Source organism: Oncorhynchus mykiss, chromosome 30 (assembly GCF_057628025.1).
Source record: "Oncorhynchus mykiss isolate SJ-2025 chromosome 30, ASM5762802v1, whole genome shotgun sequence".
In the NCBI taxonomy this organism is placed as follows: Eukaryota; Metazoa; Chordata; class Actinopteri; order Salmoniformes; family Salmonidae; genus Oncorhynchus; species Oncorhynchus mykiss.
In genome coordinates this window covers 24,100,437-24,172,525 of record NC_143051.1, presented here as the reverse complement: position 1 = coordinate 24,172,525, position 72,089 = coordinate 24,100,437, and the positions used below count along the sequence as shown (strand labels likewise).

Below are 72,089 nucleotides of genomic sequence, written 5' to 3'. Positions count from 1 at the left end.
CAGCAAAGCAAGGTGGTGGCAGCATCATGCTGTAGGGATGTTTTTCAGCGGCAGGGACTGGGAGACTAGTCAGGATGGAGGAAAAGATTAACGGAGCAAAGTACAGAGAGATCCTTGATGAAAACCTGCTCCAGCGAGCCCAGGATGTCAGACGAGGGCAAAGGTTCACCTTTCAACTGGACAACCCTAAGCACACAGCCAAAACAACTCAGGAGTGGCTTTGGGACAAGTCTCTCAATGTCCTTGAGTGGCCCAGCCAGAGCCCGGACTTGAACCCGATCAAACATCTTTGGAGAGACCTGAAATTAGCTCTGTAGCGACACTCCCTATCCAACCTGACAGAGCTTGAGAGGTTCTGCAGAGAAGAATGGGAGACACTCCCCAAATACAGGTGTGCCAAGCTTGTGGCGTCATACCCAAGAAGACTCAAGGCTGTATCGCTGCCAAAGGTGCTTCAACAAAGTACTGAGTAAAGGGTCTGAATACTTAAGTAAACGGGTTATTTCCTTTTTTATTTGTATACATTTGCATACATTTTATAAAATCTGTTTTTGCTTTGTCAACATGGGGTATTGTGTGTAGATTGATTAGGGGAAAAAAACTTTTTAATCAATTTTAGAATAAGGCTGTAATATAGCAAAATGTGGAAAAAGTCAAGGGGTTTGAATACTTTCCGAATGCACTGTACAGCCTAATAATTAACTTAACCAAACTAGGCCTATCTGAAATGATCAGATAGCTAACTGTATTTTATATGGATTATATAAAAGTAGGCTACTGTGTTTATGCCAGGCAAAACAGGAGAAAATCACATTTGAATACACACCTTGCTATCCAGTGAGCACCAGGCTTGTAGCACTACAACTCATACAGAGACCAGACCAGACTGAGCCAGTTAAAACAGATCGTGAGCCAGCTAAAACACTGCCTGATTGTGATGTGTTTTCATTTCCTCCTGGTGTCTGATGGGAGGGAGCTGGCAATGATTCCTTATCTGTCTCTGCATATTAGTTAGCATCAGCCATGCCAACAGTGCTGGTTGGACCTAGACTTAATAATTCTCCTAGGGACAAGACTGATCTTAAGTTCATAAAGTCAGAGCCATTGAAAGTGATCTTCAGGGGCATCAATTTATGGTAATTCAAGGTATTGTCTTCGGGGACAAGCTCTCTGTCTGAAACGAAACATCAAGGGATGGTTTCCCAGACTCAGATTAAACCTCCCACTGAAATAAAAAGTATATGGAAAATCTTAATTGAAAGTGCTTTTTGGTCCAGGAATAAGCTTAATCTGTGTCCAGGAAACTGGCCCCAAATACGTTTCAACCTTATGTTATTAGTTGCTAATTCCTCATATTAATTTCCACCCTCAGTGTTTGGCATTTTGCTTATCACTACTGTATAATAAATGAATGATGGCATGTAAATACTCTCATTTTCAAAAAACATTTGTTCCATCATCTTTGAAATGCAAGAGAAAGGTCATAAAAATCACATAGGAGTTTAGGCACAATTTCGATTTTGACCAACAGATGGCAGCAGTGTGTGTGCAACGTTTCCGACTGATCCAGTGAAGCGTTACATTATGCACAACATTTTGAATCATGTCTGCCCAAATGTGCCGAACTGGACAATTGATACATTTTCAAGTACATAACTATAGAGAACATACAAAGCATACAGAACCAGCAGGGGTTCAAACTGTAGAACCCAGCTCCTACATTTGAATATAAAAATAGATGAATCAAACAAAACTATGCTACATTTTTATCTCTGAGACCCTCAGGATGACAAATCAGAGCAAGATTACTGAATGTAAGTACATTATTTACCTTCAGAGGTGAATGTATCAAACCGTGATAAAAGTATTTTGTGGTTGTGCCCTCTCCTCAAACAATAGCATGGTCTTTTTTTTACTGAAATAGCTACTGTAAATTGGACAGTGCAGTTAGATTAACACGAATGTAAGCTTTCTGCAGATATAAAAAAATGTCTATGTCCTGGTTGGATGTTACTTACAACGTCATTCCAGTCACATTAGCGCACGTTAGCAACAACCGTGCCAGTATCGGTACACCGATCCAGTAGAGGATAACAGTGAAGACATCAAAACTATGAAATAACACATATGAAATCATGTAGTAACCAAAAAAGTGTTAAACAAATAAAAACACATTTTATATTTGTGATTCTTCAAAGTAGCCACCCTTTGTCTTTGACAGCTTTGCACACTCTTGGCATTCTCTCAATAAGCTTCACCTGGAATGCTTTTCCAACAGTCTTGAAGGACTTCCCGCATATACTGAGCACTTGTTGGCTGCTTTTTGTTCATTCTGCGGTCCAACTCATCCCAAACCATCTCAATTGGGTTGAGGTCGGGTGATTGTGGAGGCCAGGTCATGCGATGCAGCACTCCATCACTATTCTTCTTGGTCAAATAGCCCTGACACAGCCTGGAGGTGTGTTGAGTCATTGTCCTGTTGAAAAACAAATGATAGTCCCACTAAGCGTAAACCAGATGGGATGGCGTATTGCTGCAGAATGCTGTGGTAGCCATACTGGTTAAGTGTGCCTTGGATTCTAAGTAAAATCACTGACAGTGTTACCAGCAAAGCACCCCTACGCCATCACATCTCCTCCTCCATGCTTCACAGTGGGAACTACACATGCGGAGATCATCCGTTCACCTACTCTGCATCTCACAAAAACACAGCAGTTGGAATCAAAAATCACAAATTTGGACTCCTCAAACCAAGGACAGATTTCCACCAGTCTAATGTCCATTGTTCATGTTTCTTGTCCTAAGCAAGTCTCTTCTTCTTATTGGTGTCCTTTAGTAGTGGTTTCTTTGCAGCAATTTGACCATGAAGGCCTGATTTACGCAGTCTCCTCTGAACAGTTAACATTGAGACGTGTCTGAACTTTGTGAAGCATTTATTTGGGCTGCAATTTCGGAGACTGGTAACTTATCCTCTGCAGCAGAGGTAACTCTAGGTCTTCCATTCCTGTGGCGGTCCTCATGAGAGCCAGTTTCATCATTGCACTTGATGGTTTTTGTGACTGCACTTGAAGAAACTTTCAAAGTTCTTGACATTTTCCATATCGACTGACCTTCATGTCCTGAAGTAATGATGGACTGTCATTTCACTTTGCTTGTTTGAGCTGTTCTTGACATAATACGGACTTGGTATTTTACCAAATAGGGCTATCTTCTGTATACCATCCCTACCTTGTCACAACACAAAGGATTGGCTCAAACGCATTAAGATGGAAAGAAATTCCACAAATTAACAAGGTACACCTGTTAAATAAAATGCATTCCAGGTGACTAATCTCATGAAGCTGGTTAAGAGAATTCCAAGAGTGTGCAAAGTTGCCATTAAGGCCTAGTGTGGCTACTTTGAAGAATCTCAAATATAAATATAAAACACTTTTTGATGACTACATGATTCCATATGTGTTATTTCATAGTTTTGATGTCTTCACTATTATTCTACAATGTAGAAAATAGTAAAAAGAATGAAAAATCCTTGAGTGAGTAGGTGTCCAAACCTTTGACTGGTAATGTATATACTGTACAGTACTTTTTTTGGACGCATTTCAGTTAATAGGTGTGCCTTTTAAAAGTGAATTTGTGGAATTTCTTTCCTTCTTAGCCTTCTTAATGCATTTGAGCCAATCAGTTATGTTGTGACAAGGTAGAGGTATAGTTTTGATGAATTCGCTATTATTCTACAATGTAGAAAATAGTAAAAATAAAGAAAAACCCTTGAATGAGTAGGTGAGTCCAAACTTCCGACTGATATTGTATATATGCATGCCATTTTAAGTATGTGTATGTGATCCCGCCAGGAATTGAACCCCCAACCTTGACAAGGCTAGTGCCAACTGAGCCACACACAAGACCACTCACAGTCTTTCGTAACGAGACATTGTAATTCCTTAGGCAATAATATCTCAACAATACAGATTTAGATATGTCAAACGATACCCCTCTACGGTTAAATTGGTCCCCTTTGACACTCTACTTCACCCTTTGAGCAGTGTTCAGTTTCATTGAGACAAAATGAACACTCACTGCAGAGCCTAATTGGGACTGGGTCTGCAACCCAAATGGAATGCTATTCACTACATAGTGCACTACTTATGACCAGGGCCCATTAGGGTGCCATTTGGGGTGCATACTAGGACTGCCGGTAGAGGAAGTCCTTATCTAATCCAAAACCACTTGTTATGGTGGCGGTGTACCTCTCATGCCAGAGGTACTGGAGAAGGTTAAGTGGTTGATTGGCTCATACAAAAACCATCACTGTGGCTTTCATCAGAATTATGGTCATATCAAATAAAACATTCACAACCCAGCCACTGAACAAAGCTTTTCACACTGTCTGAGTGGATTTGTTGCAGGTTTATTGTCTTAGACAAGACCATCAACAAACCATTACACTTCTCCACCTGTTTTACATAGCATACAACTATTTCTGCATGCCTTTACTGTATATGTATGATGATATCAAATGAGGATCTCCTGTCAATCTGTCTTCCTATGATGATATCCTTTGACACAAGGCATTAGCTCATCCACGGTCTAAATTGCGTATTTACAAAGCCTTGCAAAAGTATTCACCCCCTTGGCGTTTTTCCTATTTTGTTGCATTATAACCTGTCACGCCCTGACCTTAGAGAGCCGTTTTATTTCTCTATTTGGTTCGGTCAGGGTGTGATGTGGGGAGGGCATTACATGTTTTGTGTTTCTATGTTTTGGCCGGGTATGGTTCTCAATCAGGGGCAGCTGTCTATCGTTGTCTCTGATTGGGAATCATACTTAGGCAGCCTGTTTTGCCACCTTAGGTTGTGGAATGTTGTTTTTTGTTAGCTCTGTAAAGCCTACAGAACGTGACGTTCGTTATTCTTTTGTTGTTTTGTTTAGTGGTCTGAGAAAATAAAGAATCACGAACACATACCACGCTGCACCTTGGTCTACTTCATACGATGAGCGTTACACAATCTGTAATTTAAATGGATTTTTATTTGGATTTAAAAATAGTCCAAATTGGTGAAGTGAAATTAAAACAATTACTTGTTTCAAAAAATTCAAAAAAATAAAAAACGGAAAAGGGGTGCGTGCATATGTGTTCACCCCCTTTACTATGAACCAATTACCTTCACATGATCTGTCACATGATCTCAGTATATATACACCTGTTCTGAAAGGCCCCACAGTCTGCAACACCACTAAGCAAGGTGCACCACCAAGCAAGTGGCACTATGAAGACCAAGGAGCTCTCCAAAACAAGTCAGGGACAAAGTTGTGGAGAAGTACAGATCAGGGTTGGGTTCTAAAAAAATATCAGAAACTTTGAACATCCCACGGAGCACAATTAAATCCATTCTTAAAAAATGGAAAGAATATGGAACCACAACAAACCTGCCAAGAGAGGGCCGCCCACCAAAAGTCACGAACCAGGCAGGGGGGGGCATTAATCAGAGAGACAGAAATAATCTGTCTGTAAACAATTGTTGGAAAAATGTCATGCACAAAGTAGATGTCCAAACCGACTTGCCAAAACTATAGTTTGTTAACAAGAAATTTGTGGAGTGGTTGAAAAACGAGTTTTAATGACTCCAACCAAAGTGTATGTAAACTTCCGACTTCAACTGTATGTGCAGATGAGGATGTGCAGGTAGAAATACTGTTGTGCAAAAGAGCAGAAAAACTAAAATATGAGGTAGATAGTTGGTTGGATGGGCTATTTACAGAGGGGCTGTGCTGACGCTTAAAGTTAGTGAGGGAGATATAAGTCTCTGACTTCAGTGATTTATGCAATTCGTTCCAGTCATTGGCAGCAGAGAACTGGAAGGAAAGGCGGACGGGTGTGGGCAGCGATCGGTTGAAGAGCATGCATAGGGGTTGCAAATAATAGGTAATAGGTAGTAATAGGTAATAATAGGGGTTGCAACAATGGCGGTGGATAATTTTAGGAAGAGAGGGTCCAGATTGTCTGGCCCAGCTGATTTGTAGGGATCCAGATTTTTCAGCTCTTTCAGAACATCAGCTGTCTGGATTTGGATGAAGGAGAAGAGGGGGGGGGGGGGGGGGGTTGGGCCAGTTGCTGCGGGGGTGAAGAGCTGTTGGCCGGGGTTGGGGTAGCCAGGTGGAAAGCATGGCCAACCGTAGAGAAATGCTTATTGAAATTCTCAATTATCGTGGATTTAGCTGGGAGCTGGGAGGAGGTACTCTTATTCTCCATGGACTTTACAGTGTCCCAAAACTTTTTGGAATTAGTGCTGCAGGAGGCAAATTTCTATTTGAAAAAGCTAGCCTTTGCTTTCCTAACTGACTGTGTGTATTGGTTCCTGACTTCCCTGAAAAGTTGCATATCGCGGGGACTATTTGAAGCTAGTGCAATACGCCACAGGGTGTTTTTGTGCTGGTCACGGGCAGTCAAGGTCAGTCAACAATGAAGAATTTCAAAAACTCAGCAAAAAAGAAACGGCCCTTTTTCAGGACCATGTCTTCAAATATAATTTGTAAAAATCCAAATAACTTCACAGATCTTCATTGTAAAGGGTTTAAACACTGTTTCTCATGCTTGTTTAATGAACCATAAACAATTAATGAACATGCACCTGTGGAACGGTCGTTAAGACACTAACAGCTTACAGACGGTAGGCAATTAAGGTCACAGTTATACGGGACAGGTACAGGATGGCAACAACTGCCCGAATTACACCAGGAACGCACAATCCCTCCATCAGTGCTCAGACTGTCCACAATAGGCTGAGAGAGGCTGGAATGAGGGCTTGTAGGCCTGTTGTAAGGCAGATCCTCACCAGACATCACCGGCAACAACGTCGCCTATGGGCACAAACCCACCGTCGCTGGAACAGACAGCACTGGCATGATGAGGAGATGCACTACAGTACTTAATGCAGCTGGTGGCCACACCAGATACTGAGTGTTACTTTTGATTTTGACCACCCCTTTGTTCAGGGACACATTATTCCATTTCTGTTAGTCACTTTATGTGTAAGTTGTTGAATCTTGTTATGTTCATACAAATATTTACACATGTTAAGTTTGCTGAAAATTAACACAGCTGACAGTGAGAGGACGTTTTTATTTTTTTACTGAGTTTGTATGTATGGCGTAAGTCCAGCATGTTAAAATAACACCCCTAACACCATCACCTAAGATGGAGGTCCCATCTATAAAGGGTATGCGGAGGGTTTATAAATGGTTAACAAATAATAAAAGCAATTCATATATCATACATTTTATTTAAGAAATTAACAACATCATGTATCTTGCTAAAGAGTGAGTGATAAACGTCTGCTGTCCATGTGAAAATGTCACACATTAAATTACTCAGACTGCTAATATGGAAAAAAAAACATGCTCATAAATGATCAACTCTGAATTGATTACACCTTTGACAGCAAAACCAGTAACACATTGCTGAGGCTATAAAACAGGCAGTAGGCCTAATTATGGAACTTTCTGTGTCATCCTCTGTGATGCCAGTGACCTGGCCCAGTGATTATCCAAGGCCAAAGGTCGCAATGAACGCACAAATGTATTCAATGAATAACCCCCCCCCCCCCCAAACACTGGAATAATCCACTCAGTGACAACACAGGTTATGTTACCTGGCTATTTGCAATTTCTCTCTCTCTATTTTACTAATGTAACCATGTAAGGTGTATTAGGTATTAGGTATGAACCAACACAGCCATTAATCTGATGATAACACATGAAGTGTGAGTGTAAATACAACCGTAGGGGAAGTTGGTGGGTGGAATTATGAGGAGAAAGCAACAGACTATTAATTGGCGTGAATAAGCCCTTCAAATAAAGCCACAGTGTAATATGTCCACAGGGCCACTCCATGTGTGTGTCTGTGTGTGTGTGTGTGTGTGTGTGTGTGTGTGTGTGTGTGTGTGTGTGTGTGTGTGTGCGTGTGCGTGTGCGTGTGTGTGTGTGTGTGTGTAGTCAGAACGTCTCTCCTCCACCTTATCGGAGTTAAGCAGCCAGGGCTGTGTGACTAAGCCAGCCTAGCAGAGACGTCACATGAACCTGCATGCATTTGAAGATGTGTGTAGTGCAGGTGATTACAAACTGGCTGTGGGTAGCCCTATCAAACTAGCTAGAACCAGGTATTATTGTGCCTAGTTAGGTTCTGAAACCTGGGTTATTTACACTAAGCCTCATTCACATTGCAAATGTAGCCTCTTAACAATGATTTTCCTGGGATGGTCAGACAGACCTACCCAATCCTAGATTGTACAGTATGTGAGGGAGTTTTATATTAATCAGGAATCAAACATATAGCTGGGAGTTCCTGGGATTCTCTATAACTTTAATCAAACCAAGTCAGATCCCTGAAACTAAAAATGCATAACACGATCCAGTTCCAGGGTCTGACACCCCTATCCACAGAAAAAAACATTATAGGAGAAATTATATGTTGAAAATCAGCTATTAAAGTTATAGTCATGTATGCGTAGAAACATATTCCCTCTCCACAGGACTGGTTATACACAATAGTATATGCTTCTTTGTCCACCGCTACAGAAATACCTCAAAGGTTCAAGCTCCTTTTTCTGTTTAAATACCAGACTGCTTTTGAAGAATTTCTGTCTGGATACTCTGAAATTCATATTGGAATTATTGTCAAGTCCTCAGCTCTCCACAAATGTTGCAAATTGCATAAATCTCTTGCACGCTACTTGTGAGATGAAGTCATTGCCTGTTTTTCAGGGAGTACAACTTTCATCAACTGTATGTTAGTGTATCGCAGCTGACCTGGAAGAAGCATGGCACGCCTGTGGAGGGATGCTGTTTTTAGTCTTCACTCACACCATGTTCCTTCCTTCTGTCCCTCCCACCATCTCGCCTGGTTTCTTTCACCCTCTCATGTTCATCTTCACAACCTCTCCTCAAGGCTCTGGAGGAAATCAAAGGTGTGAAACCTCATTGCAATAATCAGCTCGATTTAGCGTGACGGAGATGGCACTCTCATGGTGGTGCTGTGCCATAGGAGAAGGCAAACACGAGAAGGAGCAAGACCATTCATAGCCAGATGATGGTCCTTGCTGTATGTTGGGATACTGAGAACTATAACATAACATATTTATGTTGAAATACGATGTGTATGGAGTTCCTCAAGGCTCTGTTTAAGGACCATTGTTCTGATGATATATGGTGCTACCTCTTTCTCACTGACTTCTTGGAACTTGTATCCTTTGGGAAACTCCTCAGCTAAACCTTTACGGGGTAATTAGACTTGATCTACTGACTTGAGGTTTCTACTGCTAATGGATGCCTCAAACCATCATCTTTGAAGTTAATTTTGTTTCACATTTTCAAGCCAAACACCATTCCACCAAACATCATTACTTCCCTGTGAAGAAATGTATACAAGATAGTGCTATTTTAAAGCGTGAAACAGGTGGCGTCAAAGACAGTGGAAGCCTCAATCTCAGTCTTTCTTTCCCTGAATAACATTAACAAGGTTCAACTTCTTACAATGTTATAATCATGTGGAAAATGTCAATTCTACTCCTATTCGAAAGAAACACATAAGAAGTATTTTTCTCTATGTCCCTTTACTGGCTCTGACAGTGTTTCTGACAGCTGAATGTTGTCCTCCTCAACATGTGGACAAGACTCAGATATTTGTATTTTCTTTCTAGTTTTTGTGGTCTCGTTTCAGTGTGTTGATCATCAGTTTCTCGACAGACTTTAGGGTCTCTTCTCTTCCAGAGAGGATGGAATATGTAAATGCAGCCAGCTAGCTCGTGCCACTGTCTGCCTGTTTGCTTTTATGTGGGATTTGTGCAGCTTGTTAGCGGAGTACAGCTTACACATCACAACTCACCCAGCAGAAGGCTTTGGCAGCCAGTTGGCAAAGAGGTCTCTTTGACAATACAAGGCTTTTTGCTTAGGAACTGGATTTTCATTCTGCTTATTTTCCCCAAACTGGGTTTATTGAGCTGAGTTATATATTTTTTTTGCTGTCTCTTGTTTGGAAGGGAGTCCACGGTTAATTATTTCTCAATGACAAGTAGATATCAGCCTCATTAGGAGGGTAAATGTAAAACATTTGAGAATTTCTCAGGTACAACACTACACCAGGATGACAAGGGAGCAGATCATAAGGGTACAACAATGTTAGATGTGAAGGCGTTAATTCAATTAAATTAGCTGTGTACCACCATATGGGCACACTTTGTATGTGTGACACTGCCGATAGTGATATTAACATATTGCCTATTGACATGTTGCCAATTGAATTTCTCTGTGTTTTCTCATCCTTTGATGTATCTAATCACGTGATTTACATACGTTTTTGAAGGATGTATGTCACAGTATATAATAAGGGTTATAAAAACCTCACGTTCAGTTTGTGAGTAATAGGGTTAGGGTTAGGGTTCATTACCATACTCACATGATTTCCTCTCATAGGGCCAAACAAGGCATGTGTTGCCTTTTAACAGGATCATGGTAAACTGTGTTTATCCCGGTTTCAGCATGGCGCTTATGCCCTCATGCTATCCTACCATGTAGGATAGAGGCCAGGGCAGGGAACAAAGGCTGCATGATAGTCAGGACTCCAGAGAGAAAGAGAGACACTAAACCAATGTCATGGTTTGCACATACAAGGGATAAAGACAAACTTAAGTAAATAAGACTTACTCTTTGTGGAGAGATGGCAAAATGTTTCTGTATATATGTTAAGTTGTCTTAAACATGTGTAGCTATTGGTGCCAGTGAATCACAACTAATCTGGTGTTGGAAGTGAGGATGGCCACAGCAACAGCGCATCTGAAAAAATAGGCACTCATTCACTTGGATGGTCTATACAGGGTTCCCAAACTTTTTTGGCCCGTGACCCTTTTTGACATCAGCATTTTTTAGCAACCCCACCATGTAAAACAAAAAGGTGATGCAATCATTTTTTCTTTTTTATTGCGGGCTATGACAGTCTGTTACAAATCATTATGACAGTACTTTTGACAGTGTTTCAATCTGAAGGAAGCATGGTTTGAAGTGACTGAAATGCAGCAGAAAGGTACTGGGAAGTTCAGAAGATCATCAGGCAATAATGTTGTATGTTCTTCTGTGTAGAAAAGAACCTCATCATTGGTTGTCTTTCCCCCCAGTCTGCTTTCATGTCTGGTCTTGTCCACTTTGTTCTGATGAGGCTTGTGGGCATTGTAAAGGGAAACATTGTAAAGGGAAACATTGTAAAGGGAAACATTGTAAAGGGAAACATTGTAAAGGGAAACATTGTAAAGGGAAACATTGTAAAGGGAAACATTGTAAAGGGAAACAGAAGACACATACGTGTTCCTGAGAGTCTTATCTTTTATTTGGTTTCTCTCTCAACCCCATATTCAAGTCACCTAGTTTGGAAAATGCTGGCCAATAACTTTAACTTCCCAGGATCTATGCCTACCGATGGCCTTACAGGCACTCTCTCCCTACCCGCTGCACACCCCCCCCCCCCCCCCTGTATTCCAAAGCGTCTAAAAAGGGTATTTAATTCAGATGAATGGTTATATGCAATTATTCTTTAAAGAAACCCTGAATATGCTAATGGTTTTAACAGGACCCCCCTGAGTCTTTAATCATACTGAAGAATGTGGAACACCCCCGGACATTTAGGATCCATATCTTTCCATGTGAACACTGCCCGGGACTCGTAACTCCCAGAGTTAAGTTAGTCCATGGAAAGTATTGGAGTACAGAGTCAGACATATCTCAGCTTACTGTAGGTAACATGTAAGTACAATGGTTAAATGGCACTATTAAGACATACAATAGTCTAATGAGACCATGTTGACAGGAGAACAGTGTTGTTGCTGTAATTGTATGTTATTTGAAGTCCATGGAAGATAACTGCATATTACTGTTGTCATTGAATTCTCCTGAGTCCTTGTCTCATCGTACTGCTCACGTGTGCCAGCCTACTATCGCCTGGAAGACGGCACATAAAAGAAGCCTCAGCCTCGAGGGGATCAAGCGGGAGAAACGTCTTAACAGTGTATGAAACACAAAAACTCCCACCGATGAAAATCAAGAATGACAACAGGACTGTTTTATGTCCAACTCATGGAAACTTCAAAGCCAGCGAGGCTGCTGGAACCAGGTACACAGAAGCTGCTGCAGTGGCAGAGACAAATGTATTCACATATAGACAAAGAGGTGTCGCATGTGATGGGAACAAAACAGAGTGCCTAATACACCTGCAGGCCCCAAAACAATGCTTGTTCTCTATCGAGTAAGCCTCTCGTTTTAAAAAACTTGATGATTTTCTCATGCAGCTTTCAAGTTGACACTTTTGAGAGGTCCAGGAGGATATTTCTTTGTTATTATGAAGGACCCCACGAAGACAGACACACAGACATACACACGGACACACACGTGTTGGAATTAACGGTGTACTGTAGGCCCATCACTCCCAGTGGCCAGCCCTCAGGCTGCAGCTTATTCAAATGAAGCCTCTCAGAAGGCATAGTGGGGTTTGAGTCCCATACAGCCCTTTCTGCTGGCATCATAAGCAGGGTCGTGGCGTGGAGGAGAAGGCGTCATGGTCTGTCTGTAGTGTTTCCGTACATTGAAAACCAATGGTGTAAAGTACTTAAGTAAAAAATACTTTAAAGTACTACTTAAGTCGTTTTTTGGGGGGTCTGTACTTTACTATTTACTATTTATATTTTTGACAGCTTTTACTACACTACATTCCTAAAGAAAATGATGTACTTTTTACTCCATATATAATCCCCGATGCCTGAAAGGACTCGTTACACTCTGAATGCTTAGCAGGACAGAAATGGTCCAATTCTGAGATTTGGAATGTGCCCCTGGCTATCAGTAAATAAATAAAAAAAACATGAACATTTGTGCCATCTAGTTTTCTTAACATATGGAATTTGAAATTATTTATATTTTCACTTTTACTTTTGATACTTAGTACATTTTTGGATTTGGATTTACTTTTGATACTTAAGTATACTTAAAACCAAATACTTGTAGACTTTTACTCAAGTAGGATTTTACTGGGTGACCTTCACTTTTACTTGAGTCATTTTTTATTTAGATATTTTTACTTTTACTCAAGTATGATGATTGGGTACTTTTTATACCACTGATTAAAACACCCTGTAGGATGGGTAGGGGTTGGACACACACACACACACACACACACACACACACACACACACACACACACACACACACACATATCATAGCTACATTTCCCCCCATTTTTCTCTTTCCTTTCTCTTGAGCTGTGAGCTTTCTTTCTTTAGCCTCTCTAATGAGCTATGGCTGAAGATGACAAGCAGTGTCTCTAATGGCTTGTATTATAACACACATACGCACGTACACACTTGCACACACACCACATGTTCATGCATGCATTACCCTCATATACACGCCCACACTAACGCTCACCCAATAAATCCATTCTAAGAAGTGGATGCATGTTTCATGATCTGATTTTACATTTTAAATTACACTAAAAAGATCACTACACTGGCAACAGTGACATTGGTTTGTGACAAAGGTGGGTATAGAATAATTATAGACGAACACAGTTTTACACGGGCAAGGACACACATGACATGAAGAACATGCATGTTCTGAACATCATTATTTCACTGACTACAAACATTCTGTACTTCATTGTCTTAAATCTCATGGGAATGTAGCCTACATCTAGAACTTGCAATAGACTTGAAACTAAATAAATGATACCTATATATCTGAGCCTATTTTGGGATAATCTATGAAAAATGTATATACCATTTACTATAATTGTCTCTTATCATTGTAGCAGGAAAAGGTCCCCCTGTGCCAAGGCACGCTACTTCACAGCATGGCTTCTTCCCAAGCACTCCAGGATCCATGTGAAATAATGAATGAATGAGCAATCGCCTCTCAGTTCTCTTTCTTTGAATGAGGGAATATAAAGTTTACGGTAATTATATCCATATAAAACATACCACACACACACACACACACACACACACACACACACACACACACACACACAGAGTGTGGATATTGACTGAGCTCTGCTATGAGATGCTGTGGAGGGTTTCAGAAGAGTCTGAGTCATTACAGTCATTACTTCACTTAGATCGACTGTGAATGAATGGCAATACTCCTTATGACTCAGACATAAACCGTCCTCTACAGGAGAGCCCATTCTCAGGGCCTAGACTTGATTGTACAGCCAATCCCGCAGCTGTTCACTCCTATGAGAAGAAATACTGAACTGCATAGCCATATAGTTGCATTTGATATCACCAACACTGACATCTTGTGGACATTTTGTGCTATAACTAATATTGTCTAATTGAGTGCTTTATTAATTTAGAATATTGAATATGTAAATGAGTGGGTGTGTCTCAGAAGGCAAATTATAGTGTGTGATAAAGCAAAATACAAATACACTGTAACTACCCCAATATACTTGTCATGTGTAACCTTTAACCAATCACTCCTCAATTACATCATCGGGCAGCCTTGTAATTTGTCAATTTTCTCACAGTAATATATTCAGACTTCTCTATAACTGGTTAGAGTATTTGATCATTAGAAGGGCTGAATCCATGCCACAGTAATAACACACACACACAGGTGGCACAAAGTCAGTCATTCAGCTGATGATCTCTCGCATATCAGATATGTAAAGCGACATTCTCATTCCTCTAGTGCCACATCCTATTTCATCTCAACACAGAGGTTGTCATGTGGTTAGTTGGTTGATTCAGGCTTTCAAGGCTGTTTGGGGCTCAATGTTACATTCCAATTTTCCTCTTCTGTGTTGGTGATGATTTTAAAAGGCCTGAGGTACTGTGGCTACATCCCAACGCTGCCACCAATTTTTTAATAATATTTTATTTCACCTTTATTTAACCAGGTAAGCTAGTTGAGAACAAGTTCTCATTTACAACTGCGACTTGGCCAAGATGAAGCAAAGCAGTTCGACACATACAACAACACAGAGTTACACATGGAGTAAAACAAACATACAGTCAATAATACAGTTGATTTTATTTTATTTTAATGTAGCTAATGTGTTGGACTTAGAAGGCGCAATAAAGATGCTTGATCCAGTGACACTATGGTGATAGGGAAGGAATGCTATCTCCTGTGCCGTAGATGTCAAGACCTCTTGGACGAAGATCCTGTTGAGTATATTGTGAAGTTCTTTAAATAAAGATGGCCTGTTTGCCTGTTGATTATGGTCTATCTTTCATACAATAACCACTAGGTGGCACCATAGGTCATATTATCAATCCATGAATGAATCATTCCATCATACATATCATGGTATAGGGTTTCATAAACCAACCATGGCATACGGGCAGAAATGATTTATAACCTAATTTACTATAGGCCTACGGCAATATACATACCTTACAGCTGATGTGAGTCCGTTATAATGCTGTTAGTAAATCAGGGGTTTAAGAAAAGAGTGATGATCTGGGACCTCTGCTCAGTAATCTTTCTGGTGTGGTCCTAAAATCTCGCGATACATTCCTCTCATTTCGCTCCATTGTTCTTCACCAAGGGTACCATACCATTTCTAATCCCCTCCCATAGAGATAGTTAGACGATGCAACATTGTATCTGTCCTATTATGGCGTCTATGCAGCATGGGCTGCTCCATTGAAGTAGTCAATTTCCTTTTTCTACTACATCTACGAGTTGGTAAACAAACTGAAAGGGTGAATACTGGCACCTGGAGTGTGTTGTTTGAATAGGTATAAAGCTAAGGTTACTGCCACCTGCAGTTATGTAATGTTTGCTCAGAAGTATAGTTCATTGGCTGATCCCGCCTGGTGACCTGGATGGAATTATGTGAACCTTCCTTAACCCATAGGATGTCCCAGACAGTGGTGTAGTAGAGGGTGTACGCAGGTATACACCATATACCCACTTATTTTACAGTGAGCATTGCACATAGTCACTTGTTAATCCCCACGTTGTATATCAAAGTAGTGTAGTGGCGGTATACACTGTATCAATTAATAAGGCTGATGGAACAGATGAAAATGTTTAGCTTAAAATGTTGATAAATTATTAGGCTATTTCTTCAATATTTTAGGCGCAGCAATGTGCACACGGCGGTAGGCCTACGTGCTAATGTTCCAAAATGCAATTTGCGGAAAACACCTTTCTAAAAAGTGCACTGCACATGCAAGCGGTTTCATGAACAGAAATGGAAATATCCATAAGAAATGTAGAGACCTAAAGATGCAACAACTGTCATGGATTGCTAGTATGGCTGCTAGACAATAAAACAAAGTTGAAAGAAAACCAATAGAACAGGAGGACGCATATGAGGAAGTCTTTATAAAATAATTGCCTCCACGTTTCTATGGTGGGATTTTATTTATATGCTTCATAGTACAGATACAGGATCTTAATTTGAGCCATTTCATTCCGCAGGAAAATATCCTGCAGCAACAGGAAATGTGAATTATTATGGGGATTATAATTGAAGACATTTTTTTGTAGGGGTTGATACATTTTTCATTTGGGCAAAATAAGTCTGACATTTAAAGTGTGAATTGCAAACTTTAGAAGCCTTTTGAAACCTTGAATACACTACAAGTTTGCATTTTCTGCTGTACAGGAACATTATCAGCAACAAAAGAGTGATACAATTAAGATCCTACATCTATAGGAAGTAAATAAATTAAGGAACAAGAAAAACATATCAAAGGTAATGATAGGCCTAACCATCTTCTTGTAGATGGAAAGGCTTTCCCAAACACTGTCTCAATTAAATGTTACAAAGTAGCTTATGCCTAAATGGCAGAATGACATCAAGATTATTTGCATCAATGCAGTGGCCATTTCTTTCGCAAACTCCATCTCGTGCTACAGAAACACTGGTAACCAAACAACAGTGCCTGTGCACATGAATTAAAGGGATCTACACTTAAAAAATGTTTTTTTTTTTGTAGATTATTCCCAGACCTCAAAAGTTGGCTCCTGGTGTGGTTTAAGCATTTTTATGGTCTTAGAACATCTAATTGATTTATCTACACAGTGCAGTGTCCCAAATCACTGCCCTGGGGCATTGGAATGTATTTTTTTAGACCAGAGAAAAGAGTGCCTCCTACTGGCCCTCCAACACCACTTCCAGCAGCATCTGGTCTCCCATCCAGGACCAACCTTGCTTACCTTAAAAGGCAAGCCAGCAGTGGGATGCAGAGTGGTAAGCAAAGATTGTGGATAAATGAAGATGTCCAACTCAGGCCATTTACCATTGAAAAAATGGTTACAGTTCTTGTCTGCTTAAGGAGTGGCTCTCCTATAGGCACAAATGCATTAGCAACTGGGTCTGGTCTGCTTCGTTCATTAACTGTATATGAACCAGGAAAAAGCAGCGAGTGAGATGTCTCGCTTCCTTTTCCACCTCTGGTGAAAGTCCTCAATGGTGCTACCCAGGCTTTTAGGTAGTGTAGCTGGGATATGTGTACTATCCTATCAAAGCTTTTGTATCCCCACCCTATACAATGTTCTTGCTGTAAAATGTTTGGATGGGAGAAGTCGAGATGTGGGACGTGTGAGATAGATCACTATGAAGGAGATGTTGAGTGTTTAGTAGAAGAGAATGGCCAAGGAGCAAAGCCTTGTAACTGGGGTGGAGCACCTGAAGCGAAATCCTTGGAATGCCCGATTTGGGTGAAAGAGACTGAGGTTGTTAAAATCAGGGAAGTTGAGAGAGTCTCCTATGTGAAAGTTGTCAAAAGGGCAGAAAGATCAAATATCACTGAAGGAGTTTGTTTAGGTGCCCATAAAAGCAACCTTTTTGTATTCATCCTGTAGCGTATTCGCTCACTCCCCCTCAAAGATTTTAAAAGCATTGGATTGGTGTGAGAAATATGGTATCTACTCATGGTGAGAGACTTGGAATTTAGCCTCAGATGAACCGGGTAGGTAGGCCTACACCGCAGGCTGAGTATCACCAGCAGTACCCAGACATTTTTAATGTGAAGAAAGTGGACAGTTCTGTCATTTTTACCAATGGTGGTAAATAGCACTGCCTGTGTGGAATTGATGTTTCTTTTGTGCATTTTTTTCCCCCAGTCCAGTTGGCGGCGACAGTACTCCTTTTGTATGTAGTTCGCTATAAGACCTCACCGAAGAAGAATAAGGCTTTTTTTTTTTGTTGTTGTTGCGGTACTAGTTCTCTATCTATCTCTATGTCTCCTTCACGTCAAGCAGACAGTGGACATTTTTGGTCTTACGTGAATTAAGTTGCGTACGACTTTTACAGTTCTGTGGTCTCAGGTGAATTCGTGGAAGGGAATGCCGAGCGGTGAAAGGTCCGTTAGTGAAGCGCCTGGGAACGGCAACATTATGGGTAAGTTAATTCATACTGGAACTCTTGCTATCGTTTGTGTCCTCCGGGTAGTCAGCTAACGTTAGCTACTAAAAAACTTGCCAGAATTAGTTAGGTAAGTTAACGTGCTTAACTAGAAAAACAACGATAGCTCGAAAATGACTGAGTACTCTGTGGCATTAACTGTATTTGTTCGACTGTGAAGTGTGTTTGGTCCCTGACACAGAGTCGGCTAGTACTAGCAAACGATAACTAACTTAGCTAACGATACAGTAGGTAGATACCTAACTAGCATTTTGAGATACAACCAGTGAAGTTGTTAAGTTGATATTCTTCACACAGCATATACTTTGGCCAGTAGTCAATTTATCTGGTTCAACCAGAGAAGTTGACTACTAACGTTACTGGCCAAATGATATGCTGTGTGAAGAATGTCAACTGATCAACTTCAGATGCCAGTTGTGGTGCTTGTGAGAAGTTGGCAACCCCAACAAAGGCTCATCATAACTAACGTTACGTTTCTAGCTAGCTACATTAACTTACCTACAGTAGCTAACAAAACTAACGTTGCATAGCTAAGTTGGCTTACTAGTACAGATAGAACGAGGTTAGTTATAAACACGTTTGCCACGAACTAGCTAGTTAGTGGGTTGTGATGCCTGGATAGTTGACGTCGCAGTTTGCTTGCTAGCTGTGAATGGCTGCTATTCTGAAAAGCCGACGTAGCTAATGTTAGCTTGGTTTTAGATGTAAAATGTCAGTGTTGGTCAAACAATCAATAGTTAATTCAAATAAGTTTAATCAATGCTAAAGTCAGTGTGGGGGAAACCTGCAGCAAAGTTATGAATCTACTAACTTCCTCAAACATCTAGTTGGATACCTACATCATTTGAGTGTATCAAAATGTCAAATAAAAACGTTCTATTGAGCATCAACAAAATGTTTTACTCGGAGTGGGGTAGGATGACTGCAGTATCTACTTTTTTAGAAAACCTAGTCCTTTACTTGAGACTGGATTCATACTGTGCTACTGTACTCACATGGTGGATGCTCTGACTGAGTGACTGTGCCTCTGTTATTCCTCCATGTGACCTGTAGCATCTGTCATGGAATGGCTTGCTGTGAGTGTAGAGGCAGTCATAGATCTTCACCCTAGCCATTCAAATGTTTTCTCCAGTCGCTATGGAATGCATGCAATGTTATTACTTTAGCTTGAGTAAATAAATGCAGTTTCCCGCCATATCTCTGTTGGTATTGAACAATTGCCATCTCTCCATTATTGTGGCTAAGGTAGCCTAGTGGTTAGAGCATTGGGCCAGTAACCGAAAGGTTGCTGGATTGAATCCCGATCTGACAAGGTACAAATCTTTCGTTCCGCCCCTGAGCAAGGCAGTTAACCCACTGTTCCCCAGGCGCCGAAGACGTAGATGTCGATTAAGGCAGCCCCCTGCACCTCTCTGATTCAGAGAGGTTGGGTTAAATGTGGAAGACGCATTTCAGTTGAAGGCATTCAGTTGTACAACTAAGTATCCCCCTTTCCCTAATAAGTGTTGTGTCAGTCAGGGCTAGGGGTGTCGGTGACACCTGTGTTTTGCTATTCATAGGATAAATGCCATCGGGCTTGTCCTTTTCTGAAAAATCCTCAGGCTCTTCTAAACGAGGAGTATGGAAAATAGATTTTTGTCATGTTAATTGTTGGAAACTGAGCATTTCTGGGTTGAATGCCAATTGAATGCGTGACAGTTTCCTATGCACTACAGGCCAAGCCTTCCTCAGTGTGATGACCTATTGTCCCCAGTGACACAACAGAAGGAGTCCAGTCCAGTCACAGACATCAGTTTGTTTAGGTTCCCATAAAAGCTACATTTTTGTATTCTTCTTCTATCATATTCTTTCAGTCCCCCTCAAATATTGTAAAAGCATTGTTTTGGTGTGAGATATGGTATCCACTCATGGGGCGAGAATTGAAATTTAGTCTCAGATGAACCAGGTAGGTTGTAGGGCTGGGAATTGCGAGGGACCTCAAATATTGTCATAATACTTAGGTGCCGATACTGTATGTAGTACAATCCTTACCATTCTATATTGCAATTTGATGTTCCAAACATATTGCTCCCCGTATGTCTGCTGAAGAGGGACAAAAGAGAGCATTGAGAAAACGAGTTTTGATCAGTCATAGAAATGAAAATACTGAAAACAAACTGGATCTCCCTATTTAAAAAGAAGATTGAGAACAAGCTAGGAAGGAAAAATACTGTAGTTTTGGTGCAGTTACAGACAACTAGCACGCAAATAATATTGTCAACAATACGATATATCGTCAAAGATAATATCCTGATATGTAACTGTATAGATTCCTCCCCCATCACTCTACTAGTGAAGGCTGAATGGATCAACCGTCCATGTAGACCACTCAGGACTGTCTTACTCCTACAGACTTAACATTATTCCTAAGTTACAGTATAGAAATAAAATGGACTGTGATGAAGACACTCTATAGCATGCAAGACAGACTCTGATGGAGAGAAAGGAAAAACTGTACACACAAACACACACACACCGGTAAGTCCAGTGTCTGGGACGATGCAGAAAGGTCATGGGAGGGGTCAGACTTTCTGAAGCAGCACAGAACAACATTCTCTGTGTATCCTCTAGTATTTGCAAGCCAATATCAGTTTACTGTGCTAGGCTAACCTGCTAGGCCTTGCTTTAGGGTTAGCTTAACACACCTCTTTCTAACCTTGGGCTCTCTGAGGCAGACTGGCCTTAATCCTACCACATCTCTTCTGGCAGTTTACCCACCACCAGCAAAGAAGAATAACAAATCTACTCTGCTTGAAGGGACCATGTAGCAATGTGAGTGGGAACATACTGTATCAGGCTATCAGTGCATTGAAAAGCATGGGGAAGAGTGGTGGAGGGGGAGGCCTAAAGGAGAAGGCAGTGCTGCTTTCCTGGAGGTATGTAGTGGCTTTTGTTAAAGCAATTGTTATGAAAGGTTGAGGTGAACAGCCAAGACACAGATGTCCACCACACCACATGTCCCTCTCAGTGATCCTGGCCTAGGTGGAAGCTCTCTCTCCAAACTTGACAGTGGTATTGGAAATGTATCATGGGTGTTGCCTTGAAGAAGACCAGACTTCCTTTAGTATATGTCAACAAGCCTCTTATGCCTGCTATATGAGTCAGGAAGCTGCGGTAGATGTAGCCTATATTTGACTCCTTTTTTTCATAAGATGAGGCTAACTTTTATGACCCTCCCCTTGGACTCACGGAAAAGTATGGACGGCTCATTGTTATTGGCTCTGACTTGCACATCAAACATTTCTCTTCTCAGTGCAAGCTAGCAAAGAGATCAACATTATGATGATGATGCTGCTGTCTCGGCTATGTGCTGAAGTGGTTGCCATTTGTCTGATCAGCGACAGGCACCACTGACAGTTGTACTGTATACGTGACAGACGCTTCTGCTCCAGAGCAGACAGACAGACAACAGGAGGAAGTGGCTTGGGCGGTGAGGCATGCTACAGTAGGCTACATCTGTCAACTTATAACCCTCAAAGACGATGAGCTTGAGTGAAGGCTAGGTGGGGCAGATCCTCACTTATGGAAGTGAGTCGTTTAATAGCCAATGATCTGAAAAACTGTAGAGGAATGAACAGCCTCCTGCTCTGAGCTGTGCTTTTACTGGCAAAAACAGCTCCTCTGCATAATAATCTCAATATTTTTGGCCCAACTGTCTGGGTCTGGGAAAACCTGAGTGAATGCTCAAATTCTTGCCACCCTGATGTTGATGGCTTTACACTACAATGTTTGAGAGACAAAACATGTAGGAAATTGCTTTTTGTTAGTGTGAGGACTGAAACATGGAGCCTAGCTACTGACTCGGGATGATTTGCTATTTGTCAATCTCTCCAACACTGGAAGCCATGTGAAGAGGCCTGTGGGCTGTCAGGCAATGGGATTTCACAGCTGTGGGCTGGTAGCCAATTGGATCTCATTTCACATTAGCCGGTGAAATGACTGAAGGATGCGTCATCACCTCAACTCTGGGATTAACCAATGACAGCTCCCATAAACAGACCTAAAATACTGTAGGAAGTTTGAGTTGTAACTCCAACAAAACTGACCGTCTGAAGTGAGCTGTAGGAGTGCAGGATTAGGCTATTTGAATGCTAGGTAGGTTGACCGTGTTTTCCTCTCTCTGATGTGCTGAATAACAAGCATCATTGTCTGTCTTATTGCTTTAGCCTGAACTTGTCTGTGTCATTACAGTTGGCAAATATGTTATTTTTCTTCTCTTAACTGAGACATTTTTTAAGCTTCTGAGCCCACACTCCTCTTCAGTAATGGCTGCTATCGTATTTAGGTAAAGACCCGTTACCGAGGGTCTTTCATGTCACTTTACTGGCAGCCAGGGAGCTGTAAAATAATCTGAGGCTAAAATCCTGTTTCGTCATGAATTGTGATCCATCTCCGTGTTTTACTCTCTCTCAAATTCAAGCTGCTTTATTGGCATGAAAAACATTGTCAATATTGCCAAAGCAACAATGTATACAATATACATTGTAATAAAATGATAAACAATAACAAATAATATGAAATGGTAGTTGATAATAATACAATTAAATACAATAATAACAATAAAATGGTAACAGTCAATAGTAGAATGTAATGTAATAAATATACAAATCTAAATATGGAAAATAAAACTATAACTAACTTCTAACGATCATCTTCACCATTACATCAGTACTACAACTACTATCATCATTTCGCTCTCGCTCTCTCTCGCTCTTTTATATATATATATATATATATATATATATATATATATATATATATATATATACACACACACACTGCTCAAAAAAATAAAGGGAACACTTAAACAACACAATGTAACTCCAAGTCAATCACACTTCTGTGAAATCAAACTGTCCACTTAGGAAGCAACACTGATTGACAATAAATTTCACATGCTATTGTGCAAATGGAATAGACAACAGGTGGAAATTATAGGCAATTAGCAAGACACCCCCAATAAAGGAGTGGTTCTGCAGGTGGTGACCACAGGCCACTTCCCAGTTCCTATGCTTCCTGGCTGATGTTTTGGTCACTTTTGAATGCTGGCGGTGCTTTCACTCTAGTGGTAGCATGAGACGGAGTCTACAACCCACACAAGTGGCTCAGGTAGTTCAGCTCATCCAGGATGGCACATCAATGCGAGCTGTGGCAAGTAGGTTTGCTGTGTCTGTCAGCGTAGTGTCCAGAGCATGGAGTCGCTACCAGGAGACAGGCCAGTACATCAGGAGACGTGGAGGAGGGCAACAACCCAGCAGCAGGACCGCTACCTCCGCCTTTGTGCAAGGAGGAGCAGGAGGAGCACTGCCAGAGCCCTACAAAATGACCTCCCGCAGGCCACAAATGTGCATGTGTCTGCTCAAACGGTCAGAAACAGACTCCATGAGGGTGGTATGAGGGCCCGACGTCCACAGGTGGGGGTTGTGCTTACAGCCCAACACCGTGCAGGACGTTTGGCATTTGCCAGAGAACACCAAGATTGGCAAATTCGCCACTGGCGCCCTGTGCTCTTCACTGAGCACATGTGACAGACGTGACAGTCTGGAGACGCCGTGGAGAACGTTCTGCTGCCTGCAACATCCTCCAGCATGACCGGTTTGGCGGAGTGTCAGTCATGGTGTGGGGTGGCATTTCTTTGGGGGGCCGCACAGCCCTCCATGTGCTCGCCAGAGGTAGCCTGTCTGTCATTAGGTACCGAGATGAGATCCTCAGACCCCTTGTGAGACCATATGCTGGTGCGGTTGGCCCTGGGTTCCTCCTAATGCAAGACAATGCTAGATCTCATGTGGCTGGAGTGTGTCAGCTAGTCAGAGTTGCAAAGAAAAAGCCATATTTCAGACTGGCCAATAAAAATAAAATATATTTAAGATGGGCAAAAGAAGAGACACTGGAGAGAAGAACTCTTGCCTAGAAAGCCAGCATCCCGGAGTCGCCTCTTCACCTTTGACGTTGAGACTCTGTACGCCTATGTAAATACGGCATAAAACATCTGCCGTTTCCAGCTACAATAGTAATTTACAACATTAACAATGTCTACACTCTATTTCTGATCAATTTGATGTGATTTTAATGGACAAAAATGTGCTTTTCTTTCAAAGACAAGGACATTTTCTAAGTGACCCCAAACTTATGAACGGTACTGTGTATGTGTGTCTGTCTGTCTGAGATGTTTATGCGTGGGTTTGACTACAAATAACCCAGCCCAATAAAACATTGGTAACATCTCTTCAAATAGAATGAAGAAACTGAGTGGGAAAAGAATGGTTATACTCCTAGTTATTTGATAGAAATTACATTTTTGGTGAAAGAGATGCAGGAACTAGCATTAACCAAGCAAACCAAAATGATGTGTACCACCACCACACATCTGCTGTTCTGATTGAGTGCTATAGGCAAAATATAGAAGCAAGACCTATCAGGTGTGATTGACACCTGAGAGTGCGTCAGGGCTTTTATCCGCAGGCATGAATGTGTTATTCTGACACAAGATGGATGATGGACTCATTTGTCTTAACTGATATACTGTATTTCACTTTTAATTTTTTTTTTTATGGTGTGGTGCTCCACCTGTCTACCGTGGTCTGTGAATCATTCTGCATCTCCTCTCATCCACCACCACCTCACTGTCAACCATCTTGACCTGCACACTCTCCAAACCAGCTGTAAGTATTATTGTGACTGAGTACCTAACGATTACCACTGTACATTTAGGCTATAATATTTACTTATTTGACAATGTTAAGAGACACAACATGAACAAAAGTATATGTGGACACCTGCTTGTCAAACATCTCTTTCCAAAATGATGGGCATTAATATGGAGTTGGTCCCCCTTTGCTGCTATAACAGCCTTCACCCTTCTGGGAAGGCTTTCCACCAGATGTTGGAAGATTGCTGCGGGGACTTGCTTCCATTCAGCCACAAGCACATTAGTGAGGTCAGGGCTCTGTGCAGGCCAGTCAAGTTCTTCCACACCGATCTCGACAAACCGTTTCTGTATCGACCTCGCTTTGTGCACGAGGGGCATTGTCATACTGAAACAGGAAAGGGCCTTCCCCAGACTGTTGCCACAAAGTTGGAAGCACAGAATCTAGATTGTCATTGTATGCTGCAGCATAAAGATTTTCACTCACTCGCTCTGGAAAAGAACGTCTGCAAAATAACTTAAATGTAAAAATGTCCGCCCGAACCATGAAAAACAGTCCCAGACCATTATTCCTCCTCCACCAAACTTTACAGTTGGCACTATGTATTGGGGTAGGTGGTGTTCTCCTGGCATCCGCCAAACCCAGATTAGTCTGTCGGACTGCCAGATGGTGACGCGTGATTCATCATTCCAGAGAATGTGTTTCCACTGCTCCAGTCTAATGGCGGCGAGCTTTACACCATTCCAGCTGACTCTTGGCTTTGTGAATGGTTATCTTAGGCTTGTGTACGGTTGCTCGGCCATGAAAACACATTTTATGAAGCTCCCGACAGCACAAGAACGGTTTGATGTTGCTTCCAGAGGCAGTTTGGAACTCTGTAGAGGACAGATGATTTTTACGCACTACTCCCGTCAGCACTCGGCGTTCCCGTTCTGTGAGCTTGTGTGGGCTACCACTTCGAGGCTGAGTCGTTGTTGCTTCTAGACGTTTCCATTTCACAATAACAGCACTTATAGTTGACCATGGCAGCCCTAGCAGGGTAGAAATTTGACACTGCCTTTTGGAAATGCGTCATCCTATGACGGTGCCATGTTGAAAGTCTCTGAGCTCTTCAGTAAGGCCATTCTACTGTCAATGTTTGTCTATGGAGATTGCATGGCTGTGTTCTTGATTTTATACACCTGTCAGCAATGGGTGTGGCTGAATTAACCAAAACCACTAATTTGAAGGTGTCCACATACTTTTGTCTATGTATAGTTTAAGAATGTTAGATTGGGCATAAACATTTAATTATCTGATGAATGATTGAATTCTATTCAACAAATTGTCCATGTTGCTGTTTCGAGAACCTGTCAAGTCATCAGTTTTTATAGGCAGGTGATATCCCAGCTACTGAAGCAATAAGTCAACAGTGTTGGTAACCAGACTTTTGTTTAGCCTTGTTACCTGCCTGGACAGTTGGGGAAAAGCATTAACTGATGTTTTGGTCTACAGCAACAGAAGCTTCTGGAAGGTTATGTGGGCTTTGCCAATCTCCCAAACCAAGTGTACAGAAAGTCTGTCAAGAGAGGCTTCGAGTTCACTCTCATGGTTGTGGGTGAGTAGAGATCTTTGCATCCTATTTTACGTCTCCCGCTCTTTTCCAAGTAAGACTCCAAAAGAACAGAAAAAAGAACCCGGTATTCATCTGGGAAAACAGATGGAGATTTTACTGCTGTGTAAAAAGCTGTTTGCATATTATTGTATGGATCAGTGAAGTATGCATGAAAATGACTGTTAGAGGCTCCGTCTGTGTCCCAAATGGCACCGTAATCCCTATGTAGTGCACTACTTTTGACCAGGGTCCATAGAGCGCTGATCAAAAGTAGGTTAGTATGGGGAATAGGGTGCCGTCTCTGTTCGAAAGATGCGGACACATCTGTGTAAGAAATGTATGTGGATATGTAATATAGCCTACACATGGCCATAGACGTTCATGTCTATGTTCAATTTTACAGTCAGGAATCTTGTCATGCCGTAGTGCTGGCAGCTGGCTGTTAAAATGCATTAGCGATGCTTTCTGTTGCGTTGGGATAATTTGTCTTGCATGTAAAGCGGGACTTGAAGAAACCATATTTAAAACAAATGTGCTTGAGCAGTGGAGGGTAGGCAGGGTTTATTTCACCCATACTGTGGAATGTGTTTGTACATTTGTGTCGGTGTGTGGTGTTTGAGGTGTGTGTATAATGTGCCTTTTGGATTGTGGGTGGAAGGTTTCCTGTAATTCCATTCATGCAGCCAGAGTTGGAGCCTGAACATCTGAAGAGAGCGAGGGATAGAGGGAAAGAGACACAGGGTGTAGGCACCGTTACATCCCTGCCATTCTCCACTCCGTCCTCTCTGTTCCATAAGTCCTGCCTAGAGGTACAGTGCCTTCAGAAAGTATTCACAACACTTGACTTTTTCCACATTTTGTTGCTACAGCCTGAATTTTAAATGGATTAAATTGAGATTGTGTGTCAATTATGCTTTTAGTAATGTTTACAAATGTAATGAAAAATGCTGAAATGTCTTGTCAAAACGTATTCAACCCTGTTGTTATAGCAAAAAGTTGCTGCACAAGTCACATAAGTTGCATGTACAATTGAAGTTGGAAGTTTACATACATCTTAGCCAAATACATTTAAACTCAGTTTTTCACAATTCCTGACATTTAGTCCTTAGACATTTAGTAAGAATTCCCTGTCTTAGGTCAGTTAGGCTCACCACTCTATTTTAAGAATGTGAAATGTCAGAATAATAGTGGAGAGTGATTTATTTCACATTCCCAGTAGGTCAGAAGTTTACATACACTCAATTAGTATTTGGTAGCATTGCCTTTAAATAGTTTAACTTGGGTCAAATGTTTCAGGGAGCCTTTCACAAGCTTCCCACAATAAGTTGGATGAATTTTGTCCCATTCCTCCTGACAGAGCTGGTGTAACTGAGTCAGGTTTGTAGGCCTCCTTTCTCGCACATGCTTTTTCAGCTCTGCCCACAAATTTTGTATAGGATTGAGGTCAGTGCTTTGTGATGGCCACTCCAATACCTTGACTTTGTTGTTCTTAAGCCATTCTGCCACAACTTTGGAAGTATGCTTGGGGTCATTGTCCATTTGGAAGACCCATTTGCGACCAAGCTTTAACTGATGTCTTGATGTTGCTTCAATATATCCATATAATTTCCCTCCCTCATGATGCCATCTATTTTGTGAAGTGCACCAGCCCCTCCTGCAGCAAAGCACCCCCACAACATGATGCTGCCACCCCCGTGCTTCACGGTTTTGGAGCAGTTTTGGAGCAGTAGCTTCTTCCTTGCTGAGAGGCCTTTCAGGTTATGTTGATATAGGACTCGGTTTTTCTGTGGATATAGATACTTTTGTACCTGTTTCTTCCAGCATCTTGTGGAGGTCTACAATTTTTCTGAGATATTTGCTAAATTCTTTTGATTTTCCCATGATGTCAAGTGAAGAGGCACTGAGTTTGAAGGTAGGCCTTGAATTAAATCCACAGATACACCTCCTATTGACTCAGGCTAATTTACATAATTTATCTGAAACTTCTAGAGCCATGACATCATTTTCTGGAATTATCCAAGCTGTTTAAAAGGCACAGTCAATTTAGCTTATGTAAACTTCTGACCCACTGTAATTGTGATACAGTGAATTATATTAATTATGTTAACAATTGTTGGGAAAATTACTTGTCATGCACAAAGTAGATGTCCTAACCGACTTGCCAAAACTATAGTTTGTTAACAAGAAATTTGTGGAGTGGTTGAAAAAAGTTTTATTGACTCCAACCTAAGTGTATGTAAACTTCCGACTTCAACTGTATGAATGACTACCTCATCTCTGTATCCCACATATTCAATTGTCTGTAAGGTCTCTCAGTAGAGCAGTGAATTTCAAACACATTTTACCACAAAGACCAGGGAGGTTTTTCAATGCCTCACAAAGAATGGCACCTATTTGGAAGAGGGGGAAAAAGAAAGAAAAAAGACACTGAATATCCCTTTGAGCATGGTGCAGTTATTAATTACACTTGGATGGTGTATCAATACACCCAGTGGTGACTTTAAAACAGAGTTGCTGTGATGGGATAAAACTGATTTATGAATCAAAAACATTGTAGTTACTCCACAATACTAACCTCCTAATTGACAGTCCAAAAAAGGATGCCTGTTTGCAATAAGGCACTGAAGTAAAACTGCAAAACATTTGGAAAAGAGAACTAAATGACAGAGTGAATAGAAGGATGCCTTATGAACCTTATGTCCTGAATAGAAAGCTTTATGCTTAGGGCAAACACTACACATCACTGAGTAACACTTCATATTTTCAAGCATGGTGGTGGCTGCATCATGTTATGGGTGTGTTGGTCATCGGCAAGGACTTTTTTTTTTTAAGGATAAAAAGAAACAGAATAGAGGTAAACACAGGCAAAATCTGAGGAAAACCTGGTTTTCTGCTTTCCAACAGACACTGGGAGACAAATTCACCTTTCAGCTGGACAATAACCTAAAACACAAGGGCAAATATACACTGGAGTTGCTTACCAAGACGACATTGAATGTTGTACAGTTTTGACTGAAATCGCCTTGACAATCAATGGCTTGACTTGAAAATGGCTGTCTTTAGCAATGATCAACAATCAACTTGACAGAACTTGAAAATGGAATAATGTGCAAATATTTTACAATCCAGGTGTGTAAAGCTCTTAGACTTACCCTGTAAGACTCACAGCTGTAATTGTTGCCAAAGGTGATTCTAACATTTATTCACTGAGGGGTGTGAATAAGATTTCTGTATTTCATTTTCAATAAATTTGCACACATTTCTAAAAACATGTTTTCATGTTGTCATTATGGGGTTTTGTGTGTAGGTGGGTAGAACAAAAGAAAAGCAATGTCATCCATTTTGAATTTGGGCTGTAACACCACAAAATGTGGAATAAGTCAAGGGGTATGAATACTTTCTGAAGGCACTGTACCAAACTTGGTTGTACAGGAAATGGCTGTGAACACCCTAGTGAGGTCATTTTCTGTCCCCTGGCCTTGTGGTTGGCTGCGGGCTGTTGAGTCAACTCATGCCCACCTGCCCCGGGGCCAGGAGAGTGGGAGCAAGATAAATAATGAGGGAGGAGGAGAAAAGGGGGAATGCCTGCCTGTTATTCCAGACTCACTGCTGTCAGTCTGAGTAGAGTTGAGAAGCATTCAAGTGGTCTCTCCCTGGAATTTCCCCTCTGCTGCGCTCGCAGGAAAAAGACAGTTATAGGTTCAATTTTGTCTTGAGCATGTAATTACAATGGCAGGGTAATTGAAGCTGAGCTCATGTCATGCTGTAGGAGATGCATTGTCTGATAGTAGTGCATGTTGTTTACTCTGCTGCTTCGCTCTGTGTGTTTTCTTAATTACCAGAGAACTCATGTAATGTCCCTGGTTGCAATGTGAAGTGTGCCAAAGTATTTTAAAGGTGCCCGTATACTAGGTTTAACGTCTCGCATACTTCTTTAACTTCTTGGTGACTGGGGGGCAGTATTGAGTAGCTTGGATGAATAAGGTGCCCAGAGTCAACGGCCTGCTACTCAGCCATAAAAGCTAGAATATGTATATAATTAGTATATTTGGATAGAAAACACTCTGAATTTTCTAAAACTGTTTAAATGATGTCATGAGTATAACAGAACTCCTATGGCAGGTGAAAACCTTAGAAAAATCCAACCAGGAAGTGGGAAATCTGAGGTTTGTAGTTTTTCAACTCATTGCCATTCCGACATAGTGTCTGTGGGGTCATTTTGCACTTCCTAAGGCTTCCACTAGATGTCAACAGTCTTTAGAACCTTGTTTGATGCTTCTACTGTGAAGGGGGCCCGAATGAGAGGGGATTGAGCCAGGTGTCTGGCAGATTGCCACAAGCTCGTGACGCGCGGTCATGTGAAAGTTAGCTTGCGTTCCATTGCTTTTCTACAGACAAAGGAATTCTCCGGTTGGAACATTATTGAATATTTATGATAAAAACATCCTAAAGATTGATTCTATACTTCGTTTGACATGTTTCTACGACCTGTAATATAACTTTTTGGACTTTTCGTCTGACCTTTCGGCTGGACTTGAACGTGCATTTGGATTTCTTTACCAAACGCCCTAACAAAAGGAGGTATTTGGACATAAATTATGAACTTTATCGAACAAATCAAACATTTATTGTGGAACTGGGATTCCTGGGAGTGCATTCTGATGAAGATCATCAAAGGTAAGGTAATATTTATAATGCTATTTCTGACTAATGTTGACTCCACAACATGGCGGATATCTCTTTGGCGGTTTTGGTCTCTGAGTGCCGTACTCAGATTATTGCATGGTATGCTTTTTCCGTAAAGTTTTTTTGAAATCTGACACAGCGGTTGCATTAAGGAGAAGTTCCATGTATAATAGTTTTATCTTTTATCAATGTAAATTGATGTGGCTCTCTGCAAAATCACCTCATATTTAAGAACTACTGCACATAACACGCCAATGTAAACTAAGATTTTTGGATATAAATATGAACTTTACCGAACAAAACATACATGCATTGTGTAACATGAAGTCCTATGAGGGTCATCTGATGATCATCAAAGGGTAGTGATTAATTGTATCTATATTTATGCTTTTTGTGACTCCTCTCTTTGGCTGGAAAAATGGCTGTGTTTTTCTGTGACTTGGTGGTGACCTAACATAATCGTTTGTGGTGCTTTCGCTGTAAAGCCTTTTTGAACAACAGCCAGTATACACTTCCTCAAAATATTGAAAATGAATCAAAGATAAATCAAGAAATCTGTAATTAGGCCTCCCAAGTGGTGGCGCACAATTGGCCCGGTGTCGTCTGGGTTTAGGGGAGGGTTTGGCCGGCCGGGATTTCCTCGTCCCATTACACTCTAGCGACTCCTTGTGGTGCCTGCAAGCTGACTTCGGTCGCCAGCTGGACAGTGTTTCCGCCGACACATTGGTGCGGCTGGCTTCCAGGTTAAGCGAGCAGTGTGTCAAGAAGCAGTGCGGCTTGGCAGGGTCGTGTTTCGTAGGAGGCATGGTTCTTGACCTTCGCCTCTCCGAAGTCCATATGGGAGTTGCAGTAATGAGACAAGACTAACTACCACTTGGACATAACGAAATTTGGGAGAAAAGAGTATCTGTAATTAAATTTGGACTTTTTTAGGGGGGGTCTTAGTTGAGCAATTTTACATCAGAGATGTTTGTTGCAGTATTTCTCAAGTGGGGGGAAAAAGGCGCATGAAAACCAGTATCTCGTTGAATGACAACAAGCATTTCATTGAAGAATCCCATCCATAGTTCCTACTCCTAGGAGTAGTACTGTTGACCAATCACCAACAGAGGCATAGATTTCGGCTACTGAACTTCGACTTGCCTCAAGTGAAAAAGTTGTGTGCACGAACAGCCCCCCCCAAAACTGCCGAACACTAAAATGAACAAAAACGTCACACAATTGTCATATGTGTGAACTGTTTCGACTGGAAAGCAAGCATGCGACAGGCTTTAGACTCTCTTGGTCAGAACTGATTGTCAGCAGCCCAAGTCAGTGAAAGTGGGCCACAGCAGTCAGATGTTTGCATCCATCGGAAAAAGTCAATATTTGCTAATGATTTACCATGTTTGACCTTGATCTTGGCCAGAATGGCTACTGCACCGCAGGCAGCCGTAGTTCAGCTCATTGTGGTTGCCCTTCGTTGACACACTTTTTAATGCATTTAAGTATTTATCTTCTCTGGAAACTATGTCCCCGACTAACAAGTAGGATTTGACTTGCACACTGGCTCGTTAAAGGAAATTGATGGGTTTGCCAGAAGATATTTAAAGAGTATTGTCACGTGCTAGCCAGACTTATAAAGTTTTATCGTCTTTTTTCCTGTTCCCTATTTGAAGGGAAAATCCAATTTTTCAACACACACACGCGCTATCATCTGAGACATACTTTACCTGAATGTTAAATACAGTGAAAGCAGGGTTACCTCAGCCAGTATCAGAAGCACTTTTAATTTCAGCAGTCAGTGTATTTTCTGTCCCGTGTCAATGCAGTAGAAGGCAGCGCCGTCAAATGAACTAACAAACTGTCTCCCCTCCCCCTCTGCAATCCACACTTTTCCTGCTTCCCCCGCCCCAGGAAGCTCCTCTCTCCATGCACGCAGAGCAGGGTGAAGTTCCTCTGAATAAGCCTCCATGGTTGACACAGCTGCTGGAAATTTCCTTTAAAGGAAGTATACTGCTGGCTGGGTTGGTTGCTGACCAAGGAGTGCCACTGGCGGGGACGCGCCAGGCAGGGCTGCACTGAGAGGGTCATGCTCTGGTCTGGTGGCACTTGAATGCTAATTTCTAGGTCCAGGTCACATAAACCAGCATAGCATCCAGATCTAGCTGTACAATCAGAGGATTCACCTAATACTGTTAATGTGTCAGATCTGTCACATCGTTACAAAAACTGCAGTGCTTCAAGGCTAAGTCTTCCATTGCCCTTTGTAGATAGATAATCAATTGACTGGTTTTCAAACGATGACACATTTTGCGTTGGGGGGTTAGGCTAAAACAGTAGCATCCATGCTAACTGCTCTCCGGTTTTCCCTGTCACCACTGCGGAGGATCCCATCCTAGTGCAGGGAGATCCCTTCCCAGGCCCCAGCTATAGCCCAGTGTAGGGAAATCCCAATTCTCATTTCCATGGCCATAGGGATTTAAGAGGCCTTTCTCTGAGGCCTACTCTGCAAACAAATTCTGCAACTCAAGCTCTGAATAGCTTATATCAGCTTTGATATCCCCCCTCACCCTCTTTCCCATCCTTTCTTCATCTATCACTCTCTCCCTCTCTCTCCTCAGAAAACAAGCAGACCCAGCTCTGAAGTCTGAATAGACGACTTGCTTTCTGGTATCCCGCCATCCCCCTCTTTGCTCCATCCCTCCCGTTCCCTTCTTTCTCTCTATCCCTCACTCCATCCTCCCACCCAGAGAGATGTGTAGTGTTCTAGCTCCTGTCTTCTATGTGGCCATAGAGCTAAGCTTCCTTTCTCTCTGCCCATCAATGCTGCTGAATCTGAATCTGTATTGGACCAGCTTCACAGACACTGAAGGCTGAATCCGCTTGGGTCTGCCATTCTGTCAGCTTATGGTTTCCCTAATGCAAGCTGACATTTTCAAGACCGGCGTATTTCAGCCAGCTGTTTTCACAAGACCGCAACACGTCCCCTCCCCACCTTCCATCATTCTCCAGCCAGCTCTCGGTGAGGGGAGTAGGCCCTAAATCCTGACTTCCGTCCTGAAGAATTATCCACGTTGTTCCTCAACAGCCCAACCTCTAGAACATTTCCGTTATTGTGAGGTCAGTGTGGCTGTAGCCCTTGCAGGACACATTTACCATGTGAAAGAGTGTGTAGAGAGAGCTTCTTTGAGGGATGGAGAGCGAAAGAGTGCTCTCCTTTGTATGGTGTCTCTCTTGCTCTCTCCATCTCTGCCTCTTTCTCGCTCTCACTCTCTTTCCCTGCACACAAGTGTTCATTGGCTGGTTAATTGGCAGTAGTGAGTTGTTGGAGGCTGGGCCTAACCACTCTTCTAAAGGTCAGGAAAAACGCGGGGCAGGGGCAGTACGGTTGGTGCACGCAGCAGCAGTGTGATGCGGTCCTGTGCCAGCCCAGCATGTGACTCCAGACCCGCCCCCTTCATCACACAGCTCCCATTGTTCAGCCGCTCTCATTGCCCCCGTCCCCATGCCAACCGTTGCTATGTATACTGTTAAAGGCGTTGGGTTACCCAGACATAAGGAGGCACCTGGGATTGTTCTCTGAAAATCTGACAGACGTTGAAGGAAAATGTAGCCCATATACAAATTCCAGAGCATATTATTGAATGAGAGTACTATGGAACAAATATTTGGGAATGTTCATTGAAATACACTAAGTCAATTAAAATCATGGAAAAGGGTTGGATATAGTCTCAATATACAGCATGTTGGAAAGGGAGACACAAAATTAAGTTGAACTGTTATTGTATCCAAGACAAATTCCCTAAATAGTTTGTGGTTAGACTTAGTCACTGTAACAGTATGATGACTTTGCCATCCCTAGGCTTCCCTCATCAGAATAATCTCTGATTTAGATTCCTGAAATGCAGACAGGAAAATAATTTGACTGGGGGGAAAGATATTCAGCCCACCCTCCCTCCCTCGCCTGTCTCTCTCCTTCTCTCCATCGCATATTACATTTAAACACGGCACAATTTACAAGTGTAAATATTGACTATAAATCGTGCCTTCCTGTATAATACTTATGATAAAATGTTTATTCTATTCTACTGTGCCATTTACTTTGTTTGTATTATCTTTTATTTCTTGTTGCATCAAGAAGGAATCTGCAAGTAAGCATTTTGTTGGATGGTGTATACCATGTGTATCCTTCACATATGACTAATAATAAAAGTTGACTTGACTTAATGCTTGTTACATCAGTTGAGGCAGCTCAAGTGGTTTTATTTCCTGTTAAAAAATTTTTTAATGTGAAACATTTAAAGAATTCTAAAAATTGGGAGGGCATCTCGAGATTGTCATGTTGCCACTCGGTCTGGTGTGAACAAGGATTAGAAAAACGGTGTGAAATGTAATCTTTCTACCTCTCTCTTTGCCCCCCCCCCCCCCCCCCCCCTTTCTCTAGGTGAATCTGGTTTGGGGAAGTCTACACTGATCAATTCCCTCTTCCTGACAGACTTGTATTCTCCTGAATACCCTGGTCCCTCCCACAGAATCAAGAAGACTGTACAGGTAAACACTAAGATGCCCCATCTATTTGATTTATTCATGGTATATTTGAATGGGAGCAGATAGAAACGCAAGGAATAAACTATTCATTATATGTTGCACCATAGCTTCAACTCATTCTCAACACCCCACTTGTGTTTCTCTCTAGGAGAAAACATACTTCTGTCCCTTTTGTAACAGATTAGTAGATACCGTCTCTCCCGCCTCTAAATGGAAATGACTGATCTTTTCCCAAAGGATAAATATTTCAGCTCACTCGCCACATTAAAAAAACTGTTTCCCCTTTCTGTTGCTTTAAGTGCAGGGTGGTAGCTAGGTAACGTGTCTCCATCCTGTCTGACTTACCCATAAGTTCCTCTTTTGGACACACATGGCCTGCTCTTCTCTGGTAAATTATCTGATGTGCCCCAGCCAGCTCCCACCCAGCCCTTTCTGTGTTGTTTTGGGTCGTTAATGTCACAGCCCTGGCCCTCCCTCCACTTCATACCTGCTCTCCTAGAAATTGCCTTTTTAAAAACATTTCATGCAATTCTATGTCATTTTACATATTAGCAGAATCTTTTTTTAATACCACACACATTACTGGAATTACAGGCCTAGAATGAACAAAGATGGGTCTGTCTTATTTCACACGGTAAGTTGACTGGGAACATCATTTTCATTTACAGCAAGGACCTGGGGAATAGTTACAGGGGAGAGGAAGGGGATGAATAAGCCAATTGTAAACTGGGAATGATTAGGTGGCAATGATGGTATGAAGGCCAGATTGGGAATTTAGCCAGGTCAATAGGGTTAACACCCCTACTCTTACGACAAGTGCCATGGGATCTTTAATGACCTCAGAGTCAGGACACCCGTTTAACGTCCCATCCGAAAGACGGCACCCTACACAGGGCAATGTCCCCAATCACGGCCTTGGGGCATTGGGATATTTTGTTTTAGACCAGAGGAAAGGGTGCCTCCTACTGGCCCCCCAACACCACTTCCAGCAGAATCTGGTCTCCCATCAAGGGACTGACCATATTTCTCCAATGCCAAATTAGTGTGCCTTGTTTGCAACGAAACTATCCCTGTTTGCAAATAATTAAATCTGAGATGTCATTAGGAATCTGACTGAGCATGATACTTTCAAAAGTTAGGCCTACCTTTCCACCCCAGACAAAGTAGGCCTACCAACGCAGAAAAAATGTAAGATTTAACTGCTGGCTACTATTCTTCTGTGGTTTAACCCAACGAGTCATGGTCACAAGTGTTTCTCTTAAAGCTGTCTGGGTTTAAACATCTTCTATTGTACAGAAAGTGAATAGCTTAACTTCCCAAGCAAAGTCTATTTTTTTAGGTTGTAGCTCAGCCTCAATGTCAAAGAAACCAAACAGTTTTATATATACAGTTGAAGTCGGAAGTTTACATACACTTAGGTTGGAATCCTTAACTCGTTTTTCAAACACTCCACAAATTTCTTGTTAACAAACTATAGTGTTGGCAAGTCGGTTAGCACATCTACTTTGTGCATGACACAAGTCATTTTTTAAACAAGAGATCTGGGAAATCAGTTTACAACCAACCAGACCACACACGCACTCACAATGCCATTTTTCATTGAAGCAGTGAAATGGTTGAGAGATTTAATATTTTTGTGTAGGATTATGGATTCACCTACACTGGTCCAAACCAGGGTTTTTCTACTGGTATAGTGGTAGTGGTATTGACAGTGGGATATGAATGGTATTAGTGATTTTATAGATGGTCCCTCCTACTCTATTTGCCCACACGTTGAGAAATACTTGTCGTCTCCCGTCCAGTTTTATCACTGACACTGCCATGTTTCTGTATATGGAATATTCAAACGTCTGTGAAACAAGTGTCTGTAAAACATCACATAGTTGATTTGCAACATGTCTACACTACTGCATACACCTATTTGTAAATGTCAGTTTTGCTGAGAGAGCTGGCTATCTGTTTTAATGAGCCTAATGTATAGTTAAGAGGCTTCCCAAAAATGTCCCATCCTTTTGGTTTATTCTATTCGTCTTGCTGCTGCCTGAATGAGTTCCCTAACTCACACACACACACACACACAAGCTCTGTCTGTCGTTGGATCTCATTTAATGTCAAGTATGGCCTCCAGGCCAATTCCTGGTGTTGAAAGCCATAAACAGCCTGCAGTGTGTGTGTGAACACCATTGGATTGGCTATGCACGTGCATCACAGCACAGAGGGGCGCTCCAAACAGACTTTCCTGTGATTGAACGGGTGATAAAACATGGGTCTCTTTTATCAGAGCTGGCCAACATGCCTCTGAAGACACGCGTGTATATGCACACACAAACAAATAGTTCCTCATAATATTATGACACCACACCTATCCGATGACAGATCATTATTAGTCCCATATTCTACCTGGCTTGAAGGGTTCTCAATAGGAGTATGATTTGTCATTGGATGAGCGTTTGTAATGTTGTGTACATGCCAGGGAGCAATAACCTGGGTGTCAGCCTTTCAGTCATGCCAACAATCCCATAAGGAGTTGCAAAGAGCGCAGGAATGACTCGCCCCCAGGCTAAGGTAGGTGAGGATGCATGCGTTGATAGTGCTGTAGTGATGGTCATGATGTCATTGGGCTTGTCCTGGTGTGCCTGTAGAGGGCCCGAAGTTAGTAAAGTGGTTGAGTCGTGCCAGGTTTTAGGGCCTGCCAGGATGATGTACTGTACTTCTGCAAGCCTGTTGCTTCATAGCTGTGCAATCCTCAGTCTGCTGGTGAGTCACTTTTAGTATTTTGTTAGGATCCCCATTAGCTGCCGCTAACGAAGCCGTTATCCTCCTGCGGTCAACACAAAACATGAAATTATACAGAACATTATAGACAATGACAACTCATGGACAGGTTAGAGCGTTGGGCCAGTAACATCAAGGTTGCTGGATCGAATCCCCAAGTTGACATGGTACAAATCTGTCGTTCTGCCCCTGAGCAAGGCAGTTAACTCACTTTTCCCCGGTCGCCGAAGATGTGGATGTCGATTAATTCCCTCTGATTCAGAGGGGTTGGGTTAAATGCAGGAGACACATTTTCAGTTGAATGCATTGTTGTACAACTGACTAGATATTCCCCTTTCCCTAAATTGAAAACAATACACACTTTCATATACTTAAGTCTCAACTGTCCATGCTTAGTAACATTACACAAAAGCCGGGACATAGATACTATTTAGTTAATCTTAAGATGATAAATACCACCCAGTGGGTCATAGTGGTTATCTTGTGGTAATCTTGGTGGAATTGTTCTTTTAAAAAAAATTAAGTCACACCAGATTGGAGCCGTTTACCCAATCCCATATGTACTGTATGTTGCCTCAGCAACCGTGAAGGCCTTGACTTTACATAACATTTTAGTCACCTCCAGATATAGTTGGTTAAAGTATAAGTTAGTGGTGCTGAACAGAGTTACACTGGGGTGGAGCCATTCACAAAATGAACACAGTCCCATACATCAGTTTCCTCCAGCTAAAGCCTAGCTAATGTCATGTGGAGAAAAAGACATGGAGAGACCTAAATCTGTTCCTATCTCGCCACTGTTTCTCTTACAGCCTGTTTGAGTTCACAGTGCCAATGGCACATCTTATCTTTAACCCAAACACCAGATGTTCTTGGGAGGAAGAGGAGTGGATAGATGTTTATTTTTAAATAGTTTTTTGGTCAGTAAGGAGAGGCGTTGTTTTGTGAGGTGCTGGTTTATTTGTTTTCTGAAATCAAATGTTGCTGTTTGCTTGAGGGATTTGAGAAGGCAGGTAGTTCCGTTCAATCATTCCTCTATATAATACTTTGCATCACATTGACTTATTGTATGCCTTATGTTAGCTGATTGAATAGACAATTTGGAATTTGTAACACAAGAAGTGATGCAGTCAATCTCTCCTCTGCTCCTGGGTTGACTACCCAGGTTGTTTGTGTATTTGTTTGTTGGGGCAGCACTGGCAGTAAAAGTCCCAGTCCTTACTAAGGGTTCTGGATTTGAAGGTTGAGGGAGGAACGGAGGGAGACTGACAAGGAGAGAGCGGGAGAAAGAGAAGGGAGCGGGAGGATCTGATCTGTCTGAGTGTCACTACTACCACTACTTGCCGCCATGCCAGTTGAAGAAGAGGAAGTAGTCATAGTACTAACAAGAAGTAGTACTGAAGGTGCCAGACTTGTGGTTTACTGTCTTATGATGACATCATCAACTGATCAATGGTTAGCCATTTAGTTGGACCTGCTTCCTCTCCTGGGCCTTCAGCATCAGGTTACAGTAGGTGTGCAGCAGGAGTGCTATCTCGTTTTCAGACTTCACAGAAATATCCCTCCAAGAACGATGCCCACATTGTATTGTACCTCCCTTTTGAAGTTGCATGAAAGTGATCCCGTTTCTATGATTCCCTGCCAATAGAAACGGCCTCTGCCTGGGTGTGTGGCATTCCATGTAGCTAGCTTTCACCCACAGAAGCTCCAGCATTTCTCTTGAATTGTTCCATCTCAACACTAGTCTAAATCTCCACTAAGCCCAGACAGCAGTCTGCTCTGTTTTCACCCAGCACCCACCAATGTGTTTACCTGCGCATTACACACCCTTAAGCACTTATTAAAGTTTAAACGAGATTAGAGTGTATCTGTGTTTTCTCTGCTTCCTTTGGCTCCAATAGTGAGCATTATGCCAGAGGTTTGGTGATAAACTTGGCAGGGTCAGGATCCAAGGAGGAAAGAGTAATTAGTGGGAACTCTATGCTTGTTTATCCTAGAGGAGGAGGAGGGATGAATGACTAGAGCCTGATAAGGGTTATGTTATGGTATATTATGTTATTGGAGGGATGGCACTAGCCTGGTCCCAGATGTATTTGTCCTGTTCAGCCAACTCCAGTGCTCATTGCCACTGACCAAAGGAGTTGGCTGAACAAATCTGGACCTGGCTAGGGTAGGCGTCTGTCGGTTAGTTAAGAACAGATGGAGAGGGTATGGGACGAGGCTAGCGCTTAGCGTGCTTAGTCTGTCAGCCCTATGTCCCTGTGAAACACAGCTGAGCAAACCAACCGTAGTGGAGAGGAGTGTGGCGAAACGGTCAGTGTTGTTCCTCTTCCCTGTCTGTCTGTGAGGTCATTGTGGTTAGACACACACACACACACACACACACACACACGGAAGATCCCTCTCCTCCTACCGTTACACTGTTTAGTACCATCTAACTCATGCCAAGCAGGGAGTGGTCCATGTCAGTTGTTTTTGTTCATTCAATGTCTCACACTAGCTTTTGCCATTCATGACACTATAAAGGGTACAGTCGGTTGAATAGCATGAATGAAAGCATTTAAAAATAATAATAATAATTTATGCCACTGTCAATCATCATTGCTATGATGGAGCCTGAGAAGATACAGTTGAACTCGAAGTTTACATACACTTAGGTTGGAGTCATTAAAACTCGTTTTACAACCACTTCACAAATTTCTTGTTAACAAACAATAGTTTTGGCAAGTCGATTAGGACATCTACTTTGTGCATGACACAAATAATTTCCCCAACAATTGTTTAGACAGATTATTTCACTTATAATTCACTGTATCACAATTCAAGTGGGTCAGAAGTACACTAAGTTGACTGTGCCTTTAAACAGCTTGGAAAATTCCAGAAAATTATGTCATGGCTTTAGAAGCTTCTGATAGGCTAATTGACATCATTTGAGTCATACCTGTGGATGTATTTCAAGGCCTACCTTCAAACCCAGTGCCTCTTTGCTTGACATCATAGGAAAATCAGCCAAGACCTCAGAAAAAAAAATTGTAGACCTCCACAAGTCTGGTTCATCCTTGGGAACAATTTCCAAACGCCTGGAGGTACCACATTCATCTGTACAAACAATAGTATGCATGTATAAACACCATGGCACCACGCAGCCGTCATACCGCTCAGGAAGGAGAGGCGTTCTGTCTCCTAGAGATGAATGTACTTTGGTGCGAAAAGTGCAAATCAATCCCAGAACAACAGCGAAGGACCTTGTGAAGATGCTGGAGGAAACGGGTACAAAAGTATCTATATCCACAGTAACACAAGTCCTATATCGACATAACCTGAAAGGCCGCTCAGCAAGGAGGAAGCCACTGCTCCAAAACCGCCATAAAAAAGCCATGCTACGGTTTGCAACTGCACATGGGGACAAAGATCGTACTTTTTGGAGAAATGTCCTCTGGTCTGATGAAACACAAATAGAACTGTTTGGCCATAATGACCATCGTTATGTTTGGAGGAAAAATGGGGAGGCTTGCAAGCAGAAGAACACCATCCCAACCATGAAGCACAGGGGTGGCAGCATCATGTTGTGGGGATGCTTTGCTGCAGGAGGGACTGGCGCACTTCACAAAATAGATGGCATCATGAGGTAGGAAAATGATGTGGATATATTGAATCAACATCTCAAGACATCAGTCAGGAAGTTAAAGCTTGGTTGCAAATGGGTCTTCCAAATGGACAATGACCCCAAGCATACCTCAAGTTGTATCAAAATGGCTTAAGGACAACAAGGTCAAGGTATTGGAGTGGCCATCACAAAGCCCTGACCTCTGTCCTATACAAAATTTGTGGGCAGAACTGAAAAGGCGTGTGCGAGCAAGGAGGCCTACAAACCTGACTCAGTTACACCAGCTCTGTCACGAGGAATGGGCCATAATTCACCCAACTTATTGTGGGAAACTTGTGAAGGCTACCTGAAACGTTTGACCCAAGTTAAACAATTTAAAGGCAATGCTACCAAATACTAATTGAGTGTATGTAAACTTCTAACCCACTGGGAATTTGATGAAAGAAATAAAAGCTGAAATTACTAGGACTAAATGTCAGGAATTGTGAAAAACTGAGTTTAAATGTATTTGGCTAAGGTGTATGTAAACTTCCGACTTCAACTATCTGTAACCAGTTGAGTTTTGGCTTCAACAAGACAGCCAAGAGATGAGGGAGGGAAAGGGAGTATGACCGAGAAAGGAGAGAGGAAAAAGGGAGAAAGTCTTATTCTGATGGTGCTTAAAGGACCGGGGTGAAGGCTATGAATAGGGGGTTAGAGGTCAAGTAAAGAGAAAGGAGTTTAATGTGCATTCTGATCGATTCCTGTAAATGTAAGGGTAGGGCAGTAAAAGGCAGCACTACACACACACTGAGCTGGAATGAACAGCTGTGGTTTTACCCCCAGTGTCTGGTCTGGTGCATAGCAACCTATTATTGCCAAAAGCCCTGGTCTGCCCTTGAAAGCCTATGTAAATTACGATCGCCAGAACGATTTTTGTTGGTGACTGTGATTTTGGGCTCAAATTAGTTTATGATGAAGTTTGATCCCCACTGTGAATTATTAAAAATGTGGCTACAAATCAAGATATTTTATTAAATAGAAAACCATTCTGAATACTACGTTCTTGTAACACAGTGCTGACACAGACCAATCACGGGTCGGGAGTCTCCCGGTTGATACTCTCAGGCAGGATGAGAATGACTACATTGACCATGATCCTTATCAATTTTTGTTGTTGGTGCCATTCAGCCCCATTCAGCAATTTGGCACTCTTCAAATTCAAGTACTTCTGGCTTCATGCGACATTGGGAGTTTTCCATAGGAATACGTGAATGACGTCAGTGCTATCACCATCTACTGGTTTTAATGTATGGTTCTAGCAGGGTTAATGGATGAGGAAGGAGGTCAACGTTTCACACACAGTAAAGAATCCTCCAGGGGGTGACAGACGTGTTGTCACGCTGCCCTATTAAAAAAATCTGTGTGCATTCCAGCGCTGACGATTGAGTGACTCTCGTCAACCGACAACTCTGTAGATTTACTGCCTGGAAATAAATATAAATCGAACCGTGCAATTTTTCCCTCATCGTTTTCCCTGAAGTTAGTAGTTAAACTGTTCTGTGGCTAGAGCACACACACACACACACAGATCAGTTCACACATGTGACATATCATCTTTGTTTTCAAAACTTGCTTCAGAAGAGAACCCATCGGTTTTGAAAAGTATGCAATTTTTCAGGGTCAAGAATGGTTGTCGAAAGTATCCATTTCCTGCTTGTGAATGTAGTCTTTTTTAAATCAAAGTTGGCAGTATTTTCTGTAAACTGAGGATGTACGTAGATGAACTGATAAGATGATACCTGTGGAAAAATAAGTGAAAGTTAAACCTGCTTTTAGTGTTCTTTCTTTCTGCCCAGCCAGCTGTTCTAAATGGTTTCATTATTAGTGTTGTGGCCTGTTCAAACAGCCGCATGTCTGCATCCTACATAGTGCACTACTTTTGACCAGAGCTCTATGGGCCTGGTCCAAGTAGTGCACTATAAGGAATATAATGCCATTTGGGACACAAGTCACCCACCCAAAAAGCAGACCTACCTCTCGGCCTGGCAGGACCCACCTCTTTAGGTTCAACACTGATCCCTTTCACTAGCTGACTGGAAATAGATGCTCACCCACTAAACACTTGTTTTCTATTTTATTACCTCAGTCTCTCCTCTTTTTTTTTCTGTCATTTTTTGGGGACTTTGAATCAGTTTCTCTTTCATTCTCTCTCTCTCCCCCTTCTCTCTCGCCTAAAATCAGTTTGATTATCACCTACCAAAACACACTAGTTTTCTCTTTTATTTCAGTGGTCTAGCTAAATCGGCTCTCAGGGCGTTTTGCTCTGTGTTAGCTGGTCAAGGGGTGGCCTGCCCACAGTGGGGCTGTGTGGGGAAGAGGAAGCCTTTAGCCAGGGCCCAGCTAGTGGGCTGAGTGAGAGCAGCCATAGCCCAGACTCAGGCCCAGACCACGGGCATTCTGTGGTTCTGTCTAAGTGGAAGATGACGGCTCAGTTTGGCTGCCTGTGGTTAAACCCAAATGTGCTGCTCTTTGGAAAACCAATGGCTGCCGGCTGGGCTGGCTTTGTCAAAATGTTCCTACGTCAATGAAGCATGCCATCAAGTAAACAAAAGGCTGCTTATATCACAAAGTACATCCGGTTGTGACATGATGTGTGTGAAAGCATGAGGTATAGTACGGATTTATGTTGTGGTCTGTGTACAATTAATAAAACTGAGCTTGCTTTAACTGTACAGAGAGCTGCGTTTAACACACACAATGATGGCTTCCATTGCAATCTGAGTGGAACACGACATGCACTCACTCACCTGTTCCTCCTGGTTTAATCATTGAAGTGCAGCTCATCTGCTAATTACAAGGGCTGGTCTGGATCGCCTGCTGATTTTAAAGCTCTGATCAGCTAAGAGGCCAATCTGCAAGCAGCTCTGTACACCCTGTACTGGACACTCCAGGTGGGCAGCCAAATATAACTAGAGCTCTCTCTGGGTCTGAGGTCAAAGATCTTCTAAGACCATGTTGCTGGATTCATCTTCAGTCTGCCTGGCTGGCAACCCTCCACAAGTGTATCGCCATCTGTGATTTATATTAATGCTCAATAAATATTTACCTGGGCTTTTGTAGTTTGATGTATAGCTAACTTCTCCAAACAGACACATTCTAGATTAAGATGAAAGGACTGTCAGACTTCCTAACCAAGCCCCTGAGTCTGAGCCCATCCCCTCAGAGGAGAAGTGCTCTGAGGTGGAGATCTTGCAAACTGTCACGATTAGCGCAAGTTATACACACACTATGATGCAATGCATGTTTGTACATGTCCCTATTCCAGCGTTTCCCAAACTCGGTCCTCTGGACCCCAAGGGGTGCATTTTTTTTTCTTCCCCTAAGCTTGATGATTAGTTTTTATTTTATCAGCTGTGTAGTGTTAGGGCAAAAAAACCAAAATGTGTACCCCTTGGGGTCCCCAGGACCGAGTTTGGGAAACTCCATCCTTCAAATGAACCATAAATGGGGAGATATTGATGTCATGGTGTTTTTAGAAGTTCACCATGATTCCGTGCTGTCTGTCTTGTAATTATTTAGTGTTTTCTACAATCTCAGGTGGAGCAGTCTAAGGTGCTGGTAAAGGAAGGAGGAGTTCAGCTTCTTCTCACCATCGTTGACACGCCAGGGTTCGGCGACGCTGTCGACAACAGTAACTGGTACGTCTGACTGACTAACCTGCCCTATATCTCTATCTGAATGTGTATATTCTACATTAAATGTAGTCACTGTTACCTGACATTGAGTAATGTCTGTGCTCTGCTCTCCTATAGCTGGCAGCCAGTCATTGATCACATCGACAGTAAGTTTGAGGATTACCTCAACTCAGAGTCCCGGGTCAATAGACGGCAGATGCCTGACAACAGAGTGCACTGCTGCCTCTACTTCATCACCCCCTCTGGACATGGGTAGGTACTGCAGCTGGTATGGTCTCCATTCTGAAACACAACATTGAAATTCAGTGTTGAATCACAGTTGATATTGTGTCGCTTCTCAAAATGTGAATAATTCTTCAAGGGTGAAGAATCCAGTATTTTCATTCTCTCATTTGAGATTGAGCATGATCCTATAGCTCTTGAGAATGTTCCCTAACAGGGCAGATGGGGTATTGGTCACGGGATTAAATCAGTATTACAACTACTGTGTAGCCTAAGACTGTTTACATGTTACTAGCTGGTCATCCACACTCCTGCCCGTGGTGAGGAGTGCAGCTGTCAGTTTTCAATTAGGCCTAGCTGCCCGCCCCACCCTCGACCCCATGCTGAACCCCTACTAGGACTGCTGAGAGGCACACTGGGACAACATTTATGTAATCTGTCCTCTCCTGGGTTCACTTTGTTTGAGGCTGTTTCTCCTCTGTATCTTGGCTCCAGTCCGTGCTCTGCTCTGCTCAACACACAGCTGTCCCTGCTGTTACATTACATCCCTACACTGGGCTGCTCTGTGCTCCCCATAAACAAAGGTTCATTTGACAGGCCAGCGCTCTCTCCATTTGGGTGTCAGTACCCCTCACCATCTTGGCCCAAAGTGTCTCTATCTCTGACCAAGTCCTTGTTCTGTTCTGTTCTTCATGTGCCTGGCTGGCTGGCAGCAGTCTGTGGTCATCCAAGAGGACTAGCACCGTATGGCTCCATTCACAGTTAACATCTGTCTCCCCTGTGTCCCCACGGGACTCTCATAGCACATTACCAGCACAGCTGGAACCAGGGCAGAGAGTGAAGTGTGTATCTAGGCCGTGTGTGTGTGTGTGTGTGCACAAACTGATCTTTCAAAATGAAGACTAAAACACAATAATTTCTCAAAAGTGCGATGATTAATTTTGTTATTTTGAGCGATCTCTCTGAACGTGAAGTTTCATCTAGCCACAGCCAGCCAAGTCAGACCGGAGACTTGTACTTGTTGGCATGCCCTTTAACTTTTTCTTGTCTGCGTGCCAAGATTCAACGTTGCTTAGATGTCCCAGCATCTCCTTTCACAAACAGTCTGGAGTCTGTAACTCTGTATGAAATACCAATGTGATGTCTGTTTAAATTAGAGCTGTTTTCAGGCAGACAGAACAGAAGAATCCTGTTGTTGGTCACAGAAGAATCCTGTTCTGCTCAGTGGATTTACAATGTGTTGTGGGCCGGCCAGATGTGCAGTTTCAGCAGCAATGCTGCCATGGAGCTAGAGATTCATTCTGGAAACAAGAAATGCTGTTTTTTAGTCCCGAGGTCGGCCAAGCTGTGCAATCTGAGTTTCTCTCTTCTCTCTCTCCAGGTTGAAGCCTCTTGATATAGAGTTCATGAAGCGGTTACATGAAAAAGTGAACATCATCCCCCTCATCGCCAAAGCGGACACAATGACTCCTGAGGAGTGCCAACAGTTCAAGAAGCAGGTGTGTGTGTGTGTGTGTGTGTGTTGGCTCTGTATACATACTGTGTTCTATGGGTGGCCTGTGTGTTTGTGGTTTGTTAAAAAAACTACGTCTTTATCTGAATGCAGAAGTCAACAGTTTGGGTGTGTGATTAGTAGTTTATGCCAACTATTCCTGTGGGAGAGAACACATGCAATAAATAAGTGCTTGCACAGTTGTTGCACAGAGCGTGTGTGTGTGCTGAGCACAGTTTCCTCATCCTGTGTATTGACTGACCCTTCAGTGTGAGGGAGAATTAATATTTGTGACTCGTTGGACAAAGATGGACAAAACGAGAGGGGAGCAAGACTCTTATCATCTCGCTGTCTCTCCTCTCGGTCTCGGCTCGCTGTCTCTCCTCTCGGTCTCGTCGCCGTCTCTTGGTCTCGTTGTCTGTCTCGGTCTTGGACTCATCGCGGTCGGTCTCTCCGCTGTCTGTCTTGCCCTCATCGCTGTCTCGGTCTCGCCGCGGTCTGTCTCGGTCTCGCCGCGGTCTGTCCCGGTCTCGCCGCGGTCTGTCTCGGTCTCGCCGCGGTCTGTCTCGGTCTCGCCGCGGTCTGTCTCGGTCTCGCCGCGGTCTGTCTCGGTCTCGCCGCGGTCTGTCTCGGTCTCGCCGCGGTCTGTCTCGGTCTCGCCGCGGTCTGTCTCGGTCTCGCCGCGGTCTGTCTCGGTCTCGTCGCTGGACCGTGGAGACTGACTGACGGGTCCGTTGGCGATCGTGGAGACTGACTGACGGGTCCGTTGGCGACCGTGAATTTTATTTTTATTTTGACCATAGAGCCATACAGAGAAGTTAGCTAGCTATCCTAGAGATATGCATATGTCTCGGTCTCGCCGCGGTCAGTCTCGGTCTCGCCACGTCTGTCTCGCAAGTGTGTCTCGGTCTCGCAAGTGTCTGTCTCGGTCTCGCCGCGTCTGTCTCGCAAGTGTCTGTCTCGGTCTCGCAAGTGTCTGTCTCGGTCTCGCAAGTGTCTGTCTCGGTCTCGCAAGTGTCTGTCTCGGTCTCGCAAGTGTCTGTCTCGGTCTCGCAAGTGTCTGTCTCGGTCTCGCAAGTGTCTGTCTCTCTCGGTCTCGCAAGTGTCTGTCTCTCTCGGTCTCGCAAGTGTCTGTCTCTCTCGGTCTCGCAAGTGTCTGTCTCTCTCGGTCTCGCAAGTGTCTGTCTCTCTCGGTCTCGCAAGTGTCTGTCTCTCTCGGTCTCGCAAGTGTCTGTCTCTCTCGGTCTCGCAAGTGTCTGTCTCTCTCGGTCTCGCAAGTGTCTGTCTCTTCTCGGTCACTGTCTCTCTCGGTCTCACTCTCTCTCTCTCTCTCTCTCTCTCTCGCTCTCACTGTCTGTCTCTCTCTCTCTCTCTCTCTCGCTCTCACTGTCTGTCTCTCTCTCTCTCTCTCTCTCTCTCGCTCTCACTGTCTGTCTCTCTCTCTCTCTCTCTCTCTCTCTCGCTCTCACTGTCTCTCTCTCTCTCTCGCTGTCTCTCTCTCTCTCTCTCGCTCTCACTGTCTGTCTCTCTCTCGCTCTCGCTCTCACTGTCTGTCTCTCTCGCTCTCACTGTCTGTCTCTCTCTCTCTCTCTCTCGCTCTCACTGTCTGTCTCTCTCTCTCTCGCTCTCACTGTCTGTCTCTCTCTTTCTCTCTCGCTCTCACTGTCTGTCTCTCTCGCTCTCACTGTCTGTCTCTCTCTCTCTCTCTCGCTCTCTCTCTCTCTCTCTCTCTCTCTCTCGCTCTCACTGTCTGTCTCTCTCTCTCGCTCTCTCTCGCTCTCACTGTCTGTCTCTCTCTCTCTCTCTCTCGGTCTCACTGTCTGTCGGTCTCTCTCGGTCTAGTCTCTCGCATATTGGTCTCTCTCTCATCGCTGTGTCGTCTCTCATCCATCTCTCTCATCTCTATTTCTGTCTCTTCTCCTCGCTCTGTCTCCTCTCTTGGTTTCATCTGTCATCTCTAGCTCTCTCTCTCATCGCTGTCTCCTTCTCCACCCCCATTGCTCTCACCTTTCTATATTTTTCTCCTCCCCTTCTCTCTCTCTCCCCTCTCTTCTTCCCCTCCCTCCCTCCCCTAATCTCTTTTATAGATCATGCGAGAAATCACAGAGCACAAAATCAAGATCTACGAGTTCCCAGAAACTGACGATGAGGAGGAGAACAAGATAGTCAAGAAGATCAAGGTTTGGTTTCTCCCAATGCGCTCATGCGCACACACATACACGCTGCTTTTATTCTCCACGCAAGAGATGGAATTGAATAGGAGAAAAAAACTTGACCTGACAAACAAACATGAACACGCATCACTATCTTTATCCTAATTGCGATATGTCATGTTTACAGCCCCAATAACATAAATCCAATAAATCTAACACAAGTGTTTTGGCTGAGCTGGCCCCAACAGCCCCAGTATTGACAAGAGAAGACTGACTGGTTTGTTAGCTACCGTGGAGACTGACTGACTGGTCCGTTGGCGACCGTGGAGACTGACTGACGGGTCGGTTGGCGACCGTGGAGACTGACTGACGGGTCGGTTGGCGACCGTGGAGACTGACTGACGGGTCGGTTGGCGACCGTGGAGACTGACTGACGGGTCAGTTGGTGACCGTGGAGACTGACTGACGGGTCGGTTGGCGACCGTGGAGACTGACTGACGGGTCGGTTGGCGACCGTAACAAAAAAAAAATATATATATATATTTTTTTTGTTTTTTTTTTGACCATAGAGCCATACAGAGAAGTTAGCTAGCTATCATAGAGATATATACAGAGAAGTTAGCTAGCTATCATAGAGATGTATACAGAGAAGTTAGCTAGCTATCATAGAGATATATACAGAGAAGTTAGCTAGCTATCATAGAGATATATACAGAGAAGTTAGCTAGCCACCATAGGGCCATACAGGTAGAATTAGTATTGATTAGGTCACACGATCAGATGTCCTCTACAGGTCCAGCACACTCTGCACTTATATTGTCACACGCAATCATATACACACAAGCAAATACACACACACACACACACACACACACACACACACACACACACACACACACACACACACACAGTGCCTTGCAAAAGTATTCATACCCCTTGGTGTTTTTCCTATTTTGTTGCATTACAACCTGTAATTTAAATTGATTTTTATTTGGATTTCATGTAATAGACATACACAAAATAGTCCAAATTGATGAAGTGAAATTTAAAAAATAACTAAAAAATTATAAAACATTTCGAAGAAGAGTGGTGCGTGCATATGTATTCACCCACTTTGCTATGAAGCCCCTAAATAAGTTCTGGTGCAACCAATTACCTTCAGAAGTCACATAATTAGTTTGATTGCACACAGGTGGACTTTAAGTGTCACATGATCTCACTATATATACACCTGTTCCGAAAGGCCCCAGAGTCTGCAACACCACTAAGCAAGGGGCACCACCAAGCAAGCGGGCACCATGAAGACCAAGGAGCTCTCCAAACAAGTCAGGTACAAAGTTGTGGAGAAGTACAGAGCAGGGTTGGGTTATAAAAAAATATCTGAAACTTTGAACATCCCACGGAGCACCATTTTAAATCCATTTTAAAAAACATTTAAGAATATGGCACCACAACAAACCTAGACAGGGCCGCCCACCAAAACTCACGGACCAGGCAAAGAGGGCATTAATCAGAGAGGCAACAAAGAGACCAAAGATGACCCTGAAGGAGCTGCAAAGCTCCACAGCGGAGTTGGGAGTATCTGTACATAGGACATATTTAAACCGGTCACTCCACAGAGCTGGGCTTTACGGAAGAGAGGCCAGAATTAAGCCATTGCTTAAAGAAAAAAATAAGCAAACACGTTTGGTTTTCGCCAAAGGCATGTGGGAGACTCCCCAAACATATGGAAGAAGGTTCTCTGATCAGATGAGACCAAAATTGAGCTTTTTGGTCATCAAGCAAAACGCTATGTCTGCAAACCCAACATCCCTCATCACCCCGAGAACACCATGTTTTTCATCGGCAGGGCCTGGGAAACTGGTCAGAATGGAAGAAATGATGGATTTGAGTCTGGGACGGAGGTTCACCTTCCAGCAGGACAATGACCCTAAGCATACTGATAAAGCAACACTCGACTGGTTTAAGGGGAAACATTTAAATGTTTTGGAATGGCCAAATCCCAGACCTCAATCCAATTGAGAATCTGTGGTATGACTTAAAGATTGCTGTACACCAGCAGAACCCATCCAACTTGAAGGATCTGGAGCAGTTTTGCCTTGAATAATGGGAAAAAATCCCAGTGGCTAGATATGCCAAGCTTCTAGAGACATACCCCAAGAGCCTTGCAGCTGTAATTGCTGCAAAAGTTGCTCTACAAAGTATTGACTTTGGGGGGGTGAATAGTTAAGCACGCTCAAGTTTTCTGTTTCGCATATTATTTCTTGTTTGTTTCAAAGTGGTAGACGTTGTGTAAATCAAATTTTACAAACCCCCCAAAAATCCATTTTAATTCCAGTTTGTAAGGCAAATGTGGTGGGTGAGTACTTTTGCAAGCCACTGTACACACACACTAAGCACTGTTCTCAACTGTCACTGAGCTGGTGTGATCTCAATACACTACTTTATCTCCAGTCAGTTTTCCATCTAATTTAAAAAAGGGAAACCTGGTGAATATACAGTGCCTTGCGAAAGTATTCGTCCCCCTTGAACTTTGCGACCTTTTGCCACATTTCAGGCTTCAAACATAAAGATATAAAACTGTATTTTTTTGTGAAGAATCAACAACAAGTGGGACACAATCATGAAGTGGAATGACATTTATTGGATATTTCAAACTTTTTTTAACAAATCAAAAACTGAAATATTGGGCGTGCAAAATTATTCAGCCCCTTTACTTTCAGTGCAGCAAACTCTCTCCAGAAGTTCAGTGAGGATCTCTGAATGATCCAATGTTGACCTAAATGACTAATGATGATAAATACAATCCACCTGTGTGTAATCAAGTCTCCGTATAAATGCACCTGCACTGTGACAGTCTCAGAGGTCCGTTAAAAGCGCAGAGAGCATCATGAAGAACAAGGAACACACCAGGCAGGTCCGAGATACTGTTGTGAAGAAGTTTAAAGCCGGATTTGGATACAAAAAGATTTCCCAAGCTTTAAACATCCCAAGGAGCACTGTGCAAGCGATAATATTGAAATGGAAGGAGTATCAGACCACTGCAAATCTACCAAGACCTGGCCGTCCCTCAAAAATTTCAGCTCATACAAGGAGAAGACTGATCAGAGATGCAGCCAAGAGGCCCATGATCACTCTGGATGAACTGCAGAGATCTACAGCTGAGGTGGGAGACTCTGTCCATAGGACAACAATCAGTCGTATATTGCACAAAGCTGGCCTTTATGGAAGAGTGGCAAGAAGAAAGCAATTTCTTAAAGATATCCATAAAAAGTGTCGTTTAAAGTTTGCCACAAGCCACCTGGGAGACACACCAAACATGTGGAAGGTGCTCTGGTCAGATGAAACCAAAATTGAACTTTTTGGCAACAATGCAAAACGTTATGTTTGGCGTAAAAGCAACACAGCTCATCACCCTGAACACACCATACCCACTGTCAAACATGGTGGTGGCAGCATCATGGTTTGGGCCTGCTTTTCTTCAGCAGGGACAGGGAAGATGGTTAAAATAGATGGGAAGATGGATGGAGCCAAATACAGGACCATTCTGGAAGAACCTGATGGAGTCTGCAAAAGACCTGAGACTGGGACGGAGATTTGTCTTCCAACAAGACAATGATCCAAAACATAAAGCAAAATCTACAATGGAATGGTTCAAAAATAAACATATCCAGGTGTTAGAATGGCCAAGTCAAAGTCCAGACCTGAATCCAATTGAGAATCTGTGGAAAGAACTGAAAACTGCTGTTCACAAATGCTCTCTATCCAACCTCACTGAGCTCGAGCTGTTTTGCAAGGAGGAATGGGAAAAAATGTCAGTCTCTCGATGTGCAAAACTGATAGAGACATACCCCAAGCGACTTACAGCTGTAATCGCAGCAAAAGGTGGCGCTACAAAGTATTAACTTAAGGGGGCTGAATAATTTTGCACGCCCAATTTTTCAGTTTTTGATTTGTTAAAAAAGTTTGAAATATCCAATAAATGTCGTTCCACTTCATGATTGTATCCCACTTGTTGTTGATTCTTCACAAAAAAATACAGTTTTATATCTTTATGTTTGAAGCCTGAAATGTGGCGAAAGGTCGCAAAGTTCAAGGGGGCCGAATACTTTCGCAAGGCACTGTACTTGACTGCAGCGAAGGTCACACTAAAGTTGACTTCTGCAGACTGTGTGTGTGCAGAAACCTGTTAGACAAGGCTGTTCATTTATTTTTGTTGTGTGTCAGCTGTGTAACACTTGTCCCTCCCTCCTGCAGGATCGCTTACCCCTGGCTGTTGTTGGTAGCAACACCATCATCGTGGTCAATGAGAAGCGGGTGCGAGGGAGGCAGTACCCCTGGGGTGTGGCGGAAGGTGAGGAGTCATGGGTCATGGGTCAGAGGTCACAGTCAGGTACTGGCCTGGACACACACACACACACACGCACCAGTCTTTGGGTGTTATTCAATATTAGCACAAAAGTTGTCCTACACATACTGTTTAATTTGAAAGGTTTATGTCTGGAAGAAGTACAAGCTATCTCACCCTACTATGGGGTCAGTACATTATCCGGGAAACAGCACTCTTCTTATAGTTTGTGTGTGTGTTGGGGGAAGTGCATCTGCAAGTGATGTTGATTTAGAGTGACAGTTCTGCTTTGCCCCATAGGCCTGCTCTGTGTCTCAATGCAAATGCTCACATTTCTATCAATCAAATGTATTTAAAGTCCTTCTTACATCAGTTGACGTCACAGAGTGCTGTACAGAAACCCAGCCTAAAACCACAAACAGGAAACAATTCAGATGTAGAAGCACAGTGGCTAGGAAAACCTCCCTAGAAAGGCCGGAACCTAGGAAGAAACCTAGAGAGGATCCAGGCTATAAGGGGTGGCCATCTGGCTCTTCTGGCTGTGCTGGGTGGAGATTATAACAGAACATGGCCAAGATGTTCAAATGGTCATAAATGACCAGCAGGGTCAGATAATAATAATCACAGTGGTTGAAGAGGGTGCAACAGGTCAGCACCTCAGTAGTAAATGTCAGTTGGCTTTCATAGCCGATCATTCAGAGTATCTCTACCGCTCCTGCTGTCTCTAGAGAGTTGAAAACAGCAGGTCTGGGATAAGGTAGCAAGTCCGGAGAACAGGTCAGGGTTCCATAGCTGCAGGCAGAACAGTTGAAACTGGAGCAGCAGCACGGCCAGGTGGACTGGGGACAGCAAGGAGTCATCAGGCCAGGTAGCCCTGAGGCATGGTCCTGTGAGTGAGAGAGATTTAAATTCACACAGGACACTGGGTAAGACGGGAGAAATTCTCCAGATATAATAGACTGACCCTAGCCCCCCGACACAAACTATTGCAGCATAAAAACTGGAGGTTGAGACAGGAGGGAGACACTGTGGCCCCGTCCGACGATACCCCTGGACAGGGCTAAACAGGCAGGATATAACCCCACCCATTTTGCCAAAGCACAGCCCCCACACCACTAGAGTGATATCTTCAACCACCAACTTACTATCCTGAGACGAGGCCGAGTGTCGCCCACGGCACGAACCCGGGGGGGCCAACCCGGACAGGAAGATCCCGTTAGTGACTCAGCCCACTCAAGTGAAGCACCCCTCCTAGGGATGGCATGGAAGAGCACCAGTAAGCCAGTGACTCAGCCCCTGTAATAGTGTTAGAGGCAGAGAATCCCCGTGGAGAGAGAGGAACCGGCCAGGCAGAGACAGCCAGGGCGGTTTGTTACTCCAGTGCCTTTCCGTTCACCTTCACACTCCTGGGCCAGACTACACTCAATCATAGGACCTACTGAAGAGATGAGTCTTCAATAAAGACTCTCACATGGATAGGCAGACAATTCCATAAAAATGTAGCTCTATAGGAGAAAGCCCTGCCTCCAGCTGTTTGCTTAGAAATTCTAGGGACAATTAGGAGGCCTGCGTCTTGTGACCGTAGCGTACGTGTTGGTATGTACGGCAGGACCAAATCGGAAAGATAGGTAGGAGCAAGCCCATGTAATGCTTTGTAGGTTAGCAGTAAAACCTTGAAATCAGCCTGAGCCGAAGCCAGCGTAGAGTCCCATCTACGTTTCTAGTTTCAGCTCACATAGTCGAAGTGACACACTTTTTGCAGCCATGTAAATACTTGTATTAAAATGTCACACTATTCCTATACTAAACATTAGATTACTAGAACCAGGTTAAGTTCAGTAGACTCCTGCCCAACAGTTGACACTTAGAGAGGTATGTTGTGTTATCAACATAGACTTGTTATGTTTTCTCTGACCCTGTTTGTGTCTTGAGTGATAAAACTCTGTCTGCTAGAACTCAGCATTATCTACTGGTGACATAATGACCATGGAATGTTCTAAACAAATAGAGTAGCACTTATGTCATATTGCATACAGTGAACATGACATTTGTTAATGTAAAAAAAAAACACACAAAAAAGACAAACATTGAGATTGTATGACTGTTGCTATGTATCAACTTGTAACTATTTAGTTCTACTTCCACTCAATAGAACAGGCCCTTTAGATGGAGAGGTGTGTTTTGAGCAGGCAGTCCTGTCTGTAGATGAGACGTGTTCTACTCAACAAGATATGTGTGTTCTGTTCTCTTTGATGCTAGACAGACACAGAATGACAGGAAGCTGCAGGAGTGCCTTAGCACAAATAAAATATTTTTCCACTACCTAAAAAAAAAACGAATGCACCCGACTAAGAAATATGTGCACGCAGGAATGCAACAGCTCCCTGGGAGAGATGATTTGAAAGAGGATAGGTTTACCATTTAACACGCGGCTCCTGTTCATGCCTCTCTGCATCTCGTCTTCTTCACTCAAACATGTTAAGAACAGTTGTAAATTAGTCTACAATCTACAGCACTGGTCTTAGTCGAGTAGACATGTTTATGAAGTTTAGCTAGCTCTTCTGAACTTTAACCTCATGACCCCAGCAGTCATCACCCCAGAGCTCAAATCACACACACATTAAATACCCTCTAACCCCATAACTTCTTCATGTCCCCCCTCTGCTCCCCACTGTTTTCAACCGCTGCATGAGTATATGGTCAAATCAGTTGTAGCCTAAACTCTACAATTCAGATACAGCTCTTTATTTCTGTCTATGGCCAGATAACAAGTCATGGTCTTTGATCTGTAATGAGTTATGTGTGTGGCTGTAGTTCTGGATAAGACATAGTTGTGTGCTCTCGACTGGATGAACTGTGTGGTTACTACTACTAGAGAGTACCTCTGTGGTGGTTCCATGTTAACCGCCCATGGGGAGTGAGTTTTGGAATTTAAAAAATGTTTCAGGCACCATGTAAGTGTGTAAATATAGAGAGGGCGGGAGAGGGCAAGGCCACTCTTCAGCTTTGTGATCCACTCCCTACAGCAGTCAAACAGAAACCTCAGAGGAACTAGTGAATGTGGAAGAGTATGTGGTGTCTGGCACCACCCTGTGGCTGCTGACAGTATTACACCCATACACTCCTCTCTGTCTCCTCCCCACAGCTCTCTAGGAAAAGATCTCAATTGCATCTTCCCTGGAGCTGAGCCTAACTCTCTAGCACGCTCTCTCTCTCTCTCCTGTGACTGCCACACCCCCTGGTGGCTACTGACTGTACTCTCTCTAACTCTTTCTCCATTCTCTCTCGCTCTGTCTCTCTCTGCCTCTCTCTGTCTCGCTCTCTAGTGGAGAATGGAGAGCACTGTGACTTCACCATCCTGAGGAACATGCTCATCAGGTACCGTTACAGCACACACACTCTCCTCTGCATTATGGTCATGCTCCACTGAGTGTCCTGGTTTAAACGCTGCATGAGCAGTAGCAGATGGTAGGGAGATTATGGTGCAAGTTTTCAGTGCAATGTCATTCCTCACTGCTCTCTGACTGTTTAAATGGATTTTAGTGTCACTATCGTTTTTTACTGTAAAGTGTATTGCTGTGGTTAATTTTAGTTGAAATAAAGTTGTATTTGATTTCAGTGGTTCTGTCTTCTTGTTTCAGAACTTACATGTCATCTAAATAAAATTTTAATTTGATTTTGATACAGAACTCACATGCAGGACCTGAAAGACGTGACCAACAATGTCCACTATGAGAACTACCGCAGCAGGAAGCTAGCAGCCGTCACATACAACGGAGTGGACAGCAACAAGAACAAGGGACCAATGACCAAGTGAGTACTAACCAAAAGTTGACCAAAGTTGTTTGTATGTGGTTCTGTTTTCCATTTCTCTCCATTCAAGCCAGGTCTTCTGTAACAGCGTGGATGAAGGGCAGGAGATGAGGCCCCGCACTAACGCAATCCACTCCTCTGATCACAGGGACTAACAGTCATCCACACACAGCCCAGCATCTGGGCTTGATCTAACACAGTCTCATAAGCCTGAGCCACTGCTAATTCACAGCCAAGTATAGAGAACCTCACTAAAATGATGCACCGTAAAATCACAGTAACCATAAGCATTCATTAGCTAACTAATAGCTCTCTAACGCACGGTCATCATAATATCAGCATGCTAAGTGTGTGTATGTTTCTGTTTTTTTTTTAGATTTGACACAAATGAAGGCATGTAAGTGTCATTTCAGTTCTTCAAGAACCCCTTGTTAGCTATGTTTCTATACTCTCCTCTCTGTTTTCCCCTCGTACAGATATCTGTGTTGTTTAGAGATGCCGTTCTTTATTTGACGCTAGAGGCCCCTACCAGGTCATGAAATAGATGATATCACTCTACGGCACTCTAGCCAACTGCCCAGTCTTCATTGAATACTTGTTGGCAGAATAGTCTCCAATAGTCTTCCTGGAAAATCGTATTTGTTGTCCTGTGAAGGGGCTCTTGCTTTCTTTGTGAGCTTCACTCAGTGTCCGTACCAGTAGAGCTTCACTCAGCGTCCGTATGGCGTTCACTAACTCTTGGCGTTCACTAACTCAGCGATGCAATGGCTTGGCTTTACTAACACAGACAGAAATGGCTATTGAATCGCTGGGTCTTCCTCTCCCATGTTCCTCCTCATCCTCCTCCAGGCACAAGTGTATGCAGGAGAGATCGTGACAGGAATTTCCACCCTGGCCCAAAGTCTGAGTTTGACTGCTCTGGGGTGCAAGGCTTTAGACTGATGGATGTTGTGTGTGTGCACATGCCTCAACCCTGCAGGAGTCCATTGGCCCAGATGGAGGAGGAGAGGAGGGAGCACGTGGCCAAGATGATGAAGATGGAGATGGAAATGGAACAGGTGTTTGAGATGAAGGTCAAGGAGAAGATCCAGAAGCTCAAAGACTCTGAGCAAGAGGTACAGGAACCTAACAGAACACCTTCACACCACTCAATCAAATCACTGAAATACTCTGTTTGTTCCCATGTTTATTTGTGTATTTTCCATAGAGCAATCTCACTAAAAAGACGCACCACCGTTTTGAATGGTTAAATTGATTTAATTAACAGAAAAGGAGATAATAGGCCTTATCTTACCTGACGTTAACACTACAAAATGCATCATTAGTAATTAAACATGGGTACAGTCCATAGAGGGCTTGAGCTGTCAATCAGAGGATGATTTAGAGACAGACAGGAAGCCCATCACTGCAGCTCCCAACACCCTCAGAATGGCTTCCAGTTTCTCATCAGAAAAGAGACACTGCTGGTCACTCCTCCCAATCCAAAGTGGCAGGTATTTTAGTGGTTAGAGTCTAGTGGTTAGAGCGTTGGGCCAGTAAGCGAAAGATTGCTGGATCGAATCCCCGAGCTGACAAGGTAAAAATCTGTTGTTCTGCCCCTGAACAAGGCAGCTAACCCACTGTTCCCCGGTAGGCCGTCATTGTAAGTAGGAATTTGTTCTTAAATGACTTGCCTAGTTAAATATCTGTTCAATTTAAAAGCCTTTCTCCTCTCATGCTGCATGATTCTGTCTAGGGTCTATCTCACTGTCGCTCTGTAAAAGAGAAACATACTCCTCTCCTCCGTGTACCAGTCAACCAGAAGGTTCTGCTCCTGCTCAGACGGGTGCTGGCTGTGTTCAAGGAGAATGGTCACATGTCTGAGCTGGGATGTCCAGTACTGCTCACACTGCCTGTCTCCAACAGACATGATGAAATGTTTTAATATGGTCATAGCTGTGATTACATCATACTCAGTCAAACACACACATACTGTATATGCACACACACACACGACTCCAGCATGCAAATGATGCAAATTGTCCTGTCTGCAGCTCCAGCGGCGCCACGAGCAGATGAAGAAGAACCTGGAGGCCCAGCACAAAGAGCTGGAGGAGAAGAGACGCCAGCTGGAGGATGAGAAGAACAACTGGGAGGCACAGCAGAGGGTGCTGGAGCAACAGAAACTAGACTCCTCCAGGTACAACACACTACTACAACATATACATTTCTATACAACAGCATTACATGGAGTCAACCATGAACAATTATTCAACCTATTTATGTGGTGTTGTATAATACAGTATTTATTTTTCTACTCCTCACCTCTTCCTGTACCTTCATAGAATATGATGGAATATTACTTAGTGTCCATTTGTTGAGAAACAGACTTGTCTCAATGGTTGGAGGAAAGGGCAGAGATCAAAACACACACCCTTTGAGACAATACACACCTGTTGAAAGTCAAACGGCACAGGGCTCAGCCAAAGTGCTCCTTGATATCACACACACCGCAGCCAATACTGTATATACAGCTCCTTATGAAGAGCTCTGCCTCTTAATTAACTTAGCTCTCTCTCTCGCCCCTACAGGACCTTGGAAAAGAACAAAAAAAAGAAGATATTTTAAAAGTATTGCAGGAGGACCACCATGTAACAATGTACTAGTTGCCAATTTACCAGCCTGGACCGTCAGTTTGCCTGTCGACCAACAACCTGTTACTGATACTGTATGTGTGACGGAGCAGCGTGGTCTGTCTGGGGGAAGTTGGTTCTAACTGGGGGATAGAGGGAGAGCGGCTCCTCCATTAAACTCAAACTCACTTTCAGACAGACTCAGTCCTGGAACATGCTATATCACTGTACTATTTCTACTTTTATCCCTCTTTTTTTATGTATAGATGTATTTTCTTCCTGAAGTGGGCACATTAGATGGTTGTACAATCATGTTTTGTGTTTCACAGTGTGACACACAGAAAAAGGATTTTAGAAAGGATTTTTTTTCACTTTAAACCCCAGAATGCCACAACTGTTTTTCTTTCACTTCCTTATTCTCTTTCTAGTTAGATGACCTTGGAGACAGACTGCACTGCTTATTCTCTTTCTAGTTAGATGACCTTGGAGACGGACTGCACTGCTTATTCTCTTTCTAGTTAGATGACCTTGGAGACAGACTGCACTGCTTATTCTCTTTCTAGTTAGATGACCTTGGAGACGGACTGCACTGCTTATTCTCTTTCTAGTTAGATGACCTTGGAGACAGACTGCACTGCTTATTCTCTTTCTAGTTAGATGACCTTGGAGACGGACTGCACTGCTTATTCTCTTTCTAGTTAGATGACCTTGGAGACTGACTGCACTGCTTATTCTCTTTCTAGTTAGATGGCCTTGGAGACGGACTGCACTGCTTATTCTCTTTCTAGTTAGATGACCTTGGAGACAGACTGCACTGCTTATTCTCTTTCTAGTTAGATGACCTTGGAGACGGACTGCACTGCTATGTTGTAGTGTTCTATTTAACGCCAAATGACCAAACAGCAGAGTAGGAAGCTACTCACCTCCAGCTACACACCTCAGGCATTTTGTTTTGAAACGATTTTGTTATTTAGTTGCCCCTTTTTTATTTTTGTAATCCTGATCCCAAAATGATATGCTCTTCCATCCCTTGTCATTTAAATGATCTAGCCATGGATGGCATATTTTTTTCTGTTTAAAATGTTTGGCTCTCTTATATTGGCCCTGCTACAGTAATCATTTGTTCATTATTGGTTTCATGTTTGTTTGCAGGCGTTTTCCAGTCTGGTCTTGGAGGTCTACTGTGCACACTGGATTTGACTCCAGCTGACACATAGTAGGCCCCCTTGACCACGGCTAGAGAACCCTGTTTTAGAAGACTGTGGGGAGGAATGCTTGGTTATTGTTGTTTACTTACAATTTCGAATAGCTGTAAATAAACAAGTCTATGTTGACTGTAATAAACAACTGTGGGGTTCCCTTCCCAAACATCACATTTAACTCTTCATGTACTGCATCTCTATTTTTATTTGTCTTTTGTTTTGTTTTTATAGTCCCGTAATAAACTTGTGATACAACCCAGCGTAGTTTTATTGAAGGTTTTTGTTAAAATGTAAGGGAATTATTGTGGTAAGATGTGGCTTAGCTCACCCTTGAGTCAAATTACAAGCCATAAACTGTCTTCTGAGATGTATTGTTCTTCTCACCAAGATGCACGCTATATTTCACCAGCAGGGGGCAGTCAATAACTACTGACTCCATCATATCCCAAACAGCAGGGATCATCAACTAAACTCAGCAAAAAAAGAAACTGCCCTTTTTCAGCACCTTGACTTCCAAAGATAATTCACAACAATCCAAATAACTTCACAGATCTTCATTGTAAAGGGTTTAAACACTGTTTCCCATGCTTGTTCAATGAACCATAAACAATTAACGACCGTTCCACAGGTGCATGTTAAGACACTAACAGCTCATAGATGGTAGGCAATTAAGGTCACAGTTATGAAAATGGAGGACACTAAAGAGGCCTTTCTACTGACTCTGGAAAAACACCAAAAGAAAGATGCCCAGGGTCCCTGCTCATCTGTGTGAACGTGCCTTAGGTATGCTGCAAGGAGGCATGACTGCAGATGTGGCCAGGGCAATAAATTGCAATGTCCGTACTGTGAGACGCCTAAGACAGCGCTACAGGACAGACAGCTGATCGTCCTCGCAGTGGCAGACCACGTGTAACAACACCTGCTCAGGATCGGTACATCTGAACATCACACCTGTGGGACAGGTACAGGATGGCAACAACAACTGTTCAAGTTACGCCATGAACGCACAATCCCTCCATCAGTGCTCAGACTGTCCGCAATAGGCTGGGAGGCTGGACCAAGGGCTTGTAGGCCTGTTGTAAGGCAGGTCCTCACGAGACATCACCGGCAACATCATCATCTATGGGCACAAACCCACCGTCACTGGACCAGACAGGACTGGCAAAAAGTGCTCTTCACTAACGAGTCGTGGTTTTGTCTCACCAGGGGTGATAGTCGGATTCCTGTTTATCGTCGAAGGAATGAGCGTTACACCGAGGCCTGTACTCTGGAGCGGGATCGATTTGGAGGTGGAGGGTCTGTCATGGTCTGGGGCGGTGTGTCACAGCATCATCGTCGGACTGAGCTTGTTATTGCAGGAAATCTCAATGCTGTGCGTTACAGGGAAGACATCCTCCTCCCTCATGTGGTACCCTTCCTGCAGGCTCATCCTGACATGACCCTCCAGCATGACAATGCCACCAGCCATACTGCTCGTTCTGTGCGCGATTTCCTGCAAGACGGGAATGTCAGTGTTCTGCCATGTCCAGCGAAGAGCCCGGATCTCAATCCCATTGAGCACGTCTGGGACCGGTTGGATCGGAGGGTGAGAGCTAGGGCCTTTCCCCCCAGAAATGTCCGGGAACTTGCAGGTGCCTTGGTGGAAGGTAACATCTCACAGCAAGAACTGGCAAATCTGGTGCAGTCCATGAGGAGGAGATGCACTGCAGTACTTAATGCAGCTGGTGGCCACACCAGATACTGACTGTTACTTCTGATTTTCACCCCCCCCCCCCCTCCCCCCCTTTGTTCCGGGACACATTCCATTTCTGTTAGTCACATGTCTGTGGAACTTGTTCAGTTTATGTCTAAGTTGTTGAATCTTATGTTCATACAAATATTTGCACATGTTAAGTTTGCAGAAAATAAACGCAGTTGACACAGGACGTTTGTTTTTTTGCTGAGTTTAGATTCAGTCAAGTATAGAGAACCTCACTAAAATGATGCACTGTAATATCACAGTAACCACCAGCATTCATTAGCTAGCTAATAGCTCTCTCACGCACGGTCATCATAATATCAGCATGCTAAGTGTGTCTGTTAATGTTTTTTTAAAGATTTGACACAAATGAAGGCATGTAAGTGTCATTTCAGTTCTTCAAGAACACCTTGTTAGCTATGTTTCTATACTCTCCTCTGTTTTTCCCTCGTACAGATATCTGTGTTGTATAGAGATGCTGCTCTTTATTTGACACAAGAGGCCCCTACCAGGTCATGAAATAGATATCATTCTACGGCACTCTAGCAAACTGCCCAGAAGTCTTCATTGAATGCTTGTTGGTAGAATAGTCTCTAATAGTTGTCCTGTGTTTAGGCTCTTGCTTGTTTCGTGAGCTTCACTCAGCATCCGTACCAGTAGAGCTTGTTGGTGGCTTTGCTAACACATGCAGAAATGGCTATTGAATCGCTGGGTCTTCCACACCCAGGGCCTTCCCCTGCCCGTCCTCATCCTCCTCCAGGCATAAGTGTATGCAAGAGATCGTGACAGGAATTTCCACCCTGGCCCAAAGTCTGAGTTTGACTACTCTGGGGTGCAAGGCATTAAACTGATGGATGTGTGTGCACATGCCTAAACCCTGCAGGACTCCCCTGGCCAAGATCGAGGGAGCACGTGGCCAAGATGGAAATGGAACGGGTGTTTGAGATGAAGATCCAGAAGCTCAAAGACTGAGCAAGAGGTACAGGAACCTAACAGAACACCTTCACACCACTCAATCAAATCACTGAAATACTCTGTTTGTTCCCATGTTTATTTGTGTATTTTCCATAGAGCAATCTCACTAAAAAGACGCACCACCGTTTTGAATGGTTAAATTGATTTAATTAACAGAAAAAGAGATAATAGGCCTTATCTTCCCTGATGTTAACACTACAAAATGCATCATTCGTAATTAAACATGGGTACAGTCCATAGAGGGCTTGAGCTGTCAATCTCAGAGGATGATTTAGAGGCAGACAGGAAGCCCATCACTGCAGCTCCAACACCCTCAGAATGGCTTCCAGTTTCTCATCAGAAAAGAGACACTGCTGGTCACTCCGCCCAATCCAAAGTGGCAGGTATTTTAGTGGTTAGAGTCTAGTGGTTAGAGCGTTGGGCCAGTAAGCGAAAGATTGCTGGATCGAATCCCCGAGCTGACAAGGTAAAAATCTGTTGTTCTGCCCCTGAACAAGGCAGCTAACCCACTGTTCCCCGGTAGGCCGTCATTGTAAGTAGGGATTTGTTCTTAAATGCCTAGTTAAATAAAGGTTCAATTTAAAAGCCTTTCTCCCCTCATGCTGCATGATTCTGTCTAGGGTCTATCTCACTGTCGCTCTGTAAAAGAGAAACATACTCCACACACACACACACAAAGACACCGTCCCACACAGTCTCTCACACTCACAGTCTCACACACAAACATAGTCACACAGACACACAGTCACACACAGTCTCTCACACACACAGTATCACAGACACAGACACACACAAACACAGACACAGTCTCACACACAGAAAAACAAAACACACAGTTATCAGCTCTTTCATGATTTCAGAGAGGATTTTCTTTTTAAACCCCAGAAAGCAACACCACTGTTCTTCCTTCTTTCTTTTCACTTTCTATTTCTCTTTCTAGTTAGATGGCCTTGGAGACGGACTGCACTGCTTATTCTCTTTCTAGTTAGATGACCTTGGAGACGGACTGCACTGCTTATTCTCTTTCTAGTTAGATGACCTTGGAGACGGACTGCACTGCTTATTCTCTTTCTAGTTAGATGACCTTGGAGACGGACTGCACTGCTTATTCTCTTTCTAGTTAGATGACCTTGGAGACAGACTGCACTGCTATGTTGTTGTGTTCTATTTAACACCAAACGGTGGAGTAGGAAGCTACTCACCTCAGAGGTTTGTTTTGTAATGATTTAGGTTTTTCAGTTATTTAGTTGTCACTTTTATAAAAAAAAAATGTTTTACCTTCATACCAAACTGATATGCTCTTTCATCTCTGGCAATTTAAATGATCTAGCCATGGACCCCATTGTATAACTTCAGTCACATTAGAACGTTTCATTTATTATTATTTTGTCTGTTTTACATTTCTGGATCTCTTACATTGGCCCTGCTACAGTAATCGTTTGTTCGTTATTCGTTTCATGTTTCTTTGCAGGCATTTGCCAGTCTGGTCTTGGAGGTCTACTGTGCACACTGGATTTCACTCAACAACCAAGCATTCCTCCCCAGAAGACTGCGGGGAGGAATGCTTGGTTGTTGACTCAACCCGTTAACACAACCCTATTGTTGTTTACTTACAATTTCCAATGACTGTAAGTCTATGTTGACTGTAATAAACAACTGTTGTGTTCCCTTCCAAAACATCACATTTAACTCTGTTCATGTCCTGCATCTCTGTATTTTTTGTCGTTTTGTTTTTACAGTTAAAGTCAGAAGTTTACATACACCTTAGCCAAATACATTTAAACTCAGTTTTTCACAAATCCTGACATTTAATCCTAGTAAAAATTCCCTGTTTTAGGTCAGTTAAGATCACCACTTTATTTTAAGAATGTGAAATGTCAGAATAATAGTAGAGAGAATGATTTATTTCAGCTTTTATTTCTTTCATCACATTCCCAGTGGGTCAGAAGTTTACATACACTCAATTAGTATTTGGTAGCATTGCCTTTAAATTCTTTAACTTGGTTCAAACGTTTTGGGTAGCCTTCCACAAGCTTCCCACAATAAGTTGGGTGAATTTTGTCCCATTCCTCCTGACAGAGCTGGTGTAACTGAGTCAGGTTTGTAGGCCTCCTTGCTCTCACACGCTTTTTCAGTTCTGCCCACAAATGTTCTATAGGACAGAGGTCAGGGCTTTGTGATGGCCACTCCAATATCTTCACTTTGTTGTCCTTAATCCATTTTGTCACAACTTTGGAAGTATGCTTGGGGTCATTGTTCATTTGGAAGACCCATTTGCAACCAAGCTTTTTTGAGATGTTGTTTCAATATATCCACCTAATTTTCCAACCTCATGATGCCATCTATTTTGTGAAGTCCACCAGTCCCTTCTGCAGCAAGCACCCCCACAACATGATGCTGCCACCCCCGTGCTTCACGGTTGGGATGGTGTTCTTCGGCTTCCAAACTTCCCCCTTTTTCCCCAAACATAACGATGGTCATTATGGCCAAACAGTTCTATTTTTGTTTCAACAGACCAGAGGATTTTACTCCAAAAAGTACAATCTTTGTCCCCATATGCAGTTGCAAACCGTAGTCTGGCTTTTATATGGCGGTTTTGGAGCAGTGGTTTCTTCCTTGCTGAGCGGCCTTTCAGGTTATGTCGATATAGGACTCGTTTTACTGTGGATATAGATACTTTTGTACCTGTTTCCTCCAACATATTCACAAGGTCCTTTGCTGTTGTTCTGGGATTGATTTGCACTTTTCGCACCAAAGCATGTTCATCTCTAGGAGACAGAACGTGTCTCCTAGAATATTATTGTTTGTACAGATGAACGTGGTACCTTCAGGCATTTGGAAATTGCCCCCAAGGATGAACCAGACTTGTGGAGGTCTACAATTTTTTTGCTGAGATCTTGGCTGATGTCTTTTGATTTTCCCATGATGTCAAGCGAAGAGGCACTGAGTTTGAAGGTAGGCCTTGAAATACATCCACAGGTACACCTCCAATTGACTCAAATTATGTCAATTAGCCTATCAGAAGCTTCGAAAGTCATGACATCATTTTCTGGAATTTTCCAAGCTGTTTAAAGGCACAGTCAATTTAGTGCATGTAAACTTCTGACCCACTGGAATTGTGATACAGTGAATTATGACTGTAAACAATTGTTGGAAAAATTACTTATGTCATCCACAAAGTAGATATCCTAACCAACTTGCAAAAACTGTAGTTTGTTAACAATACATTTGTGGGGTGGTTGAAAAACAAGTTTTAATAACTCCAACCTAAGTCTATGTAAACTTCCGACTTCAACTGTATAGTCACATAATAAACTTGTGATGATTCAACCCGTTTTTGTTAAAAAGGTTTTGGTTAAGATGGAAGGGGATTACTTTGGTAAGATGAGGCTTAGCTCAAGCCATAAACTGTCTTCTGAAATTCATTGTCCTCCTCACCAAGATGTACGCTATATTTCACCAGCAGGGGCAGTCAATAACTACTGACTCCGTCATATCCCAAATAGCAGGGATCATCAACTCGATTCAGTCATTGGATGATTTTGTTTCTTGAGCAAATGGTCTGGGAGCCAGAACATAATTACAAATAATTTGTAGGATTGTAAATTGACCACAAGAACCCAATTTATATAGCCCTTCGTACATCAGCTGTACAGAAACCCAGCCTAAAACCCCAAACAGCAAGCAATGTAGGTGTTGAAGCACGTTGGCTAGGAAAAACTCCCTAGAAAGGCCAAAACCTAGGAAGAAACCTAGAGAGGAACCAGGCTATGAGGAGTAACCAGTCCTCTTCTGGCTGTGCCGGGTGGAGATTATAACAGAACATGGCCAAGATGTTCGAATGTTCATAAATGACCAGCATGGTCAAATAATAGGTCTGGCGCAGTGGTTAAGGGCGCTGTACTGCAGCGCCAGCTGTGCCATCAGAGACCCTGGGTTCGCGCCCAGGCTCTGTCGTAACCGGCCGCGACCGGGAGGTCTGTTGGGCGATGCACAATTGGCCTAGCGTCGTCCGGGTTAGGGAGGGCTTGGTCGGTAGGGATGTCCTTGTTTCATCGCACACCAGCGACTCCTGTGGAGGGCCGGGCGCAGTGCGCGCTAACCAAGGTTGACAGGTGCACGGTGTTTCCGCCGACACATTGGTGCGGCTGGCATCCGGGTTGGATGTGCGCTGTGTTAAGAAGCAATGCGGCTAGGTTGGGTTGTGTATCGGAGGACGCATGACTTTCAACCAACGAGCCCGTACGGGAGTTGTAGCGATGAGACACGATAGTAGCTACTACAACAATTGGACACTACGAAATTGGGGAGAAAAAGGGCTAAAAAAATAAAAAATAATAATAGGTCTGGGACAGGTAGCACGTCCAGTGAACAGGTCAGGATTCCATAGCGGCAGGTAGAACAGTTGAAACTGGAGCAGCAGCATGGCCAGGTGGACTGGGGACAGCAAAGAGTCATCTTGCCAGGTAGTCCTGGGGCATGGTCCTAGGGCTCAGGTCCTCCGAGAGAAAGAAAGAGAATTAGAGAGAGCATACTTCAATTCACACAGACAAGAGAAGACAAGAGAAGTACTCCAGATATAACAAACTGACCCTAGCCCCCTGACACATAAAGTACTGCAGCATAAATACTGGAGTACAGGAGGGGTCAGGAGACACTGTGGCCCCATCCGATGATACCCCCGGACAGGGCCAAACAGGAAGGATATAACCCCACCAAAGCACAGCTCCCACTAGAGGGATATCTTCAACCACCAACTTACCATCCTGAGACAAGGCCGAGTATAGCCCACAAAGATCTCCGCCACGGCACAACCCAAGGGGGGCGCCAACCCAGACAGGAAGATCACATCAGTGACTCAACCCACTCAAGTGACGCACCCCTCCTAGGGACGGCATGAAAGAGCACCAGTAAGCCAGTGACTCAGCCCCTGTAATAGGGTTAGAGGCAGAGAATCCCAGTGGAAAGAGGGGAACCGGCCAGGCAGAGACAGGAAGGGCTGTTCGTTGCTCCAGAGTTTCTCAAAGGTTGAGACCGAGTTTGTGTCTCTCACATGGGTAGGCAGACCATTCCATAAAAATGGAGCTCTATAGGAGAAAGCCCTGCCTTCAGCTGTTTGCTTAGAAATTCTAGGGACAATTAGGAGGCCTGTGTCTTGTCCTGTGTCTTGTGACCGTAGCGTATATGTAGGTGACTGCAGGATTGATATTCTCCCAGGTACCACTACACCCCGGGGATGACTGTACTCTCTGTCGGGTCCGGAGACCAAGGCTATGGAGACCTACATTGAGGACTCCCTAGCTGCTGGGTTCATTTGTCCTTCTGCCTCCCCTGCCGGCGCAGGGTTCTTCTTTGTGGAAAAGGACAAAACCCTGTGCCCGTGCATCGACTACTGAGGTCTCAACGACATCACGGTGAAGAACCGCTACCCGCTACCTCTCATCTCCTTCGAGCCGCTCCAGGGGGCCACCGTGTTCTCCAAGCTGGACCTACGGAACTCCTACCACCTGGTGCGGATACGGGAAGTGGACGAGTGGAAGACTGCCTTCAACCCGGCCAGCAGCCACTACAAGTACCTGGTCATGCCCTTGACCTTACTCGCCCCTACTCTGTTTCAGGCTCTGGTTAATTATGTTCTCCGTGACACGTTGAAACTGTTCGTCATCGTCTACCTCAATGACATCCTCATCTTCTCCTGCCTTACCCAAGAACACATGCTCTACATCTCGACAGGTTCTCCCACACCTCCTGGAGAACCAGCTTTTTGTAAAAGCAGAGAAGTGCGAATTCCATCGCTCCACTATCCCCTTTTTGGATTACATCATTGCTGCAGGGAGCGTACAGATGGATCCTGGGAAGGTGAGAGCGATGGTGGATTGGCCCCAGCCTACGTCCAGAGTACAGCTGCAGCGTTTCCTGGATTTCGCCAACTTTTATCACCTGGCTTTCCCCCCTGTCTGCCCTCAACTCTCCCAAGGTTCCATTCACGTGGTCCCCAGCTGCTCACCGGGTGTTCCGGGAGCTTAAATACCGCTTCAAACAGCTCCCATCTTATTTCATCCTGACCGTCCCGCCAGTTTGTGGTGGAGGCCGATGCTTCAGATGCGCCTCAACGCCACAGAGAGGAACTACAATGTGGGGAATCGGGAGCTTCTCACAGTAAAGATGGAGGAGTGGAGGCACTGGCTGGAGTGAGTGTAACATCCATTCATTGTGTGGCCCAACCACAAGAACCTGGAATATCTCCGCACCGCCAAGCGCCTCAATTCCAGGCAGGCTAGGTGGGCCCTACTGTTCACTCGGTTCAATTTCTCCCTCTCTTACTGGCCGGGATCCAAGAATGTCAAGCTGGAAGTGCTGTCATGGTGGTATAGCCCCACGACTACTATCCCAGAACCTGAGACCATCCTTCCCAACTTGTGCCTGGCGACGGAACTCAGCTGGGGAATAGGGAAGCAGGTTCGGGAGGCACAGGGTTCCCAGCCAAACCCGAGGGAGTCCAGATAACCGGATGTTCGTGCCTGACGCGAACCGCTCCGCGGACTCCTCCAGGCTGAGTTCCGGGCTCTCCGCATTTGTCGCCTCTTGCTCAGAACAAGACTCCTCGGCAAGCTCTGGCTGGTCTCCTCCAACCTCTGCCAGTCCCTCACCATCCGTGGTCTCACATCTCCCTGGACTTTAACACGGACCCCCCCCCCCCCCCCCCCCCCCCGTCTGATGGCAACACCGCCATCCTGACCGTTGTGGATCAGTTTTCCAAAGCCGCTCACCTCATTCCTCTCCCCAAGCTACCCTCTGCCAAAGAGACGGCCCATCTCATGGTGCAGCACGCCTTCCAGATCCATGGACTGCCAGTTGACATGGTCTCCAACCGAGGTCCTCAGTTCTCGTCCCAGTTCTGGAAGGTGTTCTGCACCCTCATTGGGTCATTGGCCAGCCTGTCCTCGGCCAGCCTGTCCAACGGCCAGTTGGAGTGAGCCAACCAGGACCTAGAGACTACTCTGCGCTTTCTGGTCTCCGCCTGTTCTCCGCCAACCCCACCACCTGGAGCCAACAGCTTGTGTGGGTTGAATACGTCCGCAACATCCTTCCCTGCTCTGCCACGGGCCTATCACCTTTTGAGTGTTCGCTGGGGTATCAGCCTCCACTCTATCCTGAGCAGGAAGAAGAGGTCGGCATACCATCTGCCCAGATGTTTGTCCTCCGCCGTCGTCATACCTGGAGGAGAGCCCGGTAAGCCCTCCTCAAGACCACCTCCAGGTATCGACGACAAGCAGATCGCCACGGACCCTGACTCCCCGGTATCATCTCGGGCAGAAGGTATGACTGTCCACCCGGGATCTGCCCTTCCGGGTGGATTCCCACAAACTTTCCTCCCGGTTTATCGGCCCGTTTCCCATCTCCAAACTTATTACCCCCTCTGCTGTTCATCTTCTGTTGCCCCGTACCCTTCATATACATCCCACCTTTCATGTGCCCAGAGTTAAACCCATGTCTCACATCCCTTTGTCTCCTTCCCCCACCTCACTAGATTATTGACCCCTGCCTGCCTTGACCCTGA

The 72,089-nt window shown here is 43.6% G+C and overlaps 1 protein-coding gene across 12 annotated transcripts; it reads left to right on the top strand.

Moving 5' to 3' along the window:
* The first annotated feature begins 18,148 nt into the window (after positions 1–18,148).
* septin7a (septin 7a) lies at positions 18,149–62,074 on the top strand. Of its 12 annotated transcripts, XM_090227871.1 has the most exons (15): positions 18,196–18,397; positions 19,190–19,194; positions 26,602–26,704; positions 35,814–35,920; positions 45,876–45,976; positions 46,091–46,225; positions 47,577–47,694; positions 49,775–49,867; positions 54,098–54,194; positions 57,515–57,566; positions 57,876–58,001; positions 58,378–58,398; positions 58,981–59,116; positions 60,035–60,180; positions 60,572–62,074. In XM_090227871.1, exons 1-15 carry the CDS (start codon positions 18,343–18,345, stop codon positions 60,606–60,608), a joined length of 1,332 nt encoding a protein of 443 aa, XP_090083997.1. In that variant the 5' UTR covers positions 18,196–18,342; the 3' UTR covers positions 60,609–62,074. The 12 variants fall into 12 exon arrangements, with proteins under 12 accessions (XP_090083989.1, XP_036826580.1, XP_090083997.1 ...); XM_036970684.2 differs by lacking the exons at positions 19,190–19,194; positions 58,378–58,398 and adding an exon at positions 19,068–19,069; XM_090227867.1 differs by lacking the exons at positions 18,196–18,397; positions 19,190–19,194 and adding an exon at positions 27,360–27,510.
* The last annotated feature ends 10,015 nt before the right edge of the window (positions 62,075–72,089 follow it).

What these genes read in the sequence shown, in the direction of transcription:
- septin7a (XM_090227871.1), top strand. Translation starts at nt 18,343, where the DNA reads ATGCCGAGCGGTGAAAGGTCCGTTAGTGAAGCGCCTGGGAACGGCAAC. An exon ending in GTTCACTCTCATGGTTGTGG is followed by an intron (nt 26,705 to 35,813) that starts GTGAGTAGAGAT and finishes CCCTTTCTCTAG; the next exon opens with GTGAATCTGGTTTGGGGAAG. An exon ending in CCCCTGGGGTGTGGCGGAAG is followed by an intron (nt 54,195 to 57,514) that starts GTGAGGAGTCAT and finishes CTCGCTCTCTAG; the next exon opens with TGGAGAATGGAGAGCACTGT.